This window comes from Gobio gobio (assembly GCF_949357685.1).
Source record: "Gobio gobio genome assembly, chromosome: 7".
In the NCBI taxonomy this organism is placed as follows: domain Eukaryota; kingdom Metazoa; phylum Chordata; class Actinopteri; order Cypriniformes; family Gobionidae; genus Gobio; species Gobio gobio.
Window position 1 is genome coordinate 35,653,084 of NC_137103.1, and position 72,089 is coordinate 35,725,172.

The 72,089-nt window shown below is 40.7% G+C and overlaps 1 protein-coding gene across 1 annotated transcript; it reads right to left on the reverse strand.

The window, feature by feature from the left end:
- Positions 1 to 9,112: 9,112 nt before the first annotated feature.
- klf7b (Kruppel like factor 7b) lies at positions 9,113 to 54,655 on the reverse strand. The gene is made up of 4 exons (XM_079822102.1): positions 54,184 to 54,655; positions 25,885 to 26,494; positions 21,461 to 21,584; positions 9,113 to 13,871 (listed from the first exon to the last, which is right to left on the reverse strand). Exons 1-4 carry the CDS (start codon positions 54,283 to 54,285, stop codon positions 13,820 to 13,822), a joined length of 888 nt encoding a protein of 295 aa, XP_079678228.1. The 5' UTR covers positions 54,286 to 54,655; the 3' UTR covers positions 9,113 to 13,819.
- Positions 54,656 to 72,089: the final 17,434 nt, after the last annotated feature.

The window sequence follows — 72,089 nt, forward strand, 5'->3', positions numbered from 1 at the left end:
ACAAAAATACAAAGGTACAAGACTGTGTACTTAACGGCTTTAGTGAGGGAAAGCCATACAATCCCATAAGCATTGGGAACAGCATAATCACGTGAAAAAAGATGGGGAAATATAAATAAATATAATCGAGTCTCTCTACACTCTCAAAAAACGTATGTGTATATATATATATATATATATACATACGTTTTTTGAGAGTGTAGAGAGACTCGATTACGCCATTCGCAGTGCTTCATTGGAGTGGGCGGAGCTAACAAGATCTTTTGGTGCATGTTGCTCTGATTGATGTAATTTGCTTTACATTATCATGGGTAATGTAGTTTTTCACCAGGAATTTCACTGTTAGACACAATTATTTTAAAAATAAGCTGAAATAATGCGGACTGACATCTCCAGCTAAAGCAAATACCATTGATTAACCAACTCGAAGCTCACAGTAGGTCTGTCTTTAAAGGTTTATAAATTACCATTTAAAATCAATTTCCTTATGGAGAAAATGTTACTTATTTTTTATTTTTATTACTGTTTACTTGTCTTTAATAAGAATGCATAGTTTTCTTTTTATATATAAGTTACAAAGTTATTCAGTCAAGATCAGTGAGTGATTCTCTTTTTCTTTATTTAAAAAAAAATTAACAGTAATGACAGATGGCAGCAGGTTTGACTAACATGTAACACAACCCATCACAGTTCGCTTTGTTCCACGTCATTTTTAGGGGCATGTAAAAGTAAAGTCGATGTCCCTGCAATAACAGACCGGCATGCATCTTTAAATGATTCATTCAAGAACGTTGTGCAAGTTTACTGCAACAATGGAGCCGTGAACTTCCACGAGGGAGTTTGGCGTCACGGCATTAGTTTCCAGGTGCACTGTTAAAGAAAGCAACACACACGTCTTGTGGATATTCTGTAGAATTCAACCAATCAGATGACGACTTTCGAAACTCCTGAAGTGTTTCCAGATAAGTGTGCCGTATTCAGCAGACGTTCAGCCAACGCTCCGTGGGCATTGAGACCAGGTTTATTTGGCTGCTGTCACTTTAAGACCTAATGCACGGATTCAATAAACCGCAACCCACGTGTTTTCATCCTCAACTGTTTGCGTTCACTAAACGACTGTGTTTACAAGGATACTTTAACATAATTTTGTGTTTTTCTCCGTTCAAGTGCAAGAAGACGCGTCTTCTGTGGCTTGAATGGTTTAAAATCACAGTAAACTGCGTACAAAGGAATCGATAAGTAGACATTTTAAGTATCCGATTCCAGAAATTGAATCGATTTCCGATTCCCAACCGTGACATCATTCATTCATGTGTATACTACTAACATGAGTCAACGGTCATTACGTTATGCTAATTATGTTTTAATCCAAAAATAGTCCTCCTTCATATTCAAAATTTCCAGACCAAATATTTCCCCCCTCTCTGTGGTTGGCAGAGAGGTGATGAATACTATTTACAGCAAAACAGTGGCGAAGGACAGACAGATTTAGCACAGTCATATCAGGAGCAATCACAACAGATATTTTGAGAGGGTACTAGAAACGTGTCTGGGTGTGTGTGCGCGTGACAAACCCGGTGGTGAAGTATTTATCGTGTTTTGTTTGCAGGGCTGCTTGTGAGATCATAGTTTTCCTTCCCTCTATTCTTAGGAGGAAGTGATTTCACAGGGATTTCTCTCGCTCTCTTTGTCTGAGTCACCAAGAACGTTGCTTTCCTTTATATTTGTCAGGTGGTTAGTTCATTCAAAATATAAAAATTCAGTCAAGCTGACAATGTTTCAGCAAATTGCTATCAAATGCAACACATAAAACCTCTTTTTCGATCACTCCCAATGTGTGTTCCCATAAACAAGCTGTATGAAGCGGCATCCGTCGACATGGAGGAGGTATTGTTCCAAACACGTGTTCGTTAAACTGTTTGCCATCATTTCCTGCTTCCAGCCTGTCAGGATACAAACATTTCCTGTGCTGGGACAACCATGAAACCTTCAATTTATGCCACATCCCACTCCAAATACCATCTCCTCTGGCAGTTAATATAATTCCCTCCTCCATGGTTAGGAATAAATTGCTGGTTTTTATGGGAAAGCGCTCATTGTGCCCTAACAGCAGATATTTTATATGTGAGCTAATGAAACAAAAGCATATTTATTGCCATCTTAAGATTAAAGGTTTAACAAAATGTGATCATCCCTCTTCAGACAGCAAAGCAGACATTAAATTATAGCCTAATACAATGGTTTTTTTAAAGGGCTTTTGAGAAGTTTTTTATGAGTCCTTTGACATTTTCACCATTTTTAATCAAGTTTAATGTTTCATTGTGATGGCAGTAAATTTTTGTGTGAAATCGCTGGTAAATGAAAAAGCTAAAATTCAAGACTATTAATGAAAGGTATCTCCTTTATCGTTTATAAATATGAAATGTGTAATTTGACTCATTTCACATCTTTTCATTTTAGCCTTTATTTTATGTCACACCAATCATGCATAACATTATGTCCTAATATTGTTTTGGTGTCCCTTTTGCTGCCAAAACAGCCCTTACCCATTGAGCCATTGACTCCACTAGACCCCTGAAGGTGTGCTGTGGTATCTGGCACCAAGATGTTAGCAGCAGATCCTTTAAGTCCTGTAAGTTGTGAGGTGGAGCCTCCATGGATCGGACTTGTTTGTTCAGCATATCCCACAGATGCTCGATTGGATTGAGATCTGGGGAATTTGGAGGCCAAGTCAACACCTCAAACTCGTTGTGCTCCTCAAACCATTCCTGAACCATTTTTGCTTTGTGGCAGGGCGCATTATCCTGCTGAAAGAGGCCACAGCCACCAGAGAATACCGTTTCCATTAAAGGGTGTACATGGTCTGCAACAATGCTTAGGTAGGTGGTACGTGTCAAAGTAACATCCACATGGGTGGCAGGACCCAAGGTTTCCCAGCAGAACATTGCCCAAAGCATCACACTGCCTCCGCCGGCTTGCTTTCTTCACATAGTGCATCCTGGTACCATGTGTTCCCCAGGTAAGAAACGCACGTGATGTAAAAGAAAATGTGATTCATCAGACCAGGCCATTCCATTGTTCTGTGGTCCAGTTCTGATGCTAACATGCCCACTGTTGGAGCTTTCGGCGAAGGATAGGGGTCAGCATGGGCACCCTGACTGCTCTTGAGCTATGCAGCCCCATACGCAGCAAACTGCAATATACTGTGTATTCTGACACCTTTCTATCAGAACCAGCATTAACTTCTTGAGCAATTTGAGCTATAGTAGCTCGTCTGTTTGATCGGACCACATGGGCCAGCCTTCGCTCCCCATGCATCAATGAGCCGTACCCACCTATGACCCTGTCGCTGGTTCTCCACTGTTCCTTCTTTGGACCACTTTTGATAGATACTGACCACTGCAGACCCGGGAACACCCCACAAGAGCTGCAGTTTTGGAGATGCTCTGACGCAGTCGTCTAGCCATCACAAGTTGGCCCTTGTCAAACTTGCTCATATCCTTACACTTGGCCATTTTTCCTGCTTCTAAAGCTGGACTCACACTACAGGAGTTTTAGGCCGATTTATCCCCGATTTTCCCCTCCCAAGAATCGGAGAAAAAAATGTTGTCGAGGATCTCTATCGGTTCCGATGTTCGCCGCAGATTATCTGGTAATGTGAGTCAATCACAGATTGAATCTTGCACCTCCCAATCTGCTCTCACACAAATCAGGGCCGCCCTGATCACATCAAACATGTTTGATATTTAGGATTTTAAATCGGGAAGATTACGTCTGTTCTTTCACAATAGCCAACGAGAGAAGTGACTAAGAGCACTTTTGAAATTGTGACCGCGAAACAAGCTGCTGTGTGCGGGTCCATTGAACAGAGAGATAACACGTCTATTTGTATAGCGTGTCTTCGAAAACATGACACAACCGTACGGACAAAGAGAAGAGCTGAGGAGAAATCGCCTTGGTTTTGAACATACCGGGTAGAAAGCTGCTAGCAAATGTAAACATTACCTGTTGAGAGACATCACGATCTGTTACGTATATGTTTACCTCCGCTCTCCATGAGATCACGTGATTCACCATAAAAAACTTGTAGTGTGATGCACAAAAATGTTAAAATCTTGTAGTGTGTTCATGTTTGAGATTTGAGAGAAGGAAATCTGTGAAGATTCTCCTTATCTGAGTGATGCCACCAGATTGCCAAACTCCTCTAGTCTGAGCCCATCTTAACACATCAAGTTTGAGGACAAGATGTTCACTTGCTGCCTATTATATCCCACCCACTAACAGGTGCCGTGATGAATAATGAGATAATCAGTGTTATTCACTTCACACTCACAGTGGTCATAATGTTATGCCTGACGGTGTATACATACATATACTGTATGTAGTCTTTCTTATGCTCACCAAGGCATTTATTTGATAAGAAACAGTAATATTATGAAATATTACTGTTGTGAAATTGCAGTCCTGCTCATGTGATATTGCCCATATATTATGTAATATATATTTTTGTACTTATATTACAATATTTGATGTAGATTTATATAATATAAAACCACATTATATTACAATGCTTTTGGAGTATCTTGAGAATATCATGGAAAATTCATATGTTAATTATTCAATGCCAAAGTATATCAAAGTAAAATGATATTTTAATTTGATGCAAACTACAATCACAGTAGTTTTGTGTAAGGGTAGCGAATGGAATCATGGGAAATTCCTTGTGCTCACGCCGTCTGTTATAATGTTTGCTTACATCCCAGAATGCAGTCTTAAGGGAAAATCCAAGCTTGTTTACTAGCGCACAATCAAGGGGTTCATAAGAACATGTTGTGCACAACAAAACATTGTTTTCCTGTCCCCAGCCACCTCGAGAGTCCTGTAAATTTCTGATTATCTTCTGCTATCACTTCCTTAATTAAGTGACCTTTTGTTAGTTAGCATCAGTTACAGTGGTTTAGCCCTATTAAAGCAATAATCACATCAGTGGCATAATTTCCATTTAATCAACACACTAATTTTAGTACCATTGTCTCGGCGCACAAGGGCACGGGGACGTATTACATTAATAAACTTGGCATGGATGAATGTCTTCTCCGCCACCCAGACGATTCGACCCCTGTGCCAAGAGCAGAGGGGGTGAGCGGGCTGGTGAATGGAGGGGGCTGGATATGCACATTAAGCTACTGACACAGATCCCGAGAGACCGAGTTGGAAATTTGCAGCCTGCAGAATTCCCTTTTTTTTCTTGATTAGCCTAGGTGAGATTATTCAGCAGTCACTGACACGTCTATTCCTACAAATTAACAATGCAATTAATTGGATTTACTCTACACAGCTGACACCAGATGTGCCGTGTATTGCGTTGCTTCTGTTGAGATGAAACATACTGGCGTTTGAGTGTCTGTCAGGAGTAAGGCTTGCATCAGGAGGTGGATGACGCATAAATATCACATTTGCTTTTGGTTTGAGGCGATGACAATGTGGATTTCAATTACCAGCATCAGCTATAATAGAGCGAAGCTGATGGAGGAAATCTCACTGGAAGACATTTACAAGGCTGTGAGAATGTGCGCTAGAAGTACCTTTTCTTTCACATAATTACTCTCTAATTAACCATTAGTTATTCGATTAGCCCTTTTAATCCTTGAGTCATGGGTACGAGTTTCTAAATGGTGGCTTAGTCATTGGCAACCCTGTGACGACTAATTAAAGGATGTGATGCACAAAGTGGCCCGCAGAGAGAAGTTTGGGTGGGAGGGTCATTAATTTGTAATAAAAATCGAATTATAAAATGGATGGTTCTGGCTTGAAAATCCGATTGGACGAGTCTTCAGTCAAAATGGCCGATATTCACATACCTGCATGGCTGTTGTTAAAATTCTCAAGCTGTGGGACATATTTTTTATGGTTGAGTAAACTGTACCATAGAGCAGGGGTCTTCAAACTTTATGATGCCAAGGACCCCCAAATATGATTAATCTTTTATGAGGGTCCCCCATCATAAATTTAATCTATTTTTATGAAAAAACATTTAAACTGTTAGATAAATTGCGACATTTATAAATACATCCAAACATAAGTACATCATTCATCCAAAAAGGTTTTCATTCGAAAATGTAAAATATTAAAATCTATATTTTACAGCTTGAGCCAATGAAAAATAAATAACTTGCCCTAAACAATATTTTCTATATCTGTGAAAACAATTTTATAAAACCTGGCATAAAGAATACATTTTTCTTGTTGAAAGTCAATTAATTTAAATTCAATTTTTGATCTAAATAAAAAATATATAGATTTAATCAAAACAAAAATTCTCATTTAAGAAATATGTATTAGAAATGATTATATGTAGATATAGATTTCTCATTTAAAAAAAACAAAAGTTAATTGAAATTATTTGTTTTAAACAAACATGTTTCTAGTACACAGCAAAATGTGCATGATAAATTAACGCTGCCTAGTGTTCATGTGTGTGCTCACTAAATGGACTGCATTTATATAGCGCTTTTAACAGACCTACGGCCATCCAAAGTGCTTTACATTTTGCCTCACATTCACCCATTCACACACTCATTCACACACCGACGGCGGTGTCAGCCATGCAAGGCGCCATCCAGCTCGTCGGGAGCAGCTGGGGTTAGGTGTCTTGCTCATGGACACCTCGGCACTTGGTCAGGTGGAACCGGGGATCGAACCACCAACCTTCCGGTTTGTAGACAACCTCCATGAACCACTGAGCCACTGCCGCTCACTACTAAGTTAAAGTACCATTTTGAAGCAGTGTTAAAGTTAATGAGATAATTAAGTGATTCATTAAAGGGGCTATATGCAACTTTTTCCCCAAAATAAACGTAACAATAGCCTTTTTATTTTACCATTTATGACTCAAACATCTCCTGATTAGCATACTGACACCTTGTCCGCTCACAGTGGGTGCACCTATAAGCCTGTATCCTATTTTTTCCTATTTTCTGGCGGGTCGTCTTTTCCCGCACTGTCTGCGGATGTGACGTCACCACCGCTGCGAGAGCGAGCAGAAAATGAGAGCAGTTCTGTTTTTTGGCCACAGGTGTCAGTCGCGAGTTTAAATTTCAGAAAAACGCATATAGCCCCTTTAAGTGATGATTGAGCATTAATGATGAAAGCCTGATGATATTGAGCCGAATCACTGAAGGAAAGAGAAACAACAAGAACTACAACTGACTTCAGCCACAGCCTTAGATGAAATCAACTGAAGATAAAAGACGACATTAAATCTCTGAAGATCTCAGCAGACGAAGGTTAAACAACTCCACAAACAGCATTACCAGCTTCACTTATTACTAACAAGATTTACTTTATTTGTCAGACATCTACAGAAGCTCTTATTGAGATTAACAGACGGTAAGATGTTGATGTTTTATTGAGTTACCATGATGGACATCAGTGTTTGCTTTAGTTGGGCTCTTGACCCTTGACTTTTTAAAGGGATAGTTCACCCAAAAACGAAAATGTGATGTTTTTCTGCTTACCCCTAAGGCATCCAAGATGTAGGTGTCTTCGTTTCTTCAGTAGAATACAAATGAAGATTTTTAACTCCAACCGTTGCTGTGTGTCACTCATATAATGCTTGTCAATGGGGTCGAATTCTATTAGAGTAAAAAAAACATGGAAAGACAACGTCAAATTAAACCCCGCTGCTCGTGACGACACATTGATGTCTTAAGACATGAAATGATCGGTTTCTGAGAGAAACCGAACGGTATTTATGCAAATATATCACCTCATATCAGACAAACGCTTCAGCTCTGCAGACTGCCATCACTTCCCGTGTGTGAGGTCAAAATTCTGGCCGGGTCATAGATATATACATAGATACCTCATTTGAGCGATCCACGCCATGATCCACGCAGGCACTAATGAGGTATCTATGTATTTATCTATGACCCGGCCAGAATTTTGACTTCACACACGTGAAGTGATCGACAAGCATTATATGAGTGACACACAGCAACGGTTGGAGTTAAAAATCTTCATTTGTGTTCTACTGAAGAAACGAAGACACCTACATCTTGGATGCCTTAGGGGTAAGCAGAAAAACATAAAATCGATTTTGGGTGAACTATCCCTTTAATATCAGTTTTTCTCTGGGTGCTTTAACTGTGCTTTATTTTTTATGGCACAAAAGCCCAGAGAAAATATGATCAGGTGTTGATGGTTATGTGTTGATTTGTAGTTTTGTGGGCTGCCCTCATCAAAGGATGGGGACAACGGGTCTTTACTTGCAAGAAAAAGTGTATTTCAGAAATACAGCCACTTGTTATTTACTTGGGTATACCAGCATTTAAAGGGATAGTTCACCCAAAAATTTTAATTCTGTCATTTTAGTCACGCTCAAGTTGTTCCAAACCTGTATAAATGTCTTGTTCTGCTGAACACAAAGGAATATATTTGGAAGAATATTTGTAATCAAGCAGATCTTTGCAGCCATTGACTACCATAATGGGGGGGAAAATACTATGGTAGTCAATGGCTGCCGAGATTCTGCAGAATTCTCATTTTTGGGTGAACTATCCCTTTAAGTTCATATCAACTGCCAATATTGAATGCACAAAGAAACTGTATTATTAATGCAGCAACCAGAAATTGCCTTCTTGATGGAATTAATTTATTTTAATTAATTAAACGTTTTATTTAATTGTATAATTAATTTTTTATTTTATTCAGATTTTTTTTAAATATTATTTTGATTAATTAATTTATTGCTGTGAACAATGGTAACATCACTGCTTGTTTAAATTCAGATATACAAAAATATCTGTCTGCAAACAAAGCGTGATAGTCTTTGACCTTCACAGTGCTTCTGTTGGTGATGGTGTTCGGCTTTCCAATTCCGGTGAACCGTGGACACACACAAAAAAGTCATTTTGAGCCAGTGTGTACACAAAGAGCCATTGTCACAATGGGGTGATTTCTGGGACAAAAAATTGTCTCTTAATGAGTCTTGACTATTTGAAAGCACTGCACCCAAGGTTATGAAAAGCTATGAAAAGACAGCGCCTCTCTCACTCGCTGTCAAAGTAATATTTTTCGTTCTGGTCACAGAAAACATCAGTCCGAGGTGTTCAGATTCTACCATTTATTACACTTATTACATTCTTAAATAAAAATGCTCCACTGAACAGTTCTTGCATAGATATCTTACAATACCAATTTAAAAAAGAATTATGAAACAGACCAGTAACAAAAATAAATTTCATCTTCTTCCTTAATAAAGAACATTACCATACTAACATTATATCATACAAATAATAATATTTTAAACACTTTGTACAGCAAAAGAACCAATAAAGAAAAACACACAAGGAAAGAACAGAATAGAAAAAAACGGAGAGGAAGAGTGTGAAGATTACAGGAAGTGAGGGGGTGGAGTGTTAGTGATGTGGCGAAGGAAAGTGAGGACAGTGAATATGGGGGTCCCTGCTCTAGCAAGAAACTACATGCTTCAGCCTAAATATGGCAAAATGTCGTCCTACTTCCATACAGATAAATCAAGATGGCACATAACTGTTCTATTTTTTCTTCTTTTTTTTCCTCAGACCAACTGGTGGCCATCTGAAAGATCCGTGTTTGGATAAGAGAGAGCACCTGTAAAAGCATTGAGGTCTGTTGTTGGCCGGTTGCTCCCTGGTTAGTGATGTCTAGGGACATTCATAGGTAAGAGATCGCTGACAGCAGGTAACATATAACTGCAGGATGAAACTGAAGTGACGGCGCTTTCAGAAGGTGTGACCCGTGGTTCTGCAGGTGCAGGGTGGGATAGATGGGAGTGGGAGGTGAGGAACGTAAAAAGACCTGGTGAAAAACGTACGTACTGACATATCAAGTTTTGACAAACACGGATACAGATGCACTTCAAGATGCAGTATATCTCAAGTCAAATGAGTCCTTTAGAGTTCTTATCTCTGTTTGCGAGTGACTTGGAACTATATGGATGAGTATTTTTAGTGTATACACAGAATTGCAGACTTTATTTTGATGCATCACTGACTAAAAAAGACAATTAATGTTGTGCCCTGAACCTACAAGCTTTCATCTAATATACGCTGAAGTATGAATCGTTCCCATGATCTTGTGATAAGTGCATCTTGAAACGCCACTAAATGTTATGTAGACAATCGACAGCAGTGTCATTTAAACAGACTAAGCTAGCGGTAACAATGACGAGTGTTAGGTATGAAGTGAAATGTTGTTCCAATACGGACGATAAAAAAAACGAAAAAGTTGTCACCTCTGACCATTTATCATAAAATCCCCTTGTGATGTTTCAAGCATCTTTTGTATAAAATTTAAGCTGCCAAAAGCAAACGGCTTGGGAAGGGAGCTTCACTGGAAGAGTGCCCATATCTAGTACACTTAAAATTGTTCCCTTAGAATGTTTTCAAACATTCTTACTGTCGTGTAAAACACTCAGCCACAGCATGATCTCCGTTTTGAAGTTGTACGGATAACTCGCGGTGGATAAGGTGGTCTTCTGTACAGCTAAAATCGTGTTAGGAATTACGTGAACTATCGTTTTCGCCTGGATGTTGATTTCTAAAAGACATGCGTGATCTGCACTGACTATAGAAGCGCTAGAACCGATGCGACTAATTCGCCGTTTGAATTTTAAACTCATCCTCAACTTTGCATTCAAACCATATTTTACAAGCACACACACTCGAGACCAAGCCAATGGTCACCTAGACGTCAAAGAACGAATCATAGGAAGCTGGTGTAGGGCAGAAGAGAGACTGTGAGAATAAAATCGAACACGAAATTCTTCTTTCTCTCTTTCAACACCCAGCAGTTTATCTTTGGGCAAAGTATGCATCAGACGCCTGTGCAATTGACTGGATCCAGAGATCGGGGGTTTTAAATGGCACTTGATATGTGAGGGGATATGTACGGCATGTTGCCTGCTAATGAATCGGATTGGCCTATTACATATTCATTTAGTAACGTCTGGAGCATGTTGGCAAAAGAAGGGATTTTCGTTAGTAATTTTGCAGTTTAAACTGACAATATTTATATATCTTCGGTGTTAATTTGAAAACTGGCTTCATTGTTTGTTGGTGTCAAAGAAAATGATATGACTCGTTTTTTTGGTCTCTGCGTTCCTGCTGTTATATCCCATATGGTGACTAAATGAATAAGCGAAATCGTTGTTTTGTCTGGGAGAAAAAAACAGGAGAGCAGAACAGTGTGAAACCACTTTTCACCACTGCTATTCGTGAGTAAAATGGAAATTGAACCCTTCCAAAAACGTTATAGTTGATGTAACATGTAGAATGCTGTACACCGTCAATAGTTCCCCCATTTGTGGGACATCAGACAATGTTATTATGACACTATAGCAATACATCCTGCTCGCTTGCTTTACAGAAACTCATACATACAATCGTCACATATACGGGCCGCTTCTTGCGGAAAAAGTGCCACGAACCACAACTGATTGTACATTAATGGAGATGAACCGATTCATCCCCTATTTTGTCAAAATTTTGGCATGACTTTGGATTTCAATGGAGAAAATGACTCGGAAATAAAAGGAAATCAATTGAAAATGGCAACTGAAATCGAACGTGTCGAAGTGAGTGTGTGTGAGTCTGTGTGTGATAGAAGAGCTGCCTTCAGCAGGCCTCAAACCAAGAGAAAGGCACCAACCCTTCACTCTTAGGAAGTTCTGCACTGAGAGTTTCGGTATCGAACGTTAAGCTCTGCCGGTCCCCTGAGGGATACTCTGGGATCGTTTAGTAGAGTCTGCGATGACTACGAACATGTTACCGCTGAATCGTAATGCTTTCAATCTCCCCTCCGCCCTTGCAGCCAATAAATCAATGCAGAAGAGGAGGGTCGGCTGGGAAACGCCCTGATTGCGACGCCGCGGCAGGCTTCACAACCTTGGGAACGATGATATATATATCTTTTTTGTACCCGCTATTTGGAAGCTGATTGTTAACACAGAGCTAGACCTAGGCCCGGTTTAGCATAATTTACTCAACAAGTTCTCAATTTAACGTCTGACGTCTGGATGGAACGCAATCCTACAAAACAACAATTGCTAAAACCCTGCTGTGAAGATTTCGGTGCAAAACAAATAATGCTGAGAGGCAAGCTGCGCATGTATGTGTGTGAGTGCGTGTATCTGTCTGAAAGAGGCTGCCATGCAGTGTTTCGTTTTAACGCTGTTCATTAACTTGGTAATTATTGTTCTACTTTTTTTTTTTCTTCTTGAGTTTTTCTCAGAAAAGCCAAGAGCAAAGAAACCATTCTATCTGCATTGTGGTATGTGTGTCCGTGTGAGAGTTGTTGTTTTTTTTTTTAATGTATTTTCTTTTTGTTTTCTGCTTTTTTTCCCTCCAAGTTGTTTTTTTGTTTTTATGCTTTTTTTGTTTTGTTTTTGAGCTTTTTTTTGACTGTATGAAAAAAAAGCACAGAGAACATTGAAAAAATCAGTGCAGACAATGGATACGAAACAGGCAAAGTTTGTCTGGGCTGATGCCACTGAGTCCTTTTGGATCCTTATCCCAGCAGGTGCTCCAAACTGAGAGTCAAACATCCTGCCAGCTGTCCCTCCCCGCCATAACGTCTCCTCCGTTGGTCTCCTCCAGTGCACCGGACTATGTTCTTACATGGGTGCCAGTATCAACACAAAGCAAAAGAACTCTTTCCAGTGTCAAGAGCATCAAGCAAGGTCCGCGCCGACGCGCTCCCGTTCGCTTTTCCCGCTTTCAAGTCTGAGCAAAGCTAAATGAAAAATAGAAGACTTCTGTCCTTTCATACCAAGCCAGCAGTCCCGATCTTTTCTGGGGGTTTCTGTTCCTTGTCTTATGCTTCAAACGTTTCATTTCAGTGCCAGATAGGAGCCACTGAACCTTGTGCATACTGAAAAGGGCTCACCGTTCCCTCCCGTTGCCCGTATGTGCACATTTATGCTTGTGTTCACAAAGTAAGTTTTCACTTTTCAGAAGTTTAAGACATTTCAGCTCAGAAGGAAAACAAACCATCTTTTTAAGTCTTTAAAAAAAAAACAAAGGCAAGAAAGTGTCGCTGCGCATCATTTCGGTCGCCCGTGAGGTGACGGGTGTGAAGAGCAGAGAAGAGTACGAGAAATCAGCACACATCCTGAGCGTTGCCGTATTTTTTGTTTTTCATTTTTCCCGTGCAGAGACTGCTTCGGGGGCCGTGCGTTGCGTTTGGCCGCTACTTCCGTTGGTCACTCCTTAGAACGTATTGGCAATGTTGTTTTCCGTGTTTGGTTGCTTGCTGTATACGACATAGCTGCAGGTTGGTTATTGTGATGTGTCCTTGGAAAAAGAAAAAGAAAAAGGAAGTTCCAGAATGTACAATGAACGTTGATTCTCGAGTAGAACCATTATGTTATGTGATGAATGACATGTGCGTTTCGGTTTTGTACGTGTAGCGTTCAGTTTACCGTCCCATGCTAGTGGTGATTTACTGTACAAAAAGAGAATGAGGGAAAAAAAAGGTGGCGTTTGGCAGTGTCTGACCTCCAAGCTAACGCTCGGTAAGGCATGGCTAATCGCTGATGAAAAGGCTTTTGGACTGTCTTGAGAGGGTGTAGAATCCAACAACGCTTGCCCACGCTGCCTTGCATGTTCCTCCTGGTGACGTTTGCGGCCAGACCCTTCGTGTGCACCCAAAGTCTGTTGTGAATGTCTCTGAATGGGCGGTGCACACATGTTCTTCTCTTCGTTCTCACTCTTTTTCTCTCACTCTCTCTCTCGCTCTCTCTCTCTCTCTTTCTCTCTCTCCCCCGTCTCCCTCGGCCTTAGATATGTCGCTTCATGTGCAGAGCCAAGTGATCAGACCTGGAAAAACATCTGTAAAGAGAAAAAGAGAGAGAGAGTTAGCTTAAGGAAACACTGTTATGATTGCACTAAAGAGGGCCACTGTCTAAGTTTCTTGGAAGATGTGTGGCAGCTTTGCAGATGGAACAGAAAACAACATTTGGCGTTTGGGGAAAAAATGCATTTTTAAGCATAGCCAGCTTTTTGCTCTAAAACTGGTGACAGATCGTTTGGAACGCATATCTTGCCAATGCAGTTAGCAGCAAAGTCTGTGCTGAGCCTTGCGCAAGAAATAATTTTTTGGGAGCGTGACCACAAATCACGACGAGCCTGTTTGAATTAGGGAATTATTTTGAGGCTGGAGGTGAAAATGGTATTGTTTAAACTGTGTGGCTGCATTAGTTATGTAGCACTTGAGCCATAGCGGTTGGTTTCTCATAGTGGGCCAAGGGCTTTTTTGTGTCATCATCAATTAAGCTCACATGTAACCGCTGCTGGTAGGAGCCATACATAACCAGGCTTAGAAAATACAGTGTTGCGATGCCATTTCTACTTTACATTTATATGGCTATGAGGATTACTGTATTATAGCCAAAATAAAAGTGTTGTAAGTGAATGTTAACTGGAATGAATACAAACTTGGAGAGTTGGAAAGGAGTGGAGAATTATAATTTCAATTCGCCTCTGGCTGTATCCATTATTAATTAGTTGAGAGCCACAGTGTTAACTCCTCTGTTGCTTTTTTGGATGGGAAGCAGCCAAGATGTAAATTGGGGTGGGAGGAGGGTGTGTATATATACAGGTAGACAGTTGGTTTTAAAATGAGTCATCTTAATGTTTTTCTACATTTTATATCTGTCTGACGGTTTCTGGTTTTCCCCAGTTGCTTCGCAGAATTCTGTTCTGAAAATTGAACAAATTACAATCATTCTCTTGGTTTTTTCTCTCTTTCTCTGTATGGCTCTTCAAGGAAAATCTTTCAAACTTATTTCCAATGATCATATTCCCAACGAGGGCTTAAAGTTTATAGAAGGCAACAGCTGGGTTTTAGAAGTAAAAATCCCATTCATTTTCGCCTTAGAGACACTTTTTTAATGATTCCATAGAAACCTTTCAAGACAGACCTACCATGAGCCCTGAGGTAAAAAAAACAACAAAAAAAACACACTCAAATATTGCTCTTAATGCCATTCTCAGTGCTTCATGGGATTGTTGTTCATTCCCTCATAAAAACCATATAAATGCACCCCCCCCTCCCAATACTTATTTATTTCAAATTAAAATGTGTAATATTGTGATTTTTTTGCAATCTTTTGTTGGTTTGGTTTAATTGAGGATTTTTTTTAAATTAGGGTAAAGTATTCAAAACGAAGGCCACTGAAAATGTGGGTGGTTACTTTTGTTTTGCATTGACCATATTTTCTTGACAATTAAGCACATATACCTGACCATTACCAGCACCCCAGTATCAGCTAAGGCAAGTTTTTTTATTATTATTTATTATATTGTTTAGTTTAAAGAGATAGTTCACCCAAAAATGAAAATTAGCCCATAATTTACTCACCCCCAAGTCATCCGAGGTGTATATGACATTCTTCTTTCAGACGAATAAAATCGGAGTTATATTACAAAAGTCCAAGCTAATCCAAGCATTAGAATTTGATTCATAGTTGCTCTATTTTTGAAGTCCATAAAAAGTGCATCTGTCCTTCAAATAACGTGCTCCACACGGCTCCGGGGTGTTAATAAAGGCCTTCTGAAGCGAATCGACGCGTTTGTGTAAGCAAAATATTCATATTTAAAACTTTATCATGTAAACTTTCGACCGACCGCCTTCCATGGAAAAGTGTTGAATGTTGAAAGTGAAACTCAAGATGCGTACGTGACGTCATGACGAGAGGACCTGGTCGCGTTAGTCTTTCGATCGGCAGGGGAACTTTCAACATTTTTTTTGGCAGGGGAACTTTCAACATTTTTTTTTTTTACAAAAAAAATTAAAATAAATTGAACAGGGAAGGCGGTCGGTCGAAAGTTTACTTGATAAAGTTTTAAATATGGATATTTTTATTACACAAACGCATCGATTCGCTTCTGAAGGCCTTTATTAACACCCCAGAGCCACGTGGAGCATGTTATTTGATGGGCAGATGCACTTTTTATAGACTTCAAAAACAGAGCAACTATGAATCCAATTCTAATGCTTGGATTAGCCTGGACTTTTGTAATACAACTCAAGAAGAATGTCATATACACCTAGGATGACTTGAGGGTGAGTAAATTATGGGCTAATTTTAATTTTTGGGTGAACTATCCCTTTAATACAGCTAGATTGCAGTATTGTCCAATCATCATCTGGCACTGTATTAGCATTATGGAATGACAGATGTACATGTCAATTTCGGTCAGGTATGTGAATGTTTTTTGCAGAGCCTGGCATTGTATATCACACTCGGTTAAATTTTTGTTTGTGATTTGCATTGATCTAGGTGTAAAAAAGCTATTGGGTGTGTGTGTGTGTGGAGGTAGGGTAGAGCGACTGGACAGATGGTCTGTGACTCACTGTAAGTGGCTGCTACACCAGCTGGCACACCCTTAGATCTCATAACCCCTCCCCCCACCTCTCACTCAACCCCTCTCAACACCCAACAGGGGGCTGTGCTTGATTAGGCAGGATTAATGATGCCCAATACACTTGTGTGTGTGACTGAGACAGTATGACTGTGCATGTGTTGGCTGACTGTATTTACTGTTAGACTGTCCTTGAATGTAGCTTCTCATAAACCATTGTGATGGTAACACACGTTTGTGTAATTACACGTAGCTGAGATAAATACCATGGCTCATGCTGTTCTAAATCTTGTTTTATCTTCTAGATCATTTGAAAAATGTTGAGCCTTTTTTTTAAATACACCCAAAAGTTACCTAAGTTTGCTATCAGTAATTTTAGTCGGCAATGGTTTTTGGTTCCTGAGCAAGACACTTATCCTCAGGTTTCCTCAGAGTAACCATCACTGTAACACAAGATGGTTACACATGTCTGGCACTATACCATAAATCATGTAAGAAATGCTGTACTATGTATTGACTATTCTATTCTATTCAAATATCTCATGGTGTTGCCACATGTCTGCAGCAGCCTTTTGTTAATGAGACATGAATATTTAAATACAATTGAATAAAAAGCAGTAGCTAGTTATTCAACTCAATTGTAATGACAACAAGACAGTTTTGGAAGTTTATCAGGAAGTTCAGCTCTGTAACAGGACTTGCCCTGAACTGACTGGAGGCAGTGCCTGAGAAGAGGGCAGTTGCAAAATTGAAGACCATAATGGCCAGTTTTGCAAATCTTTTAAACAGTGTGCACTCTGAATCACCTTTAGCCCCTGGCTTATTCCATCCAGATTCAACTAGGCATCCCCATTCAACTCCCAGCGGACAGTTACAATACTGTCTTCTTTTGCCATTACTTTTTATTGTTATCCCAGTCAACAGTAATAATGCCGCACAAGCACAATTTCACATACCAGCAGCATCACCGTTCAAATTTTTTTGCCATTCTATATACACCCATAATGCAACGCACAACCGAAAATGGATGTGCTTCCCCGAGAGGTCCTTCAAAGTTTGGTATTAAAAGCGAGTAACAGCAGGGCTCAAATTATAAATGCTTCCCAGGGAATGATGGGGATCTGTGTGTGGGATTCTGCAGCAGAACTAAATTGCTTAGGCTAGACTCCAAACTCAGAAGATGCCCTTGTTTATACCTGACAGGGAGAAAGAATTGTCAATGTAGATTTGCTTATCCAAGCTGGCTCCTCCTCCTTTTGTCATGCAATAGCTGCCAAACACTGAGTAATGAGTGTAGGGACACAGATTTCCCCATGCTTTTCCCCAGAGAGTTCACGTGCTTGGCTGCGCCTGAGGGAAAACGGCGCCGTTCAGGTGTCGGCAGCAGTCTGCAGAACAGAGGCCGTCCCAGCCGCAACTTGTCCGCTGGGATCGGTGGAGCCTCATTGTGATGGAGAAGCAGAGAAATGTTCAATAGCCAACTTTCAAAAGGCTGCGGCAAGGTTGGTTTGATGCCGACGGCGAGACAGGGAGCCGTGTCTAATTGTGCTTCCACCTGGAGCTGGCTCAGTGGGCACGCGGCCTCCACTGTGTAATTGCTGCCCGCATGCCAGGCCCGAGTGACAGCTTCTTAATACTGTCACCTGACAGGCTATCACTCTTTCTCCCCATGCTAATGCAAATCTCTCTTTTTCTCTGCTGTTTCTGTGTCTCTTCACCTCTTTATCACCAATGGCAACACGTTCACCACGTGTGTGTGTGCACGCTAAAATATAGCCCATAAGATTTAAACAGGGTTCCCACAGTCACGACTAGAAATGTTTATGACTTTCTCCATGACTTAGTGTTTAACAGAAATATAAATATATTTATGCTCTGAAATATTCTGTTGGTAGGAAAATTGCTCTTTGTGAGTGCAATCACTATCCTGAACAATTCATGGAAAATTCATGAACATTCAGTGGTCAAAATGTGTAAGAATACACTGGTTTAAATAAGTAGTAAGAATCCCAATTTACATACTTCTCTGTGTTCAAAGTATAGTATTTTGCTGGTGATTGCAAAGTCAGTATTTAGTCCACAGACAACTTTGTTGTATACCGTTTCCATTTTCATTCAACATCTAGCTATATTTATTGCTTAAAGGGTTAGTTCACACAAATTAAAATTCTGTCATTAATTACTCATCCTCATGTCGTTCCAAACTCGTAAGACCTTCGTTCATCTTTGGAACACAAATAAAGTTATTTGATGAAATCCGAGAGCTCTCAGGCCCCTCCATAGACAGCTATTTAATTAACACTTCCAAGACCCAGAAAGGTAGTAAAAACAGTGACTACATTAACATGGACAGCAGTATACTAATTATTGACCTTATTCTGAACAAGACAATAGTCTGATTAAGGTGTTTACATGAGTTGCTTTTAGAATATTCCGTTCATGTTCCCGTTTTACATGTTACGTCATTACGTCCCCATGCCACGCTACGCTGTCCGACGTCCAATCATAGCGCACCTTGTCGGGTCTGTTAAAATTAATTTTGATACTTTTTAATGTAATTTTTGAATATATATATTTACGTTGTTTTATTTTTGTAATATATATATTAGCTTTCCGGTTTTTTTTTTGAAGAGACACTGCCCATCTTGCCTCCTTCTTGACAGCCTACATTTCGAATAATAGCTTTGATTAATGATGAAAAAGGTTTCAAAATCGTGATTGTTTGGATTGTTTTTTCCTGCCGTCGAGCCACAGGCGTTCACTGAATGACCCAAATGGCTCGCGAGCCTAGAGGTTCCCGACCGCTGTTGTAAGCAGACAGTTTGGTCACAATTATGAATATGGGATTACAGACAAGGCCGTAACCATGTCTTGAACATTGGAGGGACCAATTTTTATTTTTATTTTTTATAAAACATAAAGAAACGGAACAGTGAACGAAATTCTAGGTCTAATTCTAGTTGAGAAATAATCCTTTTGGGACTATTTCCAAACAATATTTGCATTAATTTGCGTTAAATATATTATTAATCAAGAGATTCTTCACATTAGTGAATAAATACATAGATCCGCTGTTAACAATTTAATTCCCTAGTGGTCTGGTGGTAGAGTTTTTGGAAACAGTGTCAAAGGTTCCGGGTTCTAATCCGCCCTCATATAGTTTTTTTTTCTCTTCTTCATTAAAATCAAAGATGTTCATCAATGATTGTATATTAAGAGCAGGGACATGTTTGTTTGCATTTTGTTTTGTGATTTCACCGGAAAGAATAGAGTCTCTTTCTGCAACGGCATAAGTGATAGATTGACACGCTTGTCTGTGTGAAGATGAGCCAAAAGAGAGCGTAAACCCCGCCTACTTTGATTTGATTGGCCATCTCAATCATTTTGACATTGAGGAGCGGCGTTAGTCCTGAGGCAGACCAGACTAAAAATGTAACTTTTAAACCTTTCTGTCATCCTAACATAACATTCTGTATTCTGTATCCTAACATTGCGTTTACTTCGAGTAGGACTTTAACCGCATTAAGGTAATTAGAAATCGCTGTTTACATGGTAGCTTCTTAATCATAGTACTGTCTTAATCAGGTTTATATCGGAGCATTGTTGTCCATGTAAACGTACTCGGTGTTAAAATATAGTCCATGCGACTACAGTGGTTCAACCATAATTTTATGAAGCGATGAGAATACTTTTTGTGCGCAAAAACAAACAAAAATAACGACTTTATTCAACAATTTCGTTCTAGCCTGTGTCAGTATCCAAAATATCTTCATTTGAGTTTTGAAGATGAACAAAGGTCTTACGGGTTTGGAACGACATGAGCAGGGCGAGTAATTAATGACAGAATTTTCATTTTTGGGTGAACTATACCTTTAAAGTTAATTACTACTGAAGCGTGTACTAGAATAACTACACAAAATTACAAAATATACTATTTTCAAACAGATTTATTGGACACTCCGTTGTCTGCCATTGGTCAGGGAAAAAGTTATGGCCGCCCTAAACTGTTGCTGTCAGCCTGGGCAACCATCCAGGCAAGTACGCCTTTTTAAATCTATAATTATTTGGGACACACTAATTCTAATCGTGCATACTTTAAAAGGAGGTAGTTTGTAGAGATGCACAATATATTGCTACGATATAAGTTATCAGCAGGTATTAGATTTTTTTATTTTTATTTATCAGTAACAACCTATAATAGCTAATTTTACATTTTAGTTTAACTTTAAATTTATGATTTCAAATGTAATCTTTAAAAACACTAATAAATGTAATAACACTGTTAAATGTAATCTTTAACAAATCTCATTTTTCATACTGCGCATTTTAATGTTGTAATGCCAAAATTCACTTATTTTAAATGGTTTATTTTCACTTTGTGTTCTATTTTCTTTAGACTAAATAAATTAATATTTAATATAAATAATATTGCCCATTTATCATATAACGTCTCTATCTATATAACGCCCTACAAAAAAAAAACGTACTGGGTACTAATGTTTAAAAATGCAGTTAAAAAACAAAACAAAACAAAAAACAAACTCATCAAATATGCTGTGTCTTTCCTCTATAGCTCTACGTGCACCCATTTCCTCCTGTGCCTTTCCCCAGCTCTTTTATATTACTATTATATAACTCCCCTACCTTAGAATTTTCTCCCTGCACTCAAGCCACAGTGTAGGCATATGCAGTACCGATGGGAGGACGGAGAAAAGTGGAACAGAATGCGAGAATGAGATATTCACAGTAATTCGGTAATGGGTATCACAGGACCAGACTGTGAATGAGTTATTCAGCAGGGAGCTGGGCCTGTACTAACTTCCAATGAGCCTGGTGCAGTTTTGGTATGTGCATGCCATCAAAGAGAATTTGCGAAAACAAGCACGAAGGGAGGGTTCTTTTTGAAGGAGAAAGTTTGGTCTTGTGGTCTCATAACAAGAGGAATTTGTTTATGGGCACTCAAGGACTGTGGACTAGTGTTCTTCAATGTGTAGGAGTGTTAAAGAATTAAAAAGGGTTAAATCTAGCTTTGCAGCATTTGCAGTGTCTCTTACCTGTCGCAGTGGTTGCACTTGAAAGGTTTGGCACCAGTGTGTTTGCGGTAGTGCCTTGTCAGTTCGTCGCTTCGTGCGAAACGCCATTCACAGCCTTCCCAGGAGCATTTGTAAGGCTTCTCACCTGCATGCACAAACACACATCATTTAATCCATGCTTCACCATTCACACACACCTGTACACAGATGGTGCACCTCTGGAGCGAGGCAGCCGCTGTGCCACTGTTAGCATCGTCAGCAGTTCCATTATAAACATCATTCATTACTGTTTCTCTCAATCACACATCCCAGCCAGCCAATCAGATTGCTTGCTTTTTCTCACAGTTGACGAATCGCATGTCTGTAGCCCAAACCTCCTGTATTCTCAATAGTGGAAACGTGAAAAATGTTGCCTTCACAAAAATTTATTTGATGAAAGGGTCATTTTCCACCTTTTCTTAAATTGAAGAGCGGCTGATTAAATGTGCTCAGTCACCATAACAAAACTAATTCATAACCCAAAGTCAAGTATCCAAAATGAAGCCATTTGTGCTAAATGTTCTCCACCCTCCCATTGAGTTCTGAAATTCAAATGAAGTTAAACAGATGGGAAAGGAGATACCAATTGTTCCACATGCTGTACTTTTATGCCTCATATTTAAAATATGGCCATGAGTGAGTGAGGAAGGAAGGGGGGGGGGGGGGGGGGGGGGTTCAACACCCGGAGAGAGGGTCCCGGCACAGTGACAGTGTTCCTGGGGAACAGAACTGGCTTCAGCCTGGGGCCTGGGTGGGAATGGGGAGGGTGTTGATGGCATGGATTCAGATCTGGAGGTGGTAATGATAATTGGGGTCTTAATGACGCTTAATGGGAAACAATGCCATATTCACAGTACAAGAGCTGCCAGCTACTCCAGCAAACACTGTGTGCACCAATCTTCAAACTAGAGTAAAGCTCCATTAAAGTGGATGGTGCTCCATTGGAAACAGTTGTTCACCTAAATTGATTCCGACCACTAAACTCAGTTGACAACAAGTAGAGATAGTGATTTACAGGAGTTTTCGTAATTGATTGTTGAATAAAAACATGTGATATTCCGCATGTAGGCTACTTTATAATTTAAAATAGTTAGGTAAAGTTTGTCAAGACATGATGCTGATGTTGGCTTGACAAAGCCTTGTCTGAAAATGTAACAAAAAAACCCAGACATGCAAGTCAGACATGCAAATAGCCAGGTAGGTAGGTTGCTAGGGCATTATGGGTGGTTGCTTGGGCATTGCCAGGCAATTTCCAAGGTTTTCTAAATGGTTCCTATGGCATTTCTATGGTGGTTGTAGTATGTTGCTATGATGGTCTTGGATTGATAGTTAAAGGTAGATTAGATAAATGGATAGATGAACAGATAGACTGAAGGCCGGGCAGATAGTTAGATTATTCATTTTTGATGATTGATAATTAATCAATGAATTAATAATTAGTCATTAACAATCTTAATAAACCTGCCTTACTTAAAAGCCTATACTAACAAGTTTAAATTAGTCTGGATCAGCATAGAAATTCATTCTGTTGTATACTAGTCTTTCAGCAAGGATGTGCCTGGACTTCCATGACTGACTCTGGATACTGATGAAGAAAATCATCATAGAGAGGAATGGAAATTATTACAGGCTGTTTTTTCTTTTTTTCCCTTTTGTAAGGAAAATATGATCCACTAAGATGTGAGGAAAATGGAAGGTATTCGCTTTCGCAATATTTCATATCCCAAAAATGTATGCAGTTTAAATGAGCACACATATTACTGAAATCAAAGTCTGTTCATCTATTTATCCTGTCTCGTTTTTTAGCTTTATGATGCAAGATGAGGAAAAGGATGACATAACGTCGGGTTTACCACTACGTTGCTCAGTCTGTCCTGAAAGTCTCTCATGATGCAACATTAAGTAAAGAATGACACGGCAATGGTGACGAGGAAAACGACTCGTAAGACGCCTAACTAGTTCCTCTTTCCATTCCCCATAGACAAATTTCTTGACTTTCGATGACAAATAGAAGAGTATTTTTAAATATAATACAATGTGCTTGACCTTTTTTCACTAGTTCACCTCTGGGAATATTGCAAACAAGCAGCGGGCCTTCTTTGACATCTCATCTTTCTCTGCCAGGCAAGACGCGCACAGACAAACAGCAGGTCAAAGTGCCTTGAGGTTTATTTTATTATGTTTGCCTGTCCTTGAGCTCTTTCAATTTATAAAATAAGTTGGAGAAAATATTGCCACGTCTGCTCTTGTGTCTGTGACTGCTACAAGTGTACCGGAAGAGCATCTCTGTGTCAATTGGAGAGTGGCGGGGCCGCAGGTGTGAGACGGCAAACGTTTCGCACTACACTCACAATAATTGGCCAAAGACCCCCTCGCACTTGCTCCCTCCTTATGCCGTAGCCCCCTTCCTCCGCCTCTTTATTTCGTTCCCTCTCTTGCTGTCTGACAGCAGCGAGGCAGGCTTGGACCTGCAACCACGGCAACCATAACGCAGGCCAATTATAACTTGGAGAGTCACGGATGCATGATGGAGTCGCCTAGCAACCAGCCGAGAGAGGGAGAGAGAGTGTTAAAAGGAGAAGAGAGAGAGAGAGAAAGAGCCATTCAGTCGGTATGCAACCTATGGACACTCCGCAATACCAACCAATTATTGCTTGCTTTAGATATGCATGATGTAGTTGCCTGGCAACCCCAACTGTAACCAAAGAGGGTAGGGGAAAGGTGGGATTGATTTGGCATATTGGAGCTTCAATAGGTATCTAGAGCTGCAAATAATCAACCTATTACAATCTTTTGATATGGTCTCCTAGCAACGGACACCATCCAAAATGGCAAGCTCCTTCCCTCGCACCAGCGTCCTAGGTGTGTACGGTGCGGTTAATTACATTTCCTCAGGTCAGAGTGCTAGTAAGCTATTATTGTCTCCGAAGTTTAGATTTGAGAGGTAGGGCCCCAATTTTTATCCATTAATTTAGTCTTCTCCAGTGGCTCACGTTGCAATGTAGCCCATTTTTATCCCGCAAATCCTATTCAGGGATGTGCTATTAACTTCAGCAAACATTGTTGACAAAGCAAAGTAAGACCATGTCATTACCACAGGGCTCCACGGCTGCATTTATGAGTGTAAATGAATGTGAAAAATGACTTTAGTGACTTCTGACAACCCAACCAGATAAAACTCCCTAATGCATTTAACCTTGTATGCTAGTATGCCTTTGTCTTCAATATAAATCAACAGAGATCCATTCCTCACCAGAATTGCGTGAATCATAATGTAAAATTATTTGTGAGTATAATAATTTGGTCATGCAGATGTTCCTAGGTAGCCCTTTGGGGGCATCCAGTCAATTCCAGTCATGAGCTTTGTTGGATTTGTTTTTTAAAATGCAACTTCTAATCTGTTGAGCATCCTATGGATTTTTTCGTGACAAATGTTATTCATAAGGGCATCAGCCAAGTCTACTGCTGTTTATTGCCATCTCTCAGGTTGGCTTAAAATATTCAATCTGAAAAAATAAAGAGTATAACATGTTTTTTTTTCTTCTCCTGAATTATGTAGAAATTCGTAATTCACATTTTACAGGGTCACGAGTTCTCCTAAACAAAAATATTAGCGTAGTCCTATAGCATGTAGGTTTGTTAAATCCTGTTGTAATTTTAATTTTCCTGTTTTAGTAACCTACGGAAATGATAACCAAAAGAACAGGATTAAGCTAATTAAAAGAATAATCTTTCTTGTAATAAACATATAATGTGATGAGCCAGCAAGCCAAAATGTTTCTTCAGGGTTTTTATTTTCCCCTTTTTCCTGCTATTGCTTATTTCCCCCAATCTTCAAAAGAGAAAGCACCATCTATACGCTAGAATCAGCCCCAAAAAAACGATTAGCACTACCAGCTCTCACAGGAACCTGCCGAGTCAACAGCTGGCCACAGGGGCCAGATACGCTGCATTGAGGCCACTGTCACAGTAGGTTTCGGGGCCATGGCAGAGTGAAACGCGCTCTCAGGTTCAGCGAGAGGGCAGCAACTACGGCACCGGAGCGCGCAAGCTCGAATTAGCTGGGAAACGAGATTCAGCTCAGTCAGTCTATCAATCATCTTGCAATTACTGACTGCACTGGCAGGTTTAGAATGGTGTGGCTGGGCTCATTTTAGTCTGAGATTAAGGTGCAGGAGAGAGAAAACCAGATATTTTGCTTTGGGGCTGTGCTGCAAAAATCGAGTTAGCTTCACAAGATCTCTTGTGACCCTTCTATAGTATCAGAACCTTGGCAAAGAAGATTTTCTGAACACTGAAACTTCATCTTATTACATGCAGAGTTAGACTTGCTATACCCAGAAGCTTTCTCCAGGAAAGCTAAATGCTAAAACATATGATATGATGTTATTGGTGCATTTAATCACCTGTGTGTGTCCTCTGGTGTGCCTTTAGGTGGGAGCTTTTTGTGTAAACCTTCCTACAGCCATTAAACTGGCAACGATGGACCCTCTTTTTGTTCTCTGGGATGTCCCCTCCGCCTACTGTCCCCAGGCCTCCTTCTCCGTCGCTCTGTGCGCCGCGATTTGGTGGCGAAGGTAGCGAATGTGTCGCCACTAACTTCGCTGCCCCAAGTCCCACTTTCTTGGCCACCAGTTTCAGCGTGAGTGTGCCATCAGCTGTGGCGGTAAGAGTCTGCGTGGGCTTGACAAGATGTCGTCCCAACTCCGGGGAGGAAGGTGGCGTGAGGGACGTGACTGCGTTTAGCTGGGCGGGGTTAACCCCTCCGCTGGCTTCTTTTAGCCCTGTGTCGGTATTCTTGGTGTTGGCTAGGGCATGGAGGTTTTTGGGAAGGGATACCAGCAGAGGTGGGGGGCTGGGCTCGTCGGATAAATTGGGCAGCAGAGGGTCCATCAGGTCCTCGTCGCTGTCTCCCTTCATGAAAGCTGGCGTAAGGAGGCAGTCGAGCTCCTCGTCGAAGAGTTCTGAAAGCCTTTTGGGCTCGGTCTGTAGGTACCTCTCCAGTTCCAGACATGTCTGCAGGAGAAACAGAAGTGCATAAACATGAGACAATAATAAGCCTTCTATGAATACTCTTAAGTCCAGTGATGTTTAAGAAGGGAAAGCAAAGCTAACCGTCTGAACAAACACATGGTTACAGCTGAACATGTCACAGTGAAACACGTGGCGCGTCGACACATTTTCAGTTGGTGTTGGTTCAGTTGGTTGAACTGTGGAAAGTGTAAACGAATAGATCTGCTAAATAGAGACTTTTGCACAGAAAAAATTCTGAGTGCAGCTGGGGGGCAAGATTTTCTGGGAGAGAAACCGAACATCCGTGGAATTTTTATTACACTTGCTGCGGTTGAGGGAATAGTATTTATCTATCTAGCGTAGGTTATTTTGTACGGTGCTTATTGAGCGAGAAATGACCGTCTTATTACTTAAGATACCTTTCCCCTCACTCTGGTTTTCCCTCTGATGAATACTTTGGCAGACAGAGGGAGGACGGAAGAGAAAGACAGCACTATCATGGCTCGCTGACTGCTCACTCAGCAGTTTCTTTTTCAGTGGTTTAACATTATTGTTCCCCAGTCACAGTGGCCAGTTTGGATATTAGAGTTCTGTTCAGTGTGTTGCGGTAAAAGCACTTTGGCAGTCAAATGGCAGTAGAGTAAACCTTCCAGCTCTTTACTTCATGTCAGCTGTAAATTACTGTTGCTGTACATGCACTCTCTTAACTTGTTCTGTCATCTCCTTTAGCTCAGACCTAAACAAGGTATTTCCTAGCATCTGTTGTCTGCTGATAAGCTGCACTTTTTATATCAATAAAATTTGGTCAACTTCAATATTTTCTATATTTCAAGGCAATTATTTAATTTAGTTGATTTTACAATATCACGCATCTAACAGTATAAATGGGTTTTTATACATATATAAAAAAATATATATATATATCGAAAAAATATATCGAGTCCCTCAGAAAGAGATAATCGTATTTGGGGTCCTTGGCATCAAAACATTTGAAAACCACTGTGCAAACAGGGATTTCTTTTCTTTTTTAAACACAAAAAAAGAGTTAGAAACAGTATCTGATACATTTCTAATACAATGCAATCCCAGCTGCAGCTTAAGTGAAACGTTGACCATTCAATTTACTTGAAGCCAAATGACTCCTGTGCACTTTCTCTGACCTCACTGGTGACACCGAAAGAAAGGCACTAATACTGTAGCCACAATTTGACTCATGTTATGCAATACAGCAGAGCCTTCGACAAAGACTAAAATAACTGAAACACAGTCCACTGCAGCAGCTACAATTCACCACTGCAAGCTCTCCCAGTCTACTCTGCATTCATTTATGATTCTGAGCACTACCTGGAAAGTGCATGAATTATCCATGCACCAAAGCCTTTTTAGCCATGTTTTAGTGAGCAGGAATTTTAGCAACCTAGAGAGATCATGCACCTCTGGAATTATTCCATTCTTATGCATTTTGTAGGCCTTATTACTTTAATGGATGCTCTGAGGACATACCCAAACTGCATTGATAAGCACAGAGCAGCATACGGATACATTCTCTATGTAATGAAGCTTGAAGCAAAATGCCATTGAGAGATGGCAGAGAGTTGAGAGAACTTGGCTTAAGCACACTATATTTTCACACACATCGGAGCAGCCACGTGAACATAAAAGAAAAGAAAATGTAGATGAGGTGAATTGATTCTTCTGGACTGGCTGCTAGTGTAAAAAGCCCCCTTCATACCCTGCTTATATTGTGCGCACTGAGCTCCATCTATTATAAATGCAGTGCCAGGGGGTTCGCATGCAGCGCTAAGAGCCAATGTCAGACAAAGAGCGGGCAAAGAGAGGCGAGGGGGAGAATCGCAAAACTGTTATTAGCAAATGTGGATGCAGTCCAAGTTAGACACAAAGGGGAAATTATCGCCAATCTCAGAGTCAGTTCCTCTCGCTGTCTCCGCTCCCTGCTTGGATAATAAAGTCGGCACATTATCTAAACTAATGTGTTTATATCTTCACCCGCATCTAACAAAACAGCTTTTTTTTTCAATCCTCTCCATTTTTGAGGTTGAAATTGTGATGATTTTCGCTCATACAAATAGATTTTAATTAAGCATTTTGGCTTTCATCAGATGTCGTTTGAAGTTCTACCTCTTGATGCAAAACCGATCTCTCTTCTGCTCTCCTCTCTCTCCCTCTCTCTCTCTCCACAGCATGCGCTGATGACTAATTAGCCACTCAAACGACCCAGCAAAGAGAGGCTCTTTATTCAGTTAATTTGCTGATGGGAAGCCTAAGTGTGTATGTGTGTGTCTGTGTGCTTGTATGCGTGTAAGATGTAGTCACTAAGAACAACACTTGAGTTAAAAGTGCCGTATTTATAGATTTATTTAAAAAAAAATTTAGGACCGTAGGAAGCGCTGCTGCTAAACATTCCAAAAAGGGTTTTTAGAGTGTAACATAATAGAAGAACCTTTTTGGTTTTTCATCCCTGCTGGAAAAGCCATCTTAAACCAGCCCAAGCATGTTCTTAACTGTTTTTGCAGTCTGCACAAGTTGTTCTTCCAGGATGAGCAGCTGAAAAGTTCCCCAGATCCCTCTTAAACCAACCAATAGGCTGGGTTGACCAGGCTAGGAGACCAGCTAAGGCCAGCAAACCAACTTAGGCTGGTCTTACCAACTTAATATGCTTTTTCAGTAGGAACAGGAGAACCTAAATAGGTTCTACAGGTGCTTCAAAGAACCCAGAAGAGCTTGTATCTTTTTCCACCAATATGCTGATCTGAAGGACCTATATTACTTTTGTCATTCTAGTCAGCTCAAGAACCATGTGTAGTCAAATGGAACCCAAGAAAAGAGCTCTTTGATGCACCTTTGTATGTCATGCAGAAATATGAGCAGACCAGGTGTTCCTTCCTGCAAAACCTGTCCTAAGCTCTGGCAATCTTTTGTGCAATAAAGCACAAGCGTTGTCAATGATCTTGCGACGAAATCTGTCTATATGGCATCATTACGTACCCTGCAGTGTTCATAACAATTTCCCAGGGTGCTGTGATTCCACTTTGGCCATTAGCACTTTTATGACCATAACCGTACAAGACTGAATATGCGTCCTTTGTGTATTGAAGGGCTTTTGGCCTGTTTGCACACCACACTCATTTATCTATATTTCAAGTAATTTTTTTTTTTTAAGGATGCGCCATGGCTGCTGCACGATTACCTCTGTAATGACACAACAATTACCCGGCAACCCTCGGAGACGACTTGTGCCAAGTGACACACTCACCATCAACCTCGGGAAGTGTTTCGAAACTCTATAGCCCATAAGGACCTCCCTCCAGGATCCGTCTATCCATGCACCGAGAGGGATACCAAGCCGCCTGCAAATTTGCAGTCGGAGGCATATCCTATCTGTCCCGATGACATATAAACCATCATCGCAGCAGGGTGGACATCAGAGTCATCTGAGGCCCTCACCGTCATGGATAGGATTTCACGGATCTTGCGTGCCTTTTCAACCGCTCTCTCTGTTTGGTTCCTGCACCTCGCTGGCTGAGCTCAGGGAGGGGAGCTGTCACTGCTGTCCTGGTGCTGGAGTGTTGGGGTGAGTAATGGAGGGGAGGCTGACAGGGGTCCAGGGAGGGGGAAGTGAGTGTGGAAGAAAACAGCTGTCAAACACACACACTAGAATGAAGCTCGAATCTCTTCACTTCATCTACTGTCATCATCCCATCCCCCTGCACCCCCGCTCTGGGATTCCTGACATTTAGACAATACAGTTACAGCATGGGGCTGTGCACAGTTTGTGATTTACTGCCGACCTTGGCGTGCGTGTGTTGTGGATGGCCAATTGATAAGTGGCCATAAAGCCAATGACTACAATCAGACATCCTAACAAAAAGGCCAAAAAAAGAATCAAAAAGAGTTCCAGCAAAGCAGTTAATAAGCAATAGAAGAGCCCTTATGTGAAAAGTAAACATCAGTGTGGTACGATCCTGAGCGGCTGCCGCACCTCCTTTTGATCTCGCTCGTGATTCTCCCCATCAAAGCAAGCACAGTCAATAAACGGCCGTTTCAATCGCAACCTCACTCCCACAAAAGAGATGTCAGCAACTTGTTAGGAGTCTACGGAGACATGATTGCATCTGAAAATGTAGCCCTAGCCTTTCCACAACCCGTCACTCTCACTAAACTGCAACATTTGGACAACAAACAATTTGTGTGGCTAGCAATTGCACCCGACACCTGCAGAAAATAGTCTTAAGGCGCTTGTCAAGAAGTACAAGGAGTACTTCAAACACAAAATATTTTTTACTGTCCTATATATTCATTTATTTATTCATTTTTTACATTTCAATTCTGACTTTTTTATGAGGCAAAGTTAATATATATATATTTTTTGTTTAATAATTCCGATTTGTACATTCACAAGTATTCCAGGTATAAGGATTTTTTTTTTTTTGAATCATAAAATTGAAACTACTATAGATATAAGAGTAGGTTTCTAAAACTTGGCACGTTTGCTTTAAACTAGATTTATTGTGATTACTTATACGCCATTGACCCATAACCCGACTCAAAAAGAGGGAATCCAACTATTTCTACTGGCCTTCATCCACTTCTACTGTTTTACTACTACCTACAGCAGACTCGCCCTTCTGGCCCCCTCCTATGAAATTTTAATCAGCGGTCTGTGATGGAGTGACTTTTTGCAGACTCTCCCGCTGTGTAATAGCCCTCCTTTTTTCCTGTTTCTGCACCTGTGTCATCTCTCCCTACCCCCCTCTCTTACACTTCCACCTCCCCCTTTTTTTGCCGAACCGGTGGGGTCCTCTGGAACACACACACGCACACACAGACGTTCTCGAGCATGGCAAGGCAATTAGCGCCTGGGCGCCCTTTCCATGGTCCCCTCTGCCCCACTTCGGCCTAGTCAGTCTGATAAACGCAGATTATAAAAATGAATGAATGGCACAGACACATGTGGGAGATAAATGCTAACAGCTGTTAGCAGGGACAAGACAGATATGCTCTTTTAATTTGGGTGGATAATTTAATCCCGTTTCCCTTGGCCCTTGGCCACTGTTGCAGTGGATGGAGGCTTGTCGCAGGTCATTTGTCAAGTCAGGGTCCCTGTCCTCCAATGTGCAGCATTTGTTTGCTGAGGACAAAGTCGTAAGACAGAGGATGCAAGAGAAACGTTTTACTTATAGCAGGCTGAGAATTTCTGCCAGTCATCCTGCAATTTGAGGGTGTATTTACACGTGTAAGATCAGATCCTTATCTGTGTGTTTGAGCAGCAGAGAGCGATCTTGAAAATGGTGTAATTTTAGTGAAAAGTATGATGCTTGAATGCTATGGCTAAACCATTTGTCATTCTTCAGTGACGTGCTAATGACCACCTGCCACCGATTTCTCCACTGCTGCTTTTGCTGCATAGCTGAAGAGTAGGCTGAGATGGATTATATGGATTGGTGCTGACTATCTGTCATCAGACGAACGCTGGTAACATGTTAAGAAGGATCCATTTTAAAAATCTCGAACATCCTGCTTCTGCCAAAAGAGACACCAAAAACCCCAAGAGAAAACAATGCAGCTCTTGCCGTGGTGAAATTAAAATGTGCCGAACTGCGGTATAATGGCGAAAAAATAAAAAAGGGCCAATTACTCACTGAGGATGGTGTCCTATTAGCGAGTTGGCAAAACTGGACACTCGGTGACGAATGGGCCACTGCAAATAAGCCTGAGGCTCTGGCAACCCGACTGCCTGAACATTTTCAGGGCCAGATTAACTGAGCAGCTCTTTAGCGGAAGAACCTCTGCCCCAGATTTCTCTGGAGAAAAAGACTTGGTTTTGTGTCATGCATTTACATATAGGTTTCATTATTGTTGTGGTTGCCAGGGAACCAGATGATATTTAAATCCCTTGTGTACATCTGCAAATGTAACTTGCGTGGCTTGTCAGGGAGGCATTCTGCACAAACAAAAAGCCAGATTCGGTAGGCTTACGCTGCAAATGCTACACAGGCTTGTCATCGAGTTGTTCAAAGCCACCTCTGCACTACACCGGGTCGCTCTTTTAGAAACAACACAACTTGATTACAAACAAGTGGCATTTATATAATAGCAGTGTAGTTCTTCATTATGGCATTTCAAATTGTACATCCTAATTTTAAATTATACCTTACAGTGAATTTCAAGGCTGAGTAAAATCTGGCTTCAGTAGCTGGGTTTTCATCCATGAATATTCATTAAAATGCTGCATGGGATCACCAAGATAAATATAAATAAATACTCATTCACTCACTTGAGGTGGATAGATGCATTGTGTATTTGATAAGACACATAAACAATGCTATAAGCACATTTACTAAATAAATGCTTAAATGTGCATAAAAAAGTCAGATGATTGACTACTATTACCTCCCTGAACTGTCTGGGACGCTGTTGCTTCCAGACATAAGGCATCTGTCACAGATCGCTAGCAAACATGAAGCTCGTCAGAGCATAGGGATCCATGATGTTTCAGTACCATATCATATATCAACGGATCTTTTGTCATTTATTTTTTAATTTATCTATATCTGTCCATACTGGATATTTAATTTTGCATGCTCATTTGAAATCTGTTTTTTTTTTTTTTACATTTAGATGACCTTTAAAGACGTCTAAAACTGAATTTAATGTAAACGGTAACATATAATCTATAGCAAATCTCAAAATTAATATCCATTTTCATACTGTGCATTATTGTCATTTTTAGTATTGTATTTTTTATTAATTTAGAGAAAAATAATCTAGAATTTTAATATTTCCAATTTCAAATTGACTTTTTTTTGTCAATTTTTTTATTTAGAATTAGAATTTCACAGCTTGGGTGGAAATATGCATTAGCAGCAGGGTTCACTGCTATAGACAGATGCGCAATATTTGTGTCCTTTATGTCTAGTGGCCTGTCTGTCTGCCAAACCTGTGAACAAGTGAGTGCTCTGTTATGTAATAACTGCTACTGCTTAATATGAAGACATTGGCTGCAGTTTATGTCTTGAATATCCGTGTGCCGAACTTGACCTTGCTCAAATGTGTACTTAAGAGTAATTGAATCGCTGGCCTGGTCCCAGTGCCCAGAATCTTTTGTATCTTCCATTATCTAGACACAACAAATTTGACAGGATCAGCCAGGCCAAAGCCCTATTTTAAAAAGTCAAACACACTTTTTGTACTAATACGGTCGTCTGGAACCGCGAGTATCAAGATTATCACTTTATAGTTCTTTGACCCAGAACATAACATGTGGTATCTGTGCTACTCTATGATCTGTTCATCTGTCTGGCTCATTTCTATCATGTTTCCAATCTTGGATTATTATATATTGATGAAGGTAATGTCGGGAGCTGTTCTCCTGATGTGGCTTATGTTCATCGCTCCCGTCTTTTTTCCCCCTTCTTGTCTCAGCATGTTCACATCTGTTCAGAAACAATATTACGTGACTCCACTGAGAAATCAGATACTTGACACAGGACTGCTTCTAAGTGTTTGTAATGTCCCTCTTCTCGAAGACCATAAAAAGAACCATGCAAATACAATGCAAGGATGATCCCGTCGAGCATAATGGTCGTACAGAGAGCTCTGTAGAAAGGCTAAGCTTGGCTTTGGGTTTCAGATTAGTGTAAACTCCATGTACTCATTACTGTGTGTCAATATTTACACTCGCACACAAAGCTAATTACATGTTGACCGAGTAATGCGATTTGCAAATTTGTTTTGAAATCCTCATCCTTTCCCTGCCCTCCATTTTCCTTCCTAGCTTTGCTTCTTGCTTTTGCAGCTGCACCTTGTGACAGAGAGGGCCTCTCCAGTGCTGTTCCTGCTCCAGTGTCTCTCTTTGGCTGGTAAACATAGACCAGCTCCACTGGGAAATGAGAGGAAACAGACAGACAGGAACTCGGCCAGAGATGAGCACAACAGGCTTGGCAGCTGTTTCCATAGCAGCCACATTGTTGGGTTTTGAAATGTGAAAAGACAGCAGGACACTGGTTTGGGACTGCCATATTGTGTGTGCTGCCTGTATCAGAGAGACACATTTTCCTGTTTCCATTATCAAGTGAGGGACAGAAAAGTGAGACCAGAGTCTGGTGAAGCATCGAACTGTAGAATGTTTAAGTAACTGTACAACAGAGATGGCAACTCGGATACACGTTGCCAAAAAATTGATTTTAGATTCGACTTGAATTAGAGACTAGTAAACAACTTGAATAAAGGAGCGAAACTCGTAATCAAAAAAAAGCATAATTCACGCCACTGTAAACAATTACCAGGTGGGCTATTTATTTATTGGTTAATCGTTTACTTGGCTTTTATGTGTGCTATAATATACATACAGCCATTCAAATGTGTGGAGTTTAATGTTTTAAAGTCTCTTATACTCACCAAGGCTGCTTTTATGTGATCATAAATACAGTAAAAACAGCAATATATGCCACATACTATTACTATTTAAAATAACAGTTTTTTCAGTCTCATTACTCCAGTCTTTATTGTCACATCATTCTTCAGAAATCAATATATGATGCTGATTTGATGCTCACGAAACATATCTTACTAATGTTGAAAACAGTTCACAGCACAGCACAACTTTTTTGCAACAATGCAAAAGATCAGCATTTGTTTAAAATATACACTGCAAAATAAGGATGTCTAAAAACAAGACAAAAACGGAAAAGATACTCAAAACAAGTGAAATTATCTGTCCATGCAGCAAGCTAATTTCACTTGACAAGATTTCGTGAATTGAGATTATAGTGTAAAGTTGAACACTTAAAATAAGAAATTCACTCTTAAAACAAGATAACGTATCTAACACTAAGTTGTATTTATCTTGGTAAGAACCAAATAATTTGCAGTGTAATTTTGTGCAACATTATAAATGTCTTTTTTGTCACTTTTGATCAATTGAATGTGTCATTGCTAATCTTACTGACCCCTAACTTTTACGACTGACAACCAAACTTTAGAACAGTATATGGTTTTCCCCTCTGCAAAATCCCAAGTTAATGCTTGAACTTGAGATTTGACTAGGACTTGTGACAAAAAACTTGAGAATGGACGTGTGAACGTATCTGCGGGCCAAATATGTATTTCTTTGCACTGGAAAGCAAGGTTTTAGTCATTAGTTTTAGATTGTCACTGGAAGTCGTCTACCCGTCTTTGGTGAGAAAACACAAGCTAATAATAATATTTGGCAGATTCTTCACCTAGTGAGGGAGTGCGGGGGATAGAAAAGCATTCATTAGCCATAGTTGTGGACGAGTTTATCCTCGTTGACAGCTCTTGGCGGAACATTAGGGCCCTGATCAGGTTCATGACATAACTGAGACAGCTTTATTATGACAAGAACACTCCAGAGGTCAGGAACAGGAAATACGCACCTGTGGCCGTCCACTCCATCAAAACAACTGGCAATATCACTGAGCCTTTTCTCTACAGACACATGGCCCATTTCTCCACAATACGTTGAGTGAGCATGCATGTAATGTGGAACAAAGAGCAATGCTAATCATGCAAGATAACCAAGCATTATCTGTGCACTGTACCCTTAGAGGCAGGATTACTTCACAGATGGATGCTACTACAAGCAACGAAGTGTAATTGAGAGCATTATGACATGCTTGGCACCAAATGCAAGCTAGCATGTTGTCCAGTGCATACCCACTTTGAGCACCAGCTAACTAAATAACTGCATTTGATACTGCATTCTGGCTAGGGGTCAGGACATGCATGTTAGCTATTGGGATTCTTCTCTATTGTAGTTGTTTTGAAACCCTTTTAGGCCAAATTCTTCACAGCCACGTCTCATCAAAGCTTTTACTTAATTGGAGACTTTCAATAATTTCGGATTGACAGTAAAAGACAGTGTCTACTGTCCTCTCCATCTGCATCCATCCGCACAAGGAGACTTTAAGTCTGACATGGTGCAGCTGCAGCTAATGAATACCTCCATTTAAAGATGGAAGAGGCGGCTTGGTTGCCAATCAGCCTTTGGGTGTGCTTGTATGAGGCTGCTAAGAGCTATTTCTGTGTACACAAACACTGGTTTAGCTTTTAAGGTATTGTAAAACTTCAGTAACAGAGGTCACAAAAGGGACAAAGAAGCTGTGAAGGAACTGAAAAGCCACTATGGTTTCTCTCAATAACTCCATCAGCACAGGATTGTAGAGGGCATAATGCGCCCTTGATCGTGTTCCCAAATGAACAAAGTCACTATTAACTCTTCATAAACTCAGTGAAGAACACCTGGGGAATTTACATTGGGGAGGGGGCGGCACAGATGATGATGCTTTTGTGCTATGTGGTACAATGTGAAGTCTGTGAGATGACAAAGTACGATTTGGTTAAATAAACAAGCTGGAGATTCTGAATTCTTGTTTAACCATAACCAGACTGTATGTTGGTCCAATTGCTGTGATTGGTGTAAATACGAGTAGAATTTATATTCCTATATGTTTGATCGCAATAGTAATATATAGGGGGGAAGTCTGCGAAAGTGACAATTGATTTATACACACAATATACTGGAGCCATACTGACTATCGGCTGATATTTTAAGTTTTGGATCAGCAATATGACAAATATTTAACTCTTTAAGGGCAAGAACGCTTTCCTTTTAAGAATCAATGCATCCTTACGATTGAACCAATATGAAAGAATGCTCTTTACAAAACACATAAAACTTAAATCTTCCTCACAGATATGCCATAGAAGAACACATTCAGCGCAATGATAGAGCAATGAGACAAGCGCAATAATGGATAGAGTGGGTACCGGAGGACGTGAATGAGTCCTTACCATAGATGTGCCAAATGGGGGATAATCCCACTGACAAAGGCAGTAAGACTGCAGGCTGGTAAGAGACGAGCTGATCCTCAGAAAACCTCTCTCCGTCTTCCTTTAACTGGATTTGTGGAGCGGGGCTGCTGTTTATCTGTGTACAGGGTCGGCTAATGGCCACTGGCTGGCGGCACTGGGGTAATCTAATCAGGATACAGCGATTTTCATTAAATCGCTCGGGCTGGATTATTCCCCGTCACAAGCCGATTGAAAGGGGACATTTTTAAATGGGGTTAACAGCTTGTTATAAGATTGGGGAGTCTAAGTAAGGGATACTAGTGATGGGTTGGGAGGGGGGTCTCTATTGTGACTGACGCCAGGCTAATCTTCATTACTCAATGCAAAGAGAATGCCACATGGGTGGGGGGATACAACACATGGAGACAAAAGAGAACAAGAGGAAACAAAAGAGAGCTGGCCGTCAAGGAGCGAGCTGGAAGTGGGGGCTGAGTTGGAGGGCGTTTTGTTTCATAAGATGCATGGCCCTCTGGGTATTGTATAGAGATCTCCGGTTACATACCATACTGTAACAGGCAACAGACATGACTAATAGGCCAAGTTCTCCAAGGGAGTCAATTTCAGCTGCAGTCCCATTATCAGGCACCGGTAAGGTCTATACCCCTAGGAGACATAAAGAGGTCTCTTTATTTCACCAAGAATGTCTCCAATCTCGGTTGTGGCGACAAACACAAGAACGCATATGAAGCACTATAAATGATTGCGCCTGTGAACTTGATGATATTTCACACAAATTCTTGCAAATGAGCTCCTACTGACATCACATTAAAAATACTTCTTGAGGGAAGCTTGACTTGAGATCTGTCTTTTGGATCTGCCTCCCATATCTGCACTTCTCTGAGGTGCATTACAAGCGGGAAGCCACATGGAGAGAAGATTAAAATTACCCTGGTGTGACGACTCTGGCACTGGTGTGAAAGGGTTGCATTTTCTCATGCTCAGTTATGTCACTGCAAAGCAATAGCCCACATGACTTTGGATCGCAAGGACTTCATTGTCTGTCTCTGCAGGACAGAGCCTCAGCCAGGAACCCAACAGGTGCTCTCATTACCTTTATCCCACTGTGGGGACTATCAGTCAGGCTTCTCTGCATTCTATGCTCTACGGTGTGGCATAAAACCATGGGAAATTCACATCTAGTCACGGAACAGTAGGGGAGAAGTAAAGAGTCTTATTCATTGACCAGAGACAGTGGTGGGGACTGTCTGATAAATGGACTGATAAATGTCTTTGGCAAGTGTAAAAAAAAAAAAGCAGTGCTGCTAAAAACGGGTTTATTCAATGTTGTGTTGCATTGCTCTTGTATTAAACATGTTTATTCAATATTGTGTTGCATTCCCCTTGTATAAACATATTTAACGTATATGTAATTAGGAATGCAGAATTAATATTCCGGACAAAATATTGGTTTAGAAACTAATACGATATACGAGGAGAGAATCTTACAAGTTGTAAATATTTCTGTATAATTATCATAGGGTACCGATATGCTGTTTTTAGCCAAGAAATATTTTCAGTAAAATTTGTTAATGTTTTTGGAAAAAGTCTCTTATGCTCACCAAGGCTGCATTGATTAACGGCCAAAAACACAGTAAAATGTCTAATTTTGTTGTTTGTAATTTCATTGTACGTGATTTAGGGCTGCACGATTATGACAAAAATCATAATTGTCGATTTTTCCCTTAAAATTATAATTGTGATTATTAATTATGATTATTCTATAGCATTAAGCCTAAAAAGTCAAATATACATCGGTTTGGTTTCTTTAAATAAAAAAGTAAAAATATGCATGGTATTATAATGTAATACTAAAAATAAAAACAATGGGAAAGAAATTTAAGATAAACTGTAGGAAAAAAAACGCATTCTAAGTACACAGAATAATATAAGTGGACTTTTTTTTGTAATTGCGATTACATTTTATTGAACGATTACATAATTGTGGCATCCGTTATTGTAATCACAATTACAAATTCGATTAATTGTGCAGCCCTAAGGTGAGTATAATGACAACAAAGCCTTTCTATTTCTAAAAGAGTAACGTTGTGAAATATTATTCAGCAGCCATTACCCCAGTCTTAAGTGCCACATGATTCTTCAGAAATCATTCAACTATGCCGATTTGGTGCTCAAGAACATTTATTATTGTAATGCTGCTTTATATTTTTTTGACAACATGATATTTTCCCAGCATTCTTTGATGACTAGAAAGTTTGAAAGAAAAAAAAAGATTTGAAATCTTTATTATTCTTTTTGTTCATAAAAAACATGTAAAAACATTTAACTTCTGTACACATGTAAGTCTTTTCTGTCACTTTTGATCAATTTAATGCAGACATAATATAGCATAAACATATGTTTTTGTAGTAATGACAGCTGAATGAAGAACAAGTGTGATCGCTTATAAATACAATATATTATGGAGGCAGTTGTGGCCTAAGTCAGACTGATAACCTGAAGGTCATGGGTTCGATTCTCAATACCGGCAGGAAATGACTGAGGTACCCTTGAGCAAGGCACCTAACCCCCAATCGCCCATCACTACTAATGTGTGTGCACTAACTTGGATGGGTAAAATACAGAGGACAAACCCCGAGTTACCATACTTGGCCTTACTAACATACACGTCACTTTCACTTTTATAATATTAAACTATTTAATTATATCGATTATTTGAATTTTTTTTCCCCTAAACAAATTACATTTTTATTTTTGCCATTTCCGGTTTCTAGTTTTGGCCCAATGTATCCAGAATTTTCATTTTCGGCCAAGAATTTTCATTTCGGTGCCTAGCTCTGTTTGACCATGCTTGGTTATCAGTGTAACCTCATGCTATATATAACCCTGGGTGATTCTTTTTAATAAACCACAGGAAGTGAGTTGCAGGCTCTACAAGGAGCCTTCGCGGAGAGGAAACACTACATCTATCTGAGGATCCTGTCCCATGCGAGTAGCACGCACAACGGCTTGGCCAGCCAGCTGAAAGGAAATGGAAAAGGAAATTGCATAGATGGGATGCAGGGGTCCATGCCTTCCTGCAGATGCTATGACTGGAGCAGAGAGAAGTTATGTAACCCCACTGGGCCTCCATGCTCTGGCTGCAATCCTGCTGATAAGCACACATAAAAAGATCGGCCAGGACAAATTTTCTGGCTGAAGTCCGTATGGACAAGAGCGGGCACGCTACCCTGAGGGGAATGGATATGGTAACCTGTCCAATCTCCAACTTAGCCCCTGGATCTGGCCGCAGTGATGGACAAAGGCAGTTATGATAACAGGAATTCAAGACCCCTCCCAACCCGGCAGCTGCCCCCACCAGTCTTTGTGCTGCGGGGATTTTTCACGCACGAAAGGCTCCAAAACAAAATGAAGAATGCAGATTAGCAAAGCCGCTTAAAAAATTAAACAACTTGCTCGAGCCTGTTTGCGAGGCTCACCTCCAAAAGATAGGAGAAGGCCGGTCGTTTCTGGTTTGTGTGATAACTGACTGCGAGGATTTCCAGCCCAATTTCTCAGTACCGGGATAGGCATCCCAGTTAATTGCCATCGCTCACTTAAGTGCACGTAAATGGCTTTTTCATCCCTGCATCTGTCCTCTTTATAATTATCCTGCAGTGTGGTAATTACACAGACTCTGCACAACTGGTATTTTATGGGACAACAAACTCCTTTACTCTTTTCTTGTCTCTCTTCCTCCTGCTTTCATGCTCGAGGAAGGTAAACACAAATCCTGTCTTTGAAAGCCCATCTCTGGGGATGTTTACGAGAATCACAGTATTGCTATTTGCTGTATGCTTCCGAAGTATGTAAGCTGGAGTGATGAGGATGTCGTCTGTCATGAGTGGAAAGTTAGAGCTTTGACGACTGCAATAAAAAAAAAAAAAAAAAACGCAAAACCAATTTCTCAGAGAGCCTTCTATGACTTTGTTACATGCTAGCAGAGAAATTGTCCTTTCCATCTAGATGTCTCATTACTGACATGCACGGGAGAATTTACAATGAAACAATAGCCTCTCTTAGCTTTTAAAATGCTGGCATCGATCATAGACACCTCGAATCAGATGTCTGTTTCACCGATACCTCCTATGATCTGATAGCGCTCCCGTGCGTGCTTGGACTAAGCAATGGCAAGCCGCCACAGTGTTGTGACGTCTCAATCCTTGTAGGCTGTCCTGTTTTCTCCACGTGGCTATCAGCCCAGCTCATCTCTCTAACAACAGACACAAAGCCCTGCCACTCTGCCAGTCAGCCATAAATGGAGTGAGGTGGGAGGGAGCATTTGATCATGAACTGATGCATGAAAGCTTTTTTTGTGAGGAATGAAACCAAGCAGGGGACGGCGGCGAATTTTTTGCAATGAAACAATGTCTTGATGAAATCCATTGGTTGTATTAAAATTCATTTTGGTATATTTTCTGCACAACTAAAAAGTCCAATAAAATAAATAAAAATATCAGATAATTATAACAAGGCAATTAGTTCAGGTTGTAAAATTTAATTAAGTGTGGCACCCAAAATGTAAGGATATTTATGAATTAATAATTCATGACAGAAATGTATCATACAATTTACCTCAAAATATTAGATGTATACACTCAAATTAAGTTTGCCACTGAAATTGGTAAAAAAACTGAGATTTCTAAAAACATGACACCAACGTGAATACAAAGACTGGGCACGTGTTTCAAATTAGGTTTTTGAAAAGATTTTTCATTTTCTTTATTCTTTATTTCTGTCGCTGGCCGATATCAGACCCTAAGCTTTTCATTTAGCATTTTGTTAGTTTCTCTTTTCCTTTCAATATCACAAAAAGTAGGCTCCAAAATTATCCAGCCATATCTCTTCCAGTGTCTATCGTTCATGCATGCAGACACGCACACAAAGACACCTACGCAAATCCAGCCCACACACTCCCAGTAAAAGAATGACCTCATCCCCCACCTCCTCCCTCCCTACTCCCTGCACTCTGGAGCAGCTGGGCCGAGAGTGAGGTCACCTGAGACGGCGAGGGCCCGCCTCTTCTGACTCCCTCCCACACAGCCTTTTACTGTGATGGCACTTTGAACCCAATTACCAGCATCTGACAAGACTGCTACAGTGACATAAAAGGAAACCTAACTGGGACTTGATGAATGCCTTTGCAGTCTATTAATTCCTGACTACAATGGAAGCTGCGGAGAGGGAGACCTTTGCCAAGTGTGCATGGTGTATGTGGGCATGCGGAGTTGCACTTGACTGTGAGTTTTTCTCTCTGGGACTGCCATGCTTTGAAGCCACCGGGCTTACAGACGTGGTGGGACGGCTGAACGGCAGGTGCTCCTGCTGCCGCCACACCTGTCTGCACGGCAGGGAGCCCCATACGGGAGCTCGGGCACCACCTTGCCAAAATTCCCCAAACCTTCGCTGATTATCACAAGGTCACGGACGCAATGACAGCATCATTGCTAGGACGATGTACTGACTCCATGATGGATCTCAGGCATTACCTCATCATTTTACTGGAATCTACAGTGCAGTCGGGCGCATTTAGCACTTTGCATTTGACAAAGTGGGTGATCTCATCCTGAATATTGTAGCGCAAGAGATGAGTCACAGGCACTCAAAATGTACAATTGAGCTGTTGGCCTGTCTGAGGATCGCCTGAGGGGGAGGGTACCGTAAGAGCGCGAGTGCCAGCGTGATGCGTTCACGTGTGTGCAGATGCTGGCTAGTCTCTGCTGGGTTTGCCTGGTGCAGTGGCCCATGCTTAAAAGCACACTTATACGCTGCCTGCTCCACTGAACCTAAGAGGGTACGAGAGGTGCCCAGTAGGCATCGCTCTCATACTAAGGCAAATCTTTAAACAACCTTTCTGATCTGCATGCTGCAACCCGCCATACCTATGCATACACAAAAAAACTGGCACTTGCACACAGACAAGCCCCCATTCCAACGGAGCCGGGCTGTTCCCTCAGGTATTCCCGGCAACATTACAGATTAAAATAGCAGCCGACCCACATAGCTGTACACTGGCTCAGCCTCCCCTTCAGAGAAGGCAGACTTTACATTCTTGACTGCAAACACCTCACAATTGCAGTTCGGTTGCACCGCGTTCGCACCCAATGGTGAGAGCGCTGTCAAAGCATCCAGGTGTTTTGAGAAAACGGTGCTAAAAGAACTTGGTAACTCCACCAAAAACACTAAAAAGAATAGTTATTACGGACATTTTTGTATAAATTATGTTGCAATGATTAGGACTTAGGAGCACATGATCAAACGTGGGTCTCTCCATCTGTGCAAAACAAAGGGAAAGGCTGAATGTCTCAATGAGCAGGACAAATGCTCCAAGGTCGCTGGTCCTCAGCACATGACCCATTTAACTGAGCCATAACAAACTGGAAGGACTAAGAGCAGCATGTCTCCTTCCCCAAAACCACTCAGCAGGACTCTCATTGCACAACCTTCAGGACTAAAGCGCATTTGAGTTTAGTGTGGATGTTGTGGGAAGGTTATTGTGTTTGTAGGGGCAGCTAAAAATTAAGACATTTAGAGATTCTTAAACACATTACACTTTAAGACTTTTTTAATACAAGAGGAATTATAAGAGCAATTGGGAAGCTATGTAATATTATTGCAATAAATCGATGTAGTGAATTTAAGAAGTATTTAATTAATACATAATGATATGGATTGTATAGAATCCTAATTCCGCCATAATTATACAACCGTTCAAAAGTTTGGGGTCAGTAAGGTTCTTATTTTAGCATTTATTTGACCAAAAATACAGTTAAAACAGTAACAGTTTTTTTTATTAAAATTAAATAACTAATAAAATAATTGCTTTATATTATACTTATTTATTATGTTGTAGCAAAGCTACATTTTCAGCAGCCATTACTCCAGTGTTCAGAAATCATTTTAATATGTTGATTTGATGAAACATTTTTATCTTTACAATCAGTTTTGATCAGTGCATCTTTGCTGAACAAAGGCATTACATTTTTGCTGACCCTAAACCTTTGTTTGGTATTGCGTTTATGCTGATTGTGTCTTATGTCCTGACTTCATTTCTCACACTGTGATTTTATATTTCACAATTACAACTTTCTCAAATCTCACAATTTGACTTTATTTCATAACTGTCTAAGAACTACCTAATTTGACTCCGCTTCATTAGGATTCAGCTTTCGTTTGAGTTTGGTGGAAAAGTGGAGCATGCCAGAAATGGTGAACAGGTGGGTCTCACAGCAGAGCAGCTCAGAGCCGCCTCAAGGAGACACAAGCAGAGCCTGCAGATCCTTAGCCAGAGCTATATCAGGTATACAGTATGGCACTTGGCACAATTAACAGAGGGTCTGGTCTGCCTAAAATAAAAGGCTTAAAATAAAGCTTACACAATATGGCACTTGCACCAGCGTAGCAACCATCACAAGGGGCCATAACCAGTGTAACTGTAACAGTACGGCTGTTTGGTTGATGAATGGAGAGGATGTTGGCACTTGTCCATATGGAGGGAACGACTTTTGGGGCAGGGGGAAGGAAAGGGAGGCCTGTGGGTGTGTGGGGGGATAGTGGAGAATCCCGTCAGTAAACAAGGGCTTGGTTTCCTCCACTGAATTGGCAACGAATGGGGAGGAAGTGGTAACGGCACACTTAGAAACTTGCTTTCGAAGAGCAGAACCGCAAACATTCTTTGTATGTGCTTGATGGGGCGGTCCTGCCTTCTGAACTGTGCTCAAAGTCAGCTCTCTAGTGTATTTGCGTCAAGCTTCTCTGCTCGCTGGAGCAGTATGCTCTTCCACACCGCCAGGTTGGACACACACCGGTTGTGTGCCCGGTGCCAGGGGGGCATCTGCCCTTTTTATTTTCTCCCCATGTAATTACTGAGCAGAGCTGTTAGTTAGGTGGAGGGCTCTGCGAGGGTGATGTACGCCAATCCTTCCTGCACACCTCTCAACATAAGTGGCATTCACCTGCTTTGACCTCCACGTGAACAGAGTGCATCACAAAGACGTGGTTTTACTGCTTTACTATTTTAATAATATTCATTATTTTGCATAAAATATCCAAGTGCATAATATGATGATCGTTCTATGAATTGACATTCCTTCTATTTTGGCCATAACAATGTTTCTAGATAGGATCTTGTTGTTGTGATTTTTCCCATTTTAACAGACCACATCATGCAAAATGTCCGGTAATCAGTGGCTGTGCATAAAAAGGTCAACGGCAGACAGGGTCAAAATGGGTAAGAGCGAGAGACAATGAACGAGAGGAGGAAAAGAATGAGCTAGTGGAAATGAGCATGTATAGTGAAACTGGACTACCACAACAGGAGGCTGGAGTGACGCCAGATCATGTGACCATCAGAGAGAGAGACGATATGCAAATATGCACTCGCACAGATGTTTGTATTTCTATCATGGCGGGACTCAGAACTTTCCATTGACTTCTATTTTTTTCATTGTGTTAATGGTATTTTCTGTTTTTATAACCCACACAATACAGAAACAATATAGTTCAGTCCAAATTAAAACGGGCAAACTGGGTATGACAGTGATTCTCAAACTGTGATACCCTCAGTGCCCTTAAACAATTTAAACTATGAACATTTATTTATTCAAACTGATATTTTTTCCATGTTTCATTTCAAATGTATGATTGCAACTTTAATGTCTCTCTTTGTGTCTATAAGACTCAGCCCACAGCGGCAATGAGGATGTGTCTACTACATTTTACTATACTTTTATTTCTATGCACAAAAGAGAGCATTATTCTGGGTTTGCCCTTATAGTCTTTGAGGTTTATTTCCTTTCAGAAACACTGGATTTAGAGGTTTTGAGAATCCTATAATCATACCAGACAAGTGCTTCTAAACCGATGAGAGACGTTTTATCATGGACTACATTGTTCCAAATTCATACATATTTTATCAAAAGGTATCAGTGTGATCGAATTGGATTGTAAAATTTCTAAATGTTGTTATTGTGTTGTTTTAGATGCTGCTTCCACAGATCTGCTAAGGGCAAGTCAAGTATGCATCCGCTGGTAAGTATGCAGTATGATTGCAGCATTGTATGATTGATCGGAACTACAGAAGCATTGTTATTAATCAAAATATATTAATCAAAATCTCTGACATTCCAACAAATCAAACCCCAATTTAATCCCTTTGCACTTTAGTAAAATCTCACTATCAATGAGCCCAGCCAATATGTACTAATTCACTAATTTTTACTTTAAGTTTTTTTCAAGGTCACAAAACATACCCTTAAAGGCACGTTATACCTAGTGGAAAAGTACCTGTTGCTGGTTATTGTGTTTTAATGGGTCTTGTGACCTGTCCTTATTGTGACCATGTCACCACCACCAAAACAAACAATGAGCTCACCACTCCTGTTTGGCAGCTTGACAACAGGTGTTGGGTGATTCAGACCTGAGCTTCCTGCCACTCTGAAACCCAATCTGAAATCACAATTCCCACTATACAAAATACTCCAAATATCCTTAGAGGAAACACATCTGATTAACCAGTAGTGTTGCTACAACACCTGCATGCAAAAAAAAGACAATTAGATTTTGATGGAAAGATATCTGGATACAAAGAACTGTGATGTGTACATTAGAGAAGAGGTTGTGTACGTTTTAGTGCTGTGATGTCAAACAAGGTGACGTGACGAGATTTGTTTGAACTGACTGACTTCTCAATTATTGCTTATGCTTTTTTTGGTTCTAATAGTATTTTTGTATTATTTAGTGTTTCACATGAAAGAAGGCAACGGCGACGTGGCTTAAATTTTGTCATTGGCTAGCTGCAGAATTTGAACATTAGACAGTCTGCCAGCAGTCTTGGGTTGGCCTTATGCACATTCCCATCTGGACAATATCAGTGCAGGGAAATTCCAGAAGGCCAAGAGGCTATAAAGAGTGCAGGACTGTCAGTGCTGTGTCTCACGTCAGGAGTACTTGAATAAACATGAGACATCCTTTACTTTCCTCCTGCTTTCCTCTCCTGCTCTTTCCCCTCTCCATTTCTTTACTTTTACCTTGACATTCTGCAGGGCTACTTATAGCTGGTTTGGAATACACAAAATATCACATTTATTATTCATATCAAATGCCCTCCTGGTTTATATAACTCTATTTTACTGAATAAGGAGTGATGCAGTCTCAAACAGCATTGAGGTACCATTTGCAATGGGAAAGTATTGATTTCCAATCTCCTTGTTTTTTTTTATTTATTTCAGGGTGGTGTGAGAGATATCATCAGGCTGTTAGTCGGAGTTTGTATGCCTGTGTGTGCACTTGCACTTAGAGAAAAATGGCTGGTTCCTCTCAGCCTGTTAATCAAATCCTTGAGTGGCTAAACTGCCTCTCCATCGAGACCAAGAGGGGGGCGACAGGCCTCATGCATAAAGATGCATTCCAAACACTCATCTTTCTCTGTCTTTTTCTCTCTCTGTCCATCCTAGTACTGCTTCTCGTCTCCATGGGCTGATAGACTCTCGAGAGACGGCAGACAAATGACCCTCACCATCCCTACCATCCAACAGCTCCTCAATCATGGCCCCTGAAAAGCTCTTGATCCCTACATAACAATACCACATCCATCAGCAATCATTCGCAGACGTGGGGATAATTAGCATGTTGAATGCACGGATGAGGGTAGGTATATATTCAGTTTAGCATGGGTCAAATCTTAAACTTTTACCCCAGAAACCATAGGTTCTGTGCAAATGTTTCCTGCAGAAAGATCTGGAATGCATCTGTGGAATCTGTGAATCAACTGCATGCTGCGAATCATCTGCAGTTCCTTAGGCAGCATTTGTGACCACACATTTCCTTGTGCCCTAAGCTATGTATTGTAGGTGACACACTGTTAGACAAACAACAGGCACCCTCAGTGAAGATAAGCATGCCCCATTAGTGTCTCAGAGCTTGCGTGGCCAAATCGAGAGTGAGATCACTTCCAGTGGTTACTGGAAACGGATAGGCTGTTTAACATAATCAGTATATTGCTCAGCAAATAAGCATTTCTCATAACATTCATTTACACAATCTCATCATTAATGCACTGGTTTGGGCCGCTGAGGGATATATTTGGCTCCAACTTGAGGGAAACTACAGTGCTTCCTTGAAATGTAGTCTGAAGCTTAATGTTTAACTCTCCCAGCTTATAATAGTCGTACATTCCCTTTTTTTAATCACTTTTGCACTTTTGTTTGCATACTAATTTCCTCAACTATATTTTGTTTGCATACTGCCTTCTTCTATACACTTCTGTGTTTTATACCATGTGTTTCTCTTAAGACATTGCACATTACAAGTCATTGTAACGGAAAAACATCATATAATATTCCCCTTTTTGATATATTTATAGACAAGGAATATTTTTTAACTTATGACATGATATACTTTTTATCTTTCTTTTCAGCTCGTTGTTGAATGTTGTGTTCTCTGGAGATGCTAATTATCCCCCAGTTTCTCATTTCACCAAACCTATGTTTGACTGTTCAAAAACCTACCAACTGCCAGTTTGATGGCGTCTTTGATCTACCTCTAGCGCTGAGAATAAATTATAGAGCAATTGCCAAATTTCATGGTGAACGATATTTGGTAAACAGAGCACACAGTGTATATGAAGGTGAGCTAGGGGTGCGCTTCAAATGCTAATGATCTTGTGAAAGCCGTTTTACTTTAATGTAGTAACTCAAAATCACAGAATAATAGTCAAGTCGGGTATTGCTTTTTTTCCCTATAATTTCCATAGCTTGTTGTTTATTAGTTTGCCCAGACCTGTCATGCAAGCTTGTGGTTACAGCTTTTTTTAACAAAGAGATGGAATTCAACATGAAATTGCTGGGTTGTATCAGAAGCAGCCCGTGCTAAAGCCTAGTATGAACTTTACTCAAACGTAAAAGGAGAATGTGACTGAAAGGTCCCCACTTCAAAGGGAGACCTAGTTCAGCTCTATGCATGAAAGACCCTACTGCACCTCACTACTGCCTAATTACAGTCAGCTGTCTGGGGGCTGAGTGATCTGCCGTGTCTGGGAGATCCGCTTTTGCAGTAGTCACTAAGAATGTTTATATGCAGTTATATTTGAGGTACAGTGGGCTTTTGTGTAGTCGAATAGTAGTCGTGTAGTTCCTCTATCTGTCCAAGAAGACATGACACAACATGTAACCGAATATTTGAAGGGTAAATGCATGTCACCTGCACCTTTGGAGAAAGTGCGCAAAGCCGAGGCAAATTGTAGTCAGGTTAACATATATATGCTGGAACGAAGCTGAGCTACAATTATATTATCCAGGTCTGTTAGTCCAACTTCTCAAAAATCAGACTAATATGATTTTACTCTAACTAAACATTGACATAACATTTATTGCTTTCGTCTGACGCAGAATTTTAAAGTGCGTTTCGACAGCACACCATAAAATCTGAATCACAAGAGAGATATAGGTAGGCGGGAAGAAAAATAGACAGCTCTTTTGCAATCTCAGACGATGACTTGACAGTGATTCAAAGTGTACACTAAACCCAGACAGTGCTCGATTTTGACCTGTCTAGTCACTGGCAGGGGCAGCGTACAGGAAATGCCCAGAACAATAGGTTGGTTTATTATGTCATACTAATACCAACACAGTGGTGACTTATGAGTGCAGTCTGCTCGCTGATCCCTGCCATTATATGGGCCAGTCGATAATCCAGTGGAAACCAAACAGCTGACGAGATCAATTAAGTTATAAAAGTTCATATCAGCAATAGGATCACACAGAGGGACAGGCACTTTCCATTGTGGGTCAAAAGTATGTACCACCAACAAAGTGACTAATGGAGCTGGTTCAGCGGGGGCCACTGAGGTCAAAACTGTAGGAGGGGAAGGGAGGTGTCAGAGTAGCCAAGCCTCCACAGATGCACTGCATATCTGCTTAAGATAACTTTGTGACAGCTTATTTATCTTGACGTGGGAGTCCTTATATTTCAACGCATGCCTGAGCATCAGCATGTACTGATAGACCTGTTAACACTTCAAAGAGGGGCCGGTAGAACAGGTTTGAGGTTGAATGCCAAGGTGTTTCCCTCAGAGTAAGGTCAGCAAGTGAGGACATTACCACTGACAAAATGCAGGTTGTTTAATCTAAAATGCAGCGCAAAGCTTTCGGGGAGTACAAGGATACTTCTTTTCCTAAACCTGCAAGTCCCCCAGTATTTAAGTATAGCTTAGCACAGTATCTCGATCTCTGAAGACATTGCAATGTTACCACTTGCTCTGCAGCTTCAAGGGGGGCTTTCTCTGGTGCCGTCAACAAGGTAATGTGTTTGCCCATTACTTTGGTGTCCTGGAGCTCTACCAATTGCAGAAAGAGACCAGAAAAGGGGCTTGAGAATCCTCTGTGCTGTCAGAAGATACACTGTGAGAAAGCAGCTGTGTTCCTCAGGGTATTACATAATGCACATTTCAGTGTTCACTGCCCAGAGAAAGCTTGAATACCTTCAGCTGGAGCAAGCTCAAGGTGGACAGAGAAGGAACGCGATACAAGCATGGATGGAAGCTAAAGCAGGCCAACTGCCTGCACCATGGGCTGCAGGGGGAAATTAGCAAGAAAGCGTAGGCTCCTCCAGTCAGGTGTGGAACCTCCACAGGAGCACTGACGTAGCCCGATAGCTCATTTGAAATCCATTTTTAATGTTATCTTGTAGATACACAGCCTCTTTCTCAACCCCCATCCACCGACCTAACTATCCAGCCCTTTGTTTCGAAAAATTACTGGGCCGTGAAATGCAAAAACTCACAGCACAGAATATGCATGCAATGCGATTCATTATCTTGTCAAACTGGGCTTCTCTGGGACAGACCGGTCTCAACGTTTGAGCGCTGCACTGCCTTCGTCTCAGATAGCTGCTTCCTGCGGCTTCTCTCAGGGGCTTACGTGACCCTGCTAAGACGTGTTCTAGTTCTACTGACTGTGATGTGTTTCTGTGGGCCAGTCGTCTGCCCTCCAGCTGCCAGTGAGCTTTGAGAAGTTCACCACTTCTCAGATTCTTTTTCTCAACCTTTAGCATGAAAGCTATTGATAGAACAGGGGGAAAAAAAGAGTAGGTCTGCGGTTTTGCTGGGATTATCAGGACAACCAGGTCTCGTGCTTGGACCGCAATGCTCAGAGTATTAGTCCTAGGTTTGGGATGGGTGTGCAACAATCAGTCTGTGTGCAAAAAGTCATTTGGAATTATTGATGGCAATGAAAACTTTCCAATGAAAACACTTGACGACAAGGAGTAAAGTGCTGTAAGGACAGGTCTGCCAGACTTTGTAGACATATTTTCACTGTGACCCACAAAAAGGCCTTCTTGTCAGAGGACACACCAACAAAGGCGCACGTGGTGCACTAGCTGATGGAGGACAGATGGATGGATGGATGGATGGATGCAGACAAACAGACTCAGCCCCCCAACCCGTCTCTTAGGTGATCCTTACTAATTGGCCAGGCTGCCTTGACTGCCTCTAATGGTGGTGTTTACTGCCTCTGCCTCATTCCCCAGGCCACTCCACCTGCTCTTCCAGCCTCCAGTGAGGAGCTCTGAGAGTCATACTGGGTGGCACTGCATAGGGAGGGGGGTGAGAACCAACAGGGGCTCTCTTGTTGCACAAACAGCCGCTCTTTGAATTAACCTTGCTTGCGGGTCATCGCCAAAATAATCCCTCCCTTCTCTACCCCAAGAAAGGTTGGCGAGCTGTGATTACAGCGAGCCGCCTGCTCTGTCTTTTCCCTCTGTGTTTCTCTCTCTCTCTTCTGTGTCTCTTCTTGACAGTGAGAGATAGCGTCTTTGTTCAAGTTGGGGGAGACAGTGCCAGCAGCCGGCGTCCCTCATGGGGAATGGATGCAGTGCACGTCAGGACTTCATCACGTTCGGTGGACAACCTCTCGTCATCCCCGAGCACATCACCTCTGTCACTCTCCCCTCCGTGACCCATGCGCCCCATCCCTGGTCGGAGCCTGAGCTCTGAAACTCAATTCACCCATATCGCATCCATTAAGGTCTGATTCATGCTCTACTCGCAAGGGGCCGAGCACAGCTATCCATCTTGTCTCCCTCTCAAAGGGTACTGTTTACCTTGCACTGCCAGATCTAGGGCTACACTTTAAAACTATTCCGACTTGTTAAATAATCAAACTTTAACTATGATGTTACTCAAGGAAAAAAAGCCTGTCTACAGAGACAGGTCTTTTCCTCTTAATGCTTATTTTCTTGCCATCAGATTTAACTTAATTTTTTCTGATTCCAAGTGGTTGTTGCACTTGTGTCTTTAAACTGCCTTTGCCAGTGCAATAATACAATACTATATATATATATATATATATATATATATATATATATATATATATATATATATATATATATATATATATATATATATATATATATATATATATATATATATATATATATATATATATATATATATAAAATTGTGATCCATGTGTGCTTGGACAGTCAATTCACATCAATGTCCCATGTACACACAGCCATTGTTTGATATGACCATGATGCTTTAAGTTAATCAATGCCATAATTAGCAGTAGACAGATGAACCAGACCTGTCTGTCTCTGCTGTAATCTTCGAGATGAGATTGCCAGACCTGTATTTTCCTTCTATATTCATGCCAATATGTCTGTATTTGCATTAGCAAGGCTACCAGATAATATTTGTATTAGAAGTGCCGGTTGAATTGCTGGTGGGGGTAGATATGTTTCAAGTTCACACACCGGCAATAAATAACCACTCACTGCATTTCCCTGCAGTTGAGCACATGGAATTGCAATGAGCTGAAGACAGCCGGTGCATGCGTGCAGAGGCGTCTGTCGCCACATCGATTACCAGAAGTCCTTCTTACCTCAAATCATAAATCTTATCATTAAATTGCTGCCGTATAATGTACAAAACTTCCAAATTCTGGTGCTATTATTACTCTATTTGGCTACTAAAACAAGTATTGCCCAATAACACAAAGCCATTGATTTGCATTGATCACATTAAAGACCTTGTCACTTAAAAATATGACAGATGTGTTCCAATTCCAATTTTCCAGAAGGCTTAAGTGGGATATCATAAAAATGTAAAACACCACTATTATCATTGATTACCTCTCCCCCTTCAAGAGTCAGCAAATTGTCATACAGATGCACACTAGCTCTCAGGAGTGGGTGATTTGGATGCATTCTCCTCACATCCACTCACGCGCGCACCCTCGCGGCGGAGGTAATACATAATACATGACGATCGGGAACTGCACTTGATATCGTCGGGCTGAAAAACACGAAGTTATCTGACAGACGAATGCATTATTTAATAACAAGTCGCTTATTGTTAACCAAGCCCTTATTTTCTCCGGCCACATTACGTGCGCCTTAACAGAACGCCATTCAGTCAGTTCCAGTCAGAAGTAGACCATAATGCACATGAATCATCTCGTGTCTCATTCTGTCATTGACATCAATTTTGCTTCGAGTACACAACAGAGAAGTGCACTAAACATGCGTCTCATTCCGTGAAGCATATTATACACTACTCTTCTAACTGATAATCACTTTCGCTCGGATAAATAAGACTGGAGTTCTAGGCATGCTTCAGTATGAGAGCAGCGCTTTCATCACTATAAAACACAAGCCGTAATGATTTGTACGAGGAAACAGCGTGTTTTGGACGTAAGCGCGCGCTGTGAAGTTGTGAATGTTTCCATGAGATGCATGTGCGCACAGACACACGGCTTTTTTATGCGAAATAACAGTGCAAATAGTTAGGCGCTAACTCTCACCTGCTGCCAGTTCTCCTCCAGCGATGGCATCGCCGAGAAGTAGCCCGTGTCGTGCACCAGCTGAAGTTCCTGAAAAATACTGTAATTCGCCAACACGTCCATGTTGATGCTCACCAAAAAAAGTGTTGCTTTGATCCTCTGGTATAATTTGTTTTCTTCTCAGCCCACTGGCAAACGCAAAAGAACGTTTCAAATCCTCAGTGAAGTGCGGTTTAAAGCTGGCAATTTAAGCGCTACGAGAAAAGGGAAGGGGGAAAAAATAAAAAAGAATTCTTGTCACTTAATTGCAATCCCCGCGAACTCTCAGATCCTCAGCCTGGGAGTGGGATGCAAAATCGGTGACATGAACTGTCCACCTATTTCCGCATTGCCTCTGTCTCTTTTGCGCTATAAATTCCAGGTAGCCTTTATCTTGAATGCCGTGGATCACCAAGGCAAGTTGCTGGGCTCGCTGTCTCGCGAGCGAGAGGAAGCCAAGGGAACTGAGGGGGCGTGGTTTGTTGTCAATCAATTCCGTGCGTGACCATATACGGTAAATAGGGTTGATGATCTCACTGGCGTCCTAGAAAGGCGGTGCTAAAATGGCCAAAGAGGAGGAGTGTAATTTGAATAATATAGCGCGATTGGCTCATGACACTTGTCAATCGGGCCGTAGAAGGCAGTGAAAGGTGAGCTATTTTTAGAGAGCTATATAGCAGCGGCAGCGCGCTGGCGTCTCTCATACGGCCAGAGAGAACGCAACAAACAGAAGTAGAAGTTGCAGTTGTAACGTGAGGCAATTCTACCTCTTTATGAAGTCATATCGGTTGGAAATTATACATTACTGGCAACTTAGACCACAGAACTGCCGGTAAAGTTGGAAATAGCAGTTCAAGAAAATGAGATTAATGTTGTGATGTACTAACACTGAGGCAAGTGCTGAAAAAAAATATCTGCGAAAATCCTCTCAGATGTTCCACAATCACTAGGATTAAGAGGTTCACAGACAAGATCAGGGCTACTTTAAATATTTGAATTATGAAATAAGAGGCTTAGCACTTCGAAATGAGTTTTAGCTCTTCTGATGGCACAAATTACCACAAAGAGCATCTATAATTGTAACTATTTCAGCAATTGATGGCATTGATTTGTAGCGCTGATCTGGTTATTGTTGTGTAAACGGTAATTGACTCATCAGGGTGTTTTTCACCTCTGTGGACAAGCCAGAAACACTTCTATAAGCAGTTAATTCCTGAAATCCATATAACAGAAACTAAATATTTTTGAAGAATGACCGTTGCCCATGGCAAACCTGTATAAGTGGTCTATCTATCTATCTATCTATCTATCTATCTATCTATCTATCTATCTATCTATCTATCTATCTATCTATCTATCTATCTATCTATCTATCTATCTATCTATCTATCTATCTATCTATCTATCTATCTATCTATCTATCTATCTATCTATCTATCTATCTATCTATCTATCTATCTATCTATATCTGTCTGTCTGTCTGTCTCTATCTGTTTGTTGTTTTGTAAAATGTGTTTTTCCCACTGAAGTCTTATTTACACCTTTGTCTGTAACAGATGGATCCTAGATTTTGACAATTATTGTGAACCCCAGCATATAAAAAAATTAAAACAACTGAACATTGTTGTTATGTTGAATTCTGTCAGAAAAGATGTGTGGGATAACATACTTCGAACAATACTTCGTCACACCGTTCTTTAGCTTTGTACATGACGATATACAACTCAACTATATCCTACTATATATATATAAATTGGCCAAGCCAAAATATTTAGTGGTCCTTTAATGGTCTTTATCATTTTGATCACAAATCACTGCTCAGAAAATTAGCAAGAATTGCACAAATTCTGTAGATAAGGTAACTTAGCACAGAATAGCCTTCTCTTTTGTTTTCTTTAAATGTGTAAACCGTGTGGGTAAACTTGCGGACAGCTACAGCTAAGGTTCAAATTTGGACTCTGACCAGGCCAAAACATGAGCCTGATGGACATCTGCTCAAGCCACTTCTTAGTTGTCTTTGCAATTTGGGCAGGAGCATTGTCTTATTGAAAAATAACGTCTGATCATTCCCCTTTAGATAACAACTTTTATTTTGTGGGAAACACGCCATTCTGCAATATTATCATGTACTCCAATGCATCAAATGACTTTTCACAGTGAAGCCTCTCACCAATACCAGCAGCTAAAAAAGTTCCCCACACAATGACAGCTCTTCCTCCATGCTTCACTGTGGGAGAGATGCATTTTTATTATTATATTCTAACCAGACTTTCGAAAACACTGCTCTGGAACATCACCATGCAACTCGTGTTTCATTGTGATTCATTACTCCACACGCAACTTCCTATGTTCTGCCAAAAACTTCTGTCATTCTGTCTTTGAGGTTTTTCTGAGACAGCAATGGCTTTTTAAGTAGTGAATTTACTTAAATGAAGCTAATTTCCTGACCAATAATTTGTGATTGAGACAATTAAAGGCTTAGCTAATTTTCTTTTAGTAGTAGTCATAAACCAGATATTTTTTGTGTTATGGTTTTGGTATTTTTGGTATGTTTTGAAGGTAACAAATCAACAGTACTGACTTTGCTTCCTTGTTTTACTAGAATCTGCCACCATCACATTGGAAATAGAACAGTTTCCTTTTAAAATAAATTAGTAACATATGGCAATTATGTAGTGTGAGAAAATGCCATGATAAAGAATAATTTAATTACAAGTTTGATGAACAAATCGAAATACTACCTTCATTCACTTAAGTTCTAACAACCAACCAACACAGGTTTATTGTTCACTTAAAATATGAATATTTTTACTTAATTCTGCTATTTAGCTACAGTTTGTTAGAATGATTGCTTGAAATTTGAAACCGCACATACACCAACCTTGTTGTCACAAACAGTAAATCAAATGTTTAGATGGATAATTGTAAACACTACTTGAGTTGAAATTAGTGACAGGCAGTAAGCCTGACTTTGCAATGTGAAAGAGTGAGTAATTGAGTTTGTATGTGCGTTGTGCTGTCTGTCTCTTCCGTCACTTTCCCAGGGGACATTGGTTTTTGTCTCTGTGGAGTACCAGGGCAGATGGTTGCTAGATTGACTGTTTCAGGACATTTTCCCTATTGATTTTTACAGGTCTCCCTGCCAGAGAGAATTAGCCAGAGTGGGGGTTGGATGGAGGGGTGGAAGCCTCTCCATAAGACACACTAGCTTGTCTCTATCAAAAATACACACTGAAAGATTTGCAGCTGAATGTCAAAGTACATGTGATTTCCTAAGCTGCAGACGCACACAGGAGATCAGGTGCCGGGGGACATGGCTAAGTCCTGCCTCTTCCTCATTGGCCAGAGCGCACTACCAAGGGACGAAGGATGCTGGAAAGAAAAAGCAGGTGTGTGCTTTGGTGTTATTGCGCGGCGGGTTAAGGGCAGGTGTGAGTCTGCCAAGCTCGGTGGCACAGCTGGGCAGGGTAAGCCCTGATGACTGGCTCATCACTCCCTCCTATGGCTGACCCGCTGTCTCACCAAGTCTGAAACAGCTGGTTCCCACTGAGCCTAGCCCTGACCAGGGCAAACCCTGCACCTTCCAAACTGGGCCATGGACACAGAATAAAACACACTCAGGGTGCCCCAGTTCCTACCTCACACATTTACTGTTGATGCTGAAGTGTTAAATTTTAAAGGCTGTATGACGTCAACAGGGGAATCATTTGTTATGCTTAGACCCAACTGCATGTACCGTCATGCATCTTGCATGTAGTTGTGTCTAAGCATAAGAAATTACCCTTCTTGACTTCATACACACAGAAATGAAAAGGGACAGTTCAACCCAAAAAAATAAATTACTTGCTCATATTCCAGTCTTTGACTTTTTACGTGGAACACAAAACAAGAATGCTCACACTGCTCTTTAACTACCAACATGAAAAAATACTATAGTATATTATAGTATATTATGGTATATTATGGTAAATTAACAGTAAAATTACGGTAGTATGGTGTTTTTGAACCATACTATAGTAAAGATACTACAGTAAATTGTAGTATATTGTAGTATATTATAGTACTTTGTTCATTTACTGTGGTATATTTACTATAGTACGGTTCAAAAACACTATAGTATTTACTAGAGTAATTTTACTATAATATACTATTGTATTTTTCATGTGGGTATTCCTAGAAAATACAATAATAATGAATTAATAAATAAAAAGGCTATAAGTACTACATTTTCATTTTTGCATGTTAGGCGTGTTAGATTTCTTTTGTAGCCTAACTGCATAATTTCAGAAACACACTGTTGTTGAAAAATGGCATATAAAGGGAAACATCAGTGATTGGTTTGTGTTTTTCATCACAACCGAACTGATGCTTTCAAGAATATAAGTTGTTGAAGCAATTTTGGCAAAACCTAATTGATGTTGGCCATCTACTGTAGATTACATTATCTTCATGACAAATTTGCAGGCAGAATCTGCAACAACAATGTAGACAACATCTTAGAAAACCAAACGTTTAAGGTTGCAAAGCATTAAAACGGATGTACAAGATCAATGAACAATGTTATTGCTAAGCCTTAAATAATTTACGAGCTATCTTATGGCTTCAGAAGACTTGGAATGCTAAACACTAGTCGTATGGATTACTTTTATGGTGCTTTTTTGTGTTTAGGCAGCCCCCAGTCACTGTATGCTTTTGTTGTCTGGAAAAGAGCAGCATGAACGTTCTCGGAACATGAAAGGAGACACTTTAAAGAAATAAATAAAAAGTCATATGGGTTTGGAGCGACATGAGGGTGAGCAAACAAATGTATTTTTAAAGTGAACTGTTCTTTTTAACAGTGCGTTTAATCAAGACATCACCAGTGTGTCTGATTTGTGGGTGTTATGTTGAAAATCCTGCTCTGCGTTGCCCTAAATTAGCCGTGTTTCTGTGTTATTGTTTTTCTCTCGCCGCCAAGGTGACATCATGTGAATCTGCCGCTGCTTGGATAGTCATGGCAACTGATCTGTTTGCATAAACACATGGGGCTGACTCTCCACCCCTGCGGTCCCTCGTGTCACAGGGATTCTCACAGATCCTAGCAGCTACAGGGTTGTACCATTACTGCACCCTGCTGCTCCACACACACACAGGGGAGAGCCTGGCGCCACTCCTGTCTGTACAGCCAGTCCAAGTCCCAGAGCGACCCCTACCAGCCGACCCCGGGGCGCTCTTCACCCAGTACCCCTCATCAACGCCATCCCACCCGGCCTCCAGCACTTACATCACAGCCCTCCACCCTCTCATCTGTGACCTGTGATCACACTCGACTTTCTGACATCCTTTTAAGTGTTCTTGCACAGCGGGCGCTTACGGCTGCAAGCTCACAACACAGTGGAGTCGCTCGCTGCATAACATAAATGTTAGTGAGATGAAACAGGAAGGCAAACACAGACTCATTTTTAGTTATGATGAATCCTGCTTGCTCAGTTGTGACAACACAAGCTTGCGAAGATAAGACGATTCCAAAAGTTGTATTTCACGAGCCGTGCGATGTTTTACGAGGGCATTAATTTGTTTTTGTTGATTTCATGCGAGACGCCGGACTTTCTTTTGATTATATCTCAAACTCCAATTGGCAGTGCAGTGGTCGCCTACGTGGCAGAGGAATCAGAGGAGAAGTAAAAGGTTGCAGCATGAGATCATAGGAGTCACACTGAGGTAGGAATGAAATTATATCACTAGTGGGAATTGTCCCAATTAGGTTGGACTGGAGCTCTGCCACGGAGATGAAAACGTCCACTCACATTAGACCCTCTTGTAGACGTGCCGAGATTTCCCTTCTCTCAGCCTGTGTTGTTTTGTCTCATTCAGCCTCACTTCTCTTTCCATCTATAGGAGGGCACACCAAAATGACCCTGACCTCTAGCACCTTTGCTCTTGCATGAGAGAACACCTTTCATGTGGCTTTGGATGGAAGGAGTTAGAGGAGAAGATGAGAAACGAAGAGAATGGCCCCCTCCCTCACTATTATTATCGGGTTTTTTGAAGGGGGTCTGCTATGGCACAAAAAAAAAAAAAAAGGTCCTCTTTGAAAAGAAGGTTTTCAGATTCGGACCTCTTGAGAACAGAATGATTAATTTAGCACAAGGAATAATACTTTGGATGATAAAGGGAATACATTTATCTTTTCCCTTTCATCCAGTCGTCTTTGACTGCGTGCGGGAGAGCCCAGGAAACCTTGAGGTATTGTGTAAATTCGGTTGCAAATTACAAAAAAAATGAGTGCATGTCTTCCAGAAACTTGTGTTCATTATACCTGAATGGTTGGCCAAACATTCCTGCTGAACATTACTGACATCTTTTCTTGTAGCCTACTAGGAAAATGAGACCGTACAAATGCAGTCTGGAATTCCTCCAAATAGATCCGACACACAGAGAGAGCGTACCGGAGCATCTAGCTGTGTTGTGGTTTAGCATGTATGGAGTGAGGGGGATTCAGTTCAGCTCAATTGATGTGGCACACTGGGCTGTAATCTCATTAGTATGCTATGAGGCTGACCCGGCAGTGCTCGCCATGCTCACGGCATTATGGGGGAGAGGAGAGTGGGCCACACAGCCCGGCATCACATCCATCCATTTGACACATTTAGAACTCCCTCACACTGTCCCCTCAAACATTCTCCTCCTTTTTCCTTTTATATCAAGCTTTTAATCACATGCTAAGACTGCTCATCTGGTAGCTTTTTTGGCGGGTTTTTGTTCTTTTGCATCTAATCTCACTTTTATCTTTTCCTCTTTTATCCCCCTGTATTGCTATACTGCCTCCATCTTTGTCACTGAAAGCGTCTATGTTGTCTTTCTCTCTGTCTCTCGCCTCTCCTCTTTCTCGCGCTTTCTATCTCACACCTTTCATCCTGATCAGTCTCTCTGACTCAATCTTAGCGTGTGAGAATCAAGATAAAAACACACAGCAACACACTGAGGGCGAATTTCCTCCCTATACATGTTAGCTTTACCATGTGGAGGTGGCTGTCTTCTCCATTGCAGCGTCTCAGTGCCTTATCTCTGCTCTGCTGAGTGTAAATATTTAAAGAAGGCTCCAGGAGCAGCGCTGGTAGCATCTCTGCAGACCCCCACATCCCAACTGCCCACACTATCCATAGGCGATATGATGGAAAGGCCTCTGTGAAAATGTAACAATGACTTTGAGGGTGGTCGACTTTTTTAAAGGAAATTTTATAGGACATTTTCCACTTAGGTCTGCTGAAATCGTCTCCTAGCACGTTAGCTAACAATCTTAAAGGGAAGTAAATAAAGGATTTTTAGGGTGAAATATCCCTTTAAATGTTTTTTCTTTTCTATTTGTTATGTGATTGTCGCTAGTGAACAATAATGACAGTATTTATAGTTTTTTCACGGTTTAGTCCAATAATGATCCTTACTAGAAGGTGCTTGAGCAGCCTGCTGTTGCTATGGTTACCTCAGGCGAACACAAATCTTCAACTTTTCTGTTTATGGAAAAGTTTCAAAACCATGTTTAAGCATGTATTTGTACAAAGATCCTCCTCCCCCACCTTCTTGTTTTTATTCCCTTTGGGGGGTGGGGTCCATGCTTTAATTAGCAGGGTCAGACCTTATCATTTGCACTCATTGAGAACCCCAGTCTTGCCATCGTCATCATGTGTAATGTTCAGGGTGAATGAGGTGGGATTTAGGCTGTTCAAAACGGTCATGAAGTAATGACCCCCCCCCCCCCCCCCACACACACACACACACACACACACTTCTGTGCTGAGGACCGCATTGAGCCTCAAGATATGAGGCCTGACACTTGCCTCAAATACACACATAAACATTCTTTAAAGCAATATAGTGCTCATCCAGCCTACAGCCACTGATATTACACCCCAGCCCCCATGTGCTTGTGATTTTATTAATAATGGAGAAGAGGCAATATATCCTTCTGCTGTGGAAGGTATATGAGGTTAAGCATATTCTCTTGCTAATTCTACGTTGAGATTTTAATAAAGAAAAGATGCATAAGCCAGTGTCATAGAGGCACTGCAGTGCAAATAGCATGCGGGGATATGCTTTTGGGAGACGTGCTGAATAGTGATAATAATGGTAGCTGTTACGACTGGTATTTACATAGAATTAAAAGGAAGGGCTAATGTCCTGGGAATGTGCAAGCATTAAGTGTCTCCTCACCTCTTTGTGTTAGAGAACCTCTCAAAACACTCCTCAGAGATGCATTTGTGTCTTAAACATTTCCAATTTTCTTTAAGGAGGTGTCGATAGGAATTGGAAGATATGTGGTGACAGCAAGTCAGAAGCTTTGAAAATGTATTAATGGAGCAGCTACACAATTTTACATTGTCAGTTATCGTTGTAGCATAACCTAAATGGTAGATCACTTTTTTTAATGCGACATTGTATTGCACGGATACAAACAAGTGCACTGTCAATGTAGTAATTGTACACACAGATGTAGGTTAAAAAACAACCCAGAATGCTGGGTCAAAATAACCCAAATTGGGTTGTTTTTAACTCAGCCGTTTTTAGAGTGTAGAATGTCCTCTCTTTCTCTCTCTAAAGCAGTGTGGAGATTCATTTTAATAAATCAGTATGTTCGGATGGCCCATTTTAATGAACCAGTTTGTACAAAAAAAAATTACATTATGGCATTTTTAAGACCTAAATTCAATTTTATTTGTATATTTATTTTAAAATATTTATTGTATTTAATTTAAATGTTTCATCTTAAGTGATTTTTTTGTGTGTGTGCAAGAGAGTTCACCCTAAAATGAAAAATATTTTTTTATTTACTCCCCCTCATGCTATTCCAAACCTTTTTTGTCTATACAATGACAAAGCCAAAAGGGTCCAAAACATTATAGGACAATACTGACTTTCATTTCCTTTCATTCATCTTTTCATTGTCTTCAGAAGAAAGCAAGTCATATACAGGTGATAACAGAATTGCTATTTTTTTGGGTGAACTATCTCTTTAAATAACTTCATTTTGCTCTTTTTTTCAGTAACATCAAACTACTTTTTAGCTTGACTGTAATTAACTACTTTAAATAATAAATAGCTTGTAGTTTGGCAAGATGCAGTTTCTAAGTAGGTACTCAAGCCCTTGTGTTTGAAGAAATATTGAATGATCATATTTGTATGCATAGATTTTTCAGTCTGTTTCTGTTTGCCTGTGTATGTGTTAGTGCTTGTTTACCAACAGATGTTTGCGTGTGTGTCTGTGTGTGTCAGTGTTAGCGTGTGGGAGCATGTCATCTGGGTACACTGATACACACGCACACACATGCCCTGTGTTGGCACCCTGTGCTTGCAGTCGGATGGCGTTTGGGCTGGGGCCAGAACAAAGCTGTGCACTGGTGGAGTGTCACTCCAGCTTAAATCTGCTCCCCGATCAAAGCTCCCCCCCCAGAGCCAGTCATTCGTCCCCCCTCCTCGCCTCTCTCTCCAACCTTGACTCTTGACTCCAAGCCAGACGCTAGGCCGCCGCGCCACCACGGACACGCGGCCTGGCACTTCGGAGAAAGAGGGCGAGAGATCGTACTGTGAGATAGACGAGATGCTGATGGTCCCGTTGAGACACGTTCTTTATGAAGTCATAAAAACGAAAGATACGGGCAGACTGTTCATCTATTAGAATGACCTTCCTTTTGATGATCAGCCCTTGTCAGCGGTGATTTTTACTGCCCAGGTAATGGCTGTTTATACATACATGGTGTATATGGTCAATATAACCATGTAATTCCACATAACCATATAATTATAATTATGTGGCCATGTAGTATAATCCCTCTGGTGGGGTGGGTTTTACAGCATGATTGACATTTGAAAATAAATCTTCTTGTTGGGTGTACTCACAGGAATTAATTACGTGCCAATTGTGTCTAACGTATTAATTTGGCGAGATTATACGAAGCATTAACCAGGCCCTTATTAGTCATGGTTATTCAGTCTATTTTCAGCCTTGAAATCTCATTGCAGTAAAGCCATTTTTGTTTCTTTTGACTGTTTTTTTAGCGATTTTTCCAGGATTAGCCTGCAGCATTAACTCACCCAGCATCCCCAAACTCCCATTAGAGGTTGGAGCAATCCCACCACGCTTTGCTTCTTTTCAGTCACTCAGCAAGGCGTTCGCCACACGACAGACTCGTGCACCATTACGTTCAGAGCACTGCACGTGTTTGTCATAAAATAAATCGCAAATAAATGAATTCATAATTGGACGCGGGACTCACGCTGGGGAGCAAGCGCTGCGCCGATGATTGAATTTAGTTTGTGGGTTTGTCGTTTGGTCGTGGCGATGCTGTACTGTGCCCTGCGTTTTATTTTTTTGAGGGAGAAGGATGAGAAGTGTTGCAGTAGGAAGTCCCAATTGCCTTGGGAAAACTTAGCATGTAGCTCTAGCACACTCGTCTCTCATTAGCAGCTGAGCCCGTGTGGTTTGCTCTAGCTGCTAGGCTTATATTTGGCTCTAGCATTTTTTTTTTTCTTGTGTGTTTTTGGTGTATAACAGCAGGGGTGATGTCTGGTATGTCCGGGGCTGCGGGAGGGCTTCCTCACAGGGTTTCTGCAATGATCACTGACTGTTTTTAAGCTTAACTGTGAGAGAGAGAGATGATACAGGGATGTGTTCAACCCCTTCTAAATACTGATTACTGATGCCAAATGAGACCATCAACACATCAACTTGACATTTTCACTATGCTGTCCATTGGAGAAAGGTTCCCCCATTATTGCCTGACAATTTGACAAACCCCTAAACATAAATGGTCTACTCTGTCGATAATTGTACACCTGTAAAACAAATGGCTGCATTGCCATTTTCTTTATAATGGAGCATTGGGGAACAATATTCAATGCATTTAGATTAAGGCATGGCAGGCTATATGCAGGGCATCTTTCTTTAATATAAAGCAAAAAATCTCATTAGTAATCATAGATATGTACATTAAATTGTGGTTCTAACACACGTATGTTACTATCTATAACGTAAGTATCTTACATATGAACTAGTTTAGGGACAGATATAGCCTGACAAGCCAGACCCACATCAAGATGTTGGGTCTGGAAACTCACCATTGACAGGGCTCAATCCGAGGGGCGGGATAAACGGTTGTCTTTCAAATTCCCTCTGCACGCAATTGGATAGCGCCATGAGCGCCACAACCAACTAGAGCGAAGAAGAAGGTGAAGCCGAGCTAACGTTAGTTGATAGACTTTCGCTGTATCCGGTAGGCAAAACTTTGAACACATCTTCTTTTCTTAAGAATAACTTCAGTGCCGTTCTTTGTTCTTTTCCCAAAGAAAAGCTTAACTCCAAGTCTTCTAGAGTTGCGGCCAAAGCCGATTCAAAAGGCCGCTGTTCGTCAGCTTCTTTGTTTATTAGTAGCATGCAGAGCCTCCGCAACTCTGCCGTGACGTGCCGTCATTATGTTAAGCCTGCCCACCGACTCTACACACACGCTGTGATTGGCCTGACCAGAGTTTGGTTTTTCCAGCTCTCAGGTCTACCGAGAGTTGCTAGACTACACTCGCGGCAAAATACATTTTCTGCCGCTGTCTAAGTTTTGTAGAAGATTTAGTTTATAGAATTAACAGGTCAATTTTATTGTATTCAATCAATATTATATCAAATGTTTCGGTTACGCTTTAGATTACAGCCCGGAAAGTACTGCTTAAGTAAAACAAATTTACAGCGTATTATTCGGAAATTGTAGTGTAACTATAAAGTGTGTATGTGTAGGTATAGGGGAACAATAAGTAATATTTAGGGAATAAAGGGGTAACCACCAGGAAAATTAACAAATGATTTATACTGTAAGTATTTTTTTAATTAAGGGGTAATTATCCGTGTAGTCATAAACTGAAGAACCAGATTCACCCACTTGTTCACAATCACACTGAGTTACCTGAGTTACCTACCTGTTCCTGATCTGTCGTCTGTCTCCTGTCATCCGTGACCTGTTTGTCCACTTCAGTACCGTCTTCCAGTCACCTGCACGCCAGTATCCTCACTGACCAGCCAGTCATCACTTTTCATCTGCAACGAGTATAAGAACTGTGGTCACCAGATAAGCCTTATTCATTCTGCTATCCATTAACCTACTCACCTCACTGCATCCCCGCTCCGCTCTTCCTGCATTTAATAAAGCTTTGTTGAACTTACCATCCTCTGTCTTCTTCTGTTTATGACACCCTGTAACTTCACGGATAATTACCCCTTAATTAAAAAAATACTTACAGTATAAATAATTTGTTCATTTTCCTGGTGGTTACCCCTTTATTCCCCAAATATAACTTATTGTTCCCCTATACCTACACATACACACTTTATAGTTACATATTGGGGAATACCTACACGTACGTACTTTATAGTTACACTATAATTACCGAAAGTTACGCTGTAAATTTGTTTTACTTAAGCAGTACTTTCCAGGCTGTAATCTAAATTGTTACCAATTAATTTACAATTTAGATGCTATCAGTACATTTTAGTGTATATACAAATGTACAAAAATTTATGCAAACATTATAAATACTAATGAGACCAGGCTACATGGGAGTGGCCAATCTGATCACTCTTGTTCTTCATCAGAAAACCAGAAACTCAAATGTATTTTTGAGCTGAGCGGGGGGAGCCTTCGAGCAAATAGCCGTGCAGACGGGGTGTGCGTGGGTCGATAAGACCTATATTTACTGATGGAGAGAGGGCTACAAATCATTCATAGGAGGAGTTCATCAGAGCATTATAGATACACTCACTGATTCTCAGCTGGAGGGATTTGGGAGCCAGTCATTTTCACTGCTCCCCAGAGGTTAGAGCGAAGGTCGCAGGCTACAACCTAGACGAGATCGCGAAATGCCGGCTGGTTTAGGGTGAAGTTGAGAGAAAGAAAGAAAGAAAGAAAGAGGGGGAGAGAAAGTGAGAGAGAGACAGTCAGAAAGTGCGTTCTCAGCGGGGTCAGTATTAGTGCTGTGTTGGTGTTTCTTGTGCCAAGAAAAAGAATAAACAGCAGAAAAAGAGAGGAAAGAACGTGGAAAAACGGCAATGGAGTACACACAAGGGGCCAAGAAGGGCATGCATTGACAGTGCATTAAACGGGAACGGAGGGAGAGGAAGGACAATTAGAGAGAGACAAGATTGGAAGTTTGACCATTTCTCCTCTAACCTCAGCTTTTCATTTAAATGTGAATTTCATGCTAATGTGAACTGTCTCGTAAGAGTAATCATGAAGAAAGAAAACAAACACTTGTGCATTCACAAGTGTGTTATGATGTGAAATAAAGGCTCTAAGAAACATTTTGACTTTAAAGCAGGAGTGTATCTTGTTGCGTAATGTCTAACTTGTTCATATGACATTACTCCCCAGAGGAAGACTTTATTGGTTGGTCATTGCCCAGGAGAATTAACCGATCACTCAGGTGTGTTTCTTTTAGATTTCAATGCTATCTCAGATGCTTTTCTGAAAATTGCTTAAAATTGTAGACAGAGTGTGTTCGATTCCGACTGGTTCCATTCAAAATGCGAATCATGGATAATCAAATAATTTTTGTTTTTATATTGCCAAAGAGACGCAAAGGCAGCAAAGGCAGCAAATGCTCATACTGTGATCCCAAAAGGTATTTTGTACATTTAAGCCACACTTAAAATTGAATTATGTCATTGCATTGCGTGATGAAATAACAACACATATGGCATTTGTTTTAAAGAAATGTATCACAAACACTCTCAAAGATATTCTAAAAAATCTTGTTAAATGATGAAACTGAATTCAAACGAATTGTTTTATAGTTTATTTAGACACCTTTTGCTTATCAAACAATTATGAAACATGCTCATAGTTACAGTAGTAATGAGCGACACTATGGTTTCTCTGCTAGGACACCTGTGTGAACTTGAGAAGAACTCACTGTCATTGCATATTGGCTCAGAAAAGTGTTCAAATTTCCAAAGTTGGTGTCCAATTTTTTCATGGTCACTGTGTACAAGATTCACAAACACGAGAAAATGATCCATCAAGGTCAAAGAAAACAATAAGAGTGATGATTGTTGAGACAATGGCAAACTGCCATGGCACTTTATTTACATGGAATCACATAAAATATCCGTGTCCTTCTCCCAGTCTTGGAGAATACAAGGATTGTGGTTGGCAAACTGAAAATTTGATTGAGACCTTCCCACCCCCAGGGCTGAAATCACTTCAGCAATTAATTTTCCTGAAATGCATTTTGCTTATTTAACTTAATAACTACACTAGACATATTGGCTCCCAATTATGGAGTTATGATTGGTTGGATGTTTGGTGTGAAGCCAATTTAGAAACTCATGGAACTTTGATTGAATACATTTTGTAGTGCTATAAAATTAATGTGGATGCCATAGCTCAGATAATTTGGTCTTGGGATAATTTGGTGAGAAGTTTTGAGGTAATTGTGGCTTTTGATTGCAGAATTTGGTGTCTTGGCAAATGTGCAAAATTGTTGAGTTTTCCTTGTGAAAGTCTAGTGGAGAAGACGCATGAGATTACTGTGGTCTTTTTCAGGATATTAAGTATTATTTGCTCGCCTCATTATTTCTCATTTGAAGAGATAATTTATATATTGAAAAGTTCTCATTTGTGATTTTTCTTTCTGGTTCATCCAAATAGAAGATAGCATTTTCCAATTCTAATGGGTAACTTTGGGACTATACTGAGGTTACCGGGGTCAATAGCTTAGGGATTGTGCTTTCAATAAGGGAGTCATGGCAACAAAACACAGCATGTTAGCTCCCAGGTATCGACCTCAATAACTGGTGGAGAACCTTTAAAAGCTGTCGGCGCCCTGGCCCAGGTGCAGCCCAGATCAAAGGAGCAGTCCATCAATATCATCTTTGACTGTCAGCCCACAGGTAACTCTTCACCATCAAACTCAATCTCACCCGTTGATCAGAGACAAAACCACTGTCAGTTTGGATTTGATTCAACTTTAATTTGTCATTTCACACTAGAGCCTGGTGGACCAAAGAAATGGAGAAGGAGATCTATGGAAAACATACAATTTTCACAGATCAAAGAATGCTGTTTTCACGTAATGGTTAAAAAATTCTCAACACTAAGTTCAAGTTACATTTGGTCAAATTATACAATTAAAAGTCATTTCAACATATACAGTCAAGACTAGAATTAAAGCTCTTGTTGTTTAATCACTACCATGACCTGCACCCACCCAGAATATAGGTGTTACACGAATCGGTAGACATCTCAGCCAGAGCACTGCTTCAGGTATTGACCAAATGCTGCTGCCCACATCGATAACCACTGCAGTCCAGCTGAGTGCCTCTGGAGCAGCACAAACGAGGCAGATAAAGATCCGCTTTTGCTCATCCACGCTCATCTGAACTTGTTTCCTTCCATGCACAACGTTTCTCTTGAACGTTTCTTCTCTTTCTCAGGTCGGGCTGTTGGTGAAAGAGGGAACTCTGATTGGCTGTTCTGCTCAGTGAAAGAGTCAGTGCACAAGAATACACACAAAGGTGAGCAAAGAAGTCAAGAAGGTAAAGACAGAAGGCTGTTATAATTTTACATCATCTTACCTAAGCATTCAAATGCACAAATAATTTCATAATAACATTAGATGACTGGCATGAAGAAAGTGATCAGCGTGATTAGGGGCTTTCACACCTGGTTGTTCTAGGAACTTAGTTCTAGGAACTGACCACCATGGTGGTTCCCTGAGAACTAAAGGTTCCCCTAGGGCCATTTTTCTGGTTGCATTCGCACCACCAGTACACTGTAAAAAAAAAATCAGGTCTCCAGTTGAAAATTTTCAAGTGACCGATCACATCTACATTTTTTAGTTGGCCAAATTGAATTTCTGTGAATTAAATTGCATCAATTCACAGAAATTCAATTTGGCCAAATGAAATATTTAGAAGTGATCGGTCACATGAAAATTTTCAACTGGAGACCTGATTTTTTTTTACAGTGTATAGGAGCTCTTAAGTGACGTAAGCCGCACTTGTTATTGTGACTTTTATTTTGACGGCGTGGTGGACCTTTATTTTGACAGCGCTGAGAATGCCAGAGTCTGAGCACACAGCTCTCACATTCTCCATCTTCATTAGTTTACGATCTGTTTAACAGTTCTGTCTAATATGTTATTAGGTAGAACTTTTATATAAAGAAAGTAGACAGTAAATGAAAAAGTATAAGCGTTTGCCGTGTGGTTGATGTTCAATGTCGCTAGCTGAGCAAAAATACATAATCATGTTTCGCTAAGTTGGTCCCCTCAAAGTTGCGTTGGATTTTCTCCTCAGTGTAAAGGTTGAGAGGTCCACCTTTCACTGTTTTTCATGTTTGTAGAGTTTCTGTAGTAAATATATAGGCTATAATCTGTGTGTACACAGCTTTTTAAAAATGCCGGGTGCTGGTGTTTTGCGTGCGTTCGACCAATCAGCATACACTTACGTCACTGGTAGTTCCTATTGTGCTGGGTTAGACCCTACTCTGAAGTAGGAGCTAAATTAGTTCCCCTAAAATGAGTTCCTAGAACTAAAATTGTTTCTAGTTCCTGCAGTTCGAACATGCCAAAATCCGGGTTCTTCCACCAATAGTTCTAGGAAAAGGTTCCTCCGGTGTGAAAGCCCCTATTGATATTCACAATGGTAAGCAAGCGCTGCTTTGCTTACGGTTTGTGTATCTGCAGTCCTTGTTTTGGTTTCCCTTTTTGAAGGATGAAATTAGACCATTGATACCTGCTGATATAGACAGATATTTGACAGTCGCCTTTAGTCCTTTTGTTGTGTTCAAGCACAGCTTTTTGGCCGAGACGCAGCCGACGAGAGGCGACAACACAGTCAACTTTTGTTGCCGCTTGTTATTTGACATTTCCTCGGTATACGGTCAACATGCTTTGTATGTCCTGGAACAGCACTCCTGGAAAAAGAATAAGTTCTAACCCAATCCCTATACCCATAACCCAAACCCTAACCTAACCCTTAAACCAAGACCGATCCTGCTCCTGGAGAGCCATCTTTCTAACGAATTAGCTCCAACCCCAATTGACCTATCGGTAAGCCCCTCCCCTCGAACGCAGATGAACCAATGGCAGTTGAGTATCAGTTGCATGGGGACCGGAACTTGGACATCTTTAGGTTTCAGCGCCATAGAGAAACATTGGAAGATTCCAAGCTCTCATCGGTTTGATGGTGTTTATGCTACAAAAATGGTAAAACAATGTGTCTGGGGTACTGTAACACTGATTCCAGGTACCTGAGAGGATTTTCTGGTTGCCATACTCTCATTAAGTTTTGATTCAAATTAGTGAGTCCATGATAACGTACAAACCTAAATAGCTAACTGTTCTCACGTCATGTAACAGTGTAGGTCAAAAAACACATTAACGAAGGTCTACATTTCAGTGCCTCTCCATATTAAACTGGTTAAATGTAAATTAATTTAATCTGCGGTACATGAACAGTGTTGATCATGGATGTTGCCATCTGTGATCGTAACGACCGTAACACGAGGCTTCTCCTGCTTGCATTGTGATCTGTAAACCCTCGCTTCCAAATTAATCTCTCACCATATTTATTTTAAAATCTTTTATATACCGCTCTATGGCGTATCACTTGAATGCTCCTCCATGAGAGGTGGTCCTTCTGAGTAATAGACTTTATTGTGATTTGTCTTGTAATTTATTTTTGTATACATTATTGAGAGTTTAAATATGTTTAAGGTCTTACTAAGGAGGGACTCCTATTTCGATGGGTATTATAGTCTACGGAGTGATATGGGTAGTGAAAGGGAGAGCTTGCAGTTTATCGTTAATGTTAAAGGGTTAGTTCACCCAAAAATGAAAATTCTGTCATTAATTACTTAACCTCATGTCGT

Bases quoted from the DNA above. Each gene is read 5' to 3' on its own strand.
- klf7b (XM_079822102.1), bottom strand. From the start codon at position 54,285: ATGGACGTGTTGGCGAATTACAGTATTTTTCAGGAACTTCAGCTGGTG. The intron at 26,495-54,183 runs GTGAGAGTTAGC...TTTCTCCTGCAG, and splicing joins TGGAGGAGAACTGGCAGCAG to ACATGTCTGGAACTGGAGAG. The intron at 13,872-21,460 runs GTAAGAGACACT...TTCTCTTTACAG, and splicing joins AAGTGCAACCACTGCGACAG to ATGTTTTTCCAGGTCTGATC.